Here is a 70390-nt window from a genome sequence, read left to right on the forward strand (position 1 = left end):
ACCGAGCGTTCAGTCACAGCCATCTATTGGTCATAATTATCTGCTCATATGGATGCGTTCTCTGCGGCTCTCCTGCCGCAGTTGTGTCATTCATCAGAAGGACTGGACTAGGAGAGCAGCAGAGGTCATTAAAGCAAGACTTCAGCTGAAACAGGTGCACACAAAGGCTTGCAAATAAGGCTAAACCTGTGCACAAGAGCTGCTTGGGCTCAGGTGTGGTATGAGGAAGCTGGCTTTCAGCAGCAGAGCCGTGCTCCAGAGGCACACGGTGCTCTGAGGACAAGGCGTTGCCTGAACTTACTGCTCACAGTGTTTTGTGAATATAATACCTCGGCATTTTGCCAAAGCTGTCCTCCATTCAACCGAGGCAAGGCCTCGGTTCAGTGCAGGTTTCAAGACAGTCCTGAAACGATGTGGATTTCAACCCCAGCTGCTTATGATAAGCACATAGGCTAAGCGTCACACTGCCATGCAGATCAGAAACAGAAATGCTCTTTGCCTTCATTATGCCTCTCCGCTGCTTGGCTGTGGCTGTAATGACAGATAAAGGGCATGTATTGACAGGCCTCAACTGGAATAAAAATTACTTTCTGGATCTCAGGAGAGTTGGTGATATTATCCCCCTTCTACCTCCCCGCTTCAGTACTGCAGTAGGAAAAAGGAAATGAGAGAGGAAAAATTACTCTCAGTTAAAAACAGGTCTTCTGATAATTAGGAGAATATCCTCCTCGGGGGACACCTGGTGACTGGAGGCATGAAACATTTGTTATTAGAAGAGATAGTGCTCAGATAACCCTGGACAGATAGAACAATGCCAGGCGGCTTTGTGAATGCCAGCCCCCCGACTCTCTGCGGAGGCACAGAGAGATGGATTGTAACTGCAAGAGGGGCCTGTGTTTACAGTTGTTGTTATCAGCTTCATTTAATTATCCTCCTTTCATACCAGATGGGCAAGAACTAGGAAAGTTATAAAACAATGCAACAATTGAAAGCAGCTTTCCAGTTCGGCCCTTTCTTCTACTTGTGTCATTTCATGCTCATTTTTTTTAATTCTTCTCCCCACCCCCCCCTTTTTTTTCTTTCTAACCAATGTCTCTTCTCTGGATTTTCAGCCAGATGAATTCTGAAAGGTACAAACAAAACAACAGTTTCATCTTGAAATATAAAGAGAACAGACTTAATTTTTTATGGCATCAAACAGCTATCACCATTCTCCAAGAAATCAGAATCATGGCATGGTAGGGGTTGGAAAGGGCCTCTGGAGATCATCCCGTCCCACCCCCTGCTGGAGCAGGCACACCCAGAGCAGGGGCACAGGGCTGCGTCCAGGTGGGGGGTGAATGTCTCCAGGGAAGGGACCCCACAGCCTCTCTGGGCAGCCTGTGCCCCTGCTCTGGCACCCGCACAGGGAAGGGGTTTTTTCTCATATTCAGGCAGAACTTCCTGTGTTTCAGCTCGTGCCCGTTGCCCCTTGGCCTGTCATTGGGCACTATTGAAGAGTCTAGTCCTATCATCCTGACACCCACCCTTTAGATATTTATAGGTATTGATGAAATCCAGCAGTTGGAATCTGGCAATTTTTACCTTTACAAGCCACGACAATATTTTGCTACTTCCCGATGGATTACTTGGAGGCGGTAGAGGGGCTACCCTAAAGTCTCGCTAGATGTCTGCAGATGGAGACGGCTCGTAGAAGAGGGTCTCCGTCTGATAAAGCTGTTTGTGATCAACTGTAAAGCTACCAATCGAGCAGTGAAGTACCCCAACACAGAGGGTTTAGGAAGGAAGTAGCTCCCCATGAAAGACCATCACCTTCCACTTGGCCCGTGGCTAACACTGGAGCAGTGAATTCCTGCATCGCTAGGAGATGATGTATTAGTCACAAAAGTTGTGTTATATTTTTATTGTCTTCACAGATAAATCAGACCAGCAAGACATCCGTAACCATACACACAAAATATTTATCAAAACAATTAACATTACAAATCTCCTTTTAAAATAATTTATTTCACTGATTTCTTTTTAAATGGTACTGTCTTACAACATACATTATTCAACAAAGATGTGCTGAACAAACACTAAAATGAGAAACGCTTAAATTAAGCAACTGTCTCCGATTAGAATTTCAATTTCACCCACATCCTAACTTGTAAACGTTTGCTGGAATACGCTTCTGTTGTAGGCTCGATTTTTGTGCTTACACAAAAAGCATCGAGTTTCCAGATGTTGAAAAGAAAAAGTTATTGTACGATAAGTATGCGTTCAGTCCAACATACAAGGCAACCAAATGATTCTGTCGTTAACGTTAGCATCATGTATATTTTAGTTCACTGCACTAACATTTAAACTAAAACTTCAAACCACATAATCTTTTAAGTGACTAACATTTAAAAGGCAAGCAGTAATATCCTGAAAGCTTACAAAGGACATCAGCACACAGCTAAGACGGGGTATCATTCGACAAAGGCTGCGGATGTGTGTATGGCTGCTTTTTTTTGTACGAAGCCCACCTGCAGACGGGGCAGCAGTGTCGCCCGCCGGCCAGCCACATCACGATGCAATTCTGGTGGAACACGTGGCCGCACGGCAAGCCCACGAGCAGACAACCATCTGCAAAATTTTCTAGACACACAACACATTCTGTACAGTGCAACATCTCAGCGGGCCAGACGGACCAGTCTGGCTCCACGTCACCTGTGGCGCTGTACGAGCCGTAGGATCGCGATTTCCGTTCATAGGGCTCGTGATGACAATATTTATTGGCACACGAACAGGTCTCGGCACCGCACCGAGGCTCTCCTTCACTGCACCTATGAAATGTGTTTAGCTCATCGTCCTCCGAGACTTCTTTTTCACTGCTGAAGACCTCTTTGTTTTCACTGTCAGAGTCACTTTCGCTGTCTTGAAAGGTTTCCAGCATTTCCTCATCGGAATGGACGCCAAGGCATTTAAACCTCCACATCGGCAAGTTTTTTATGTAATCGGTTGGTATCAGAGGGTGAAGCCAGAGATCGGGGAAGGCCAACCGCTCTAAGAACAAATCCGGGTCATCATCCCAATCCGAGTCAAAAGGAAAGTGTTGAAAAGAAGCAATAGGATGAAACAAGTAGCTGGTGTACCAGTCCCACAGGCTTGACAGCCACTCCAGGTTATTAGCATTTACTTCATCAGTGTTGTTATTGCGTCTTCTTTTCTTCTCAAAGTAATCAATTAGTAAACCGTGACCAAGGTACGTGCTGAGGAAGAGGGCTGGATGCGAAGAGTAGAACATCCAGTCGGCTCTTACCCAAGAAGCCAAAGTAGTTGTGTTAGAATACCTGAAGAGTTTTAAACTGTACTCATAAAAGCTGTCTAAGTAGGGTAGTTGCAAAAAACCTAACACAGGTAGCCAGGAAATAATTAATAATGAATTATACGTCCCTAAAGTGCTTATAAGAACCACAAAACGCTTTATAGTAGCACCTTGTGTAATAAACAGGTCCATCCAAGCCATCAGATTAACCAAAACTAAGCTTAAAACAAATAAATCATTCACTTCTGGTTGCAGCGAGCGCAAAAAGGAATCCATGGCACGTAGTGATATAAATTCACCAGTGTTATTTCCGTACCTGTAAATCCCCTCGGGAGTCCTAAGTATGTACGATGGTGTCTTGTAGATACCAATTTCTGCCATATAACTCTTATTGTCCCAGTTTTCCACGTTCACAAAAATAAACTCTACTCTTCCAGTAAACTTTACACTTAGTGCAGAAAAGAACGCTGGAGGCTGGTCAAGGTTGGCAAACAGGTATATTTTCACACGGTACTGGTCACTTTTGTTCCATTCTTCTTTTAAATGTTCGGAGTTGTAGATGGTTTTGATCCGAGAAGCAGCGTGGGCTGTGATCCATTTGAAAATGTGCTCCACTTCAATTTTGCGCCCGCTGTATTCCTTAAGCATTACTTTCCCCTTGGAGGTACTGGTTTGTGGAACTGACATAATGAGGGTGGATTTCAGCCAACCCCTCCTCCGGCAGTATCTACAAAGAAAACAGCAGGTTACATTAGAGGGTTTCATAACCCTGAAGCTTCAGGCCTTAAATTTCTGTTATGAGCCCAAAAATGAGGCATGCCGAGCACCTGGGAATCTTTACGTATAGTAGTAGGAAATACGGGCACCCAAATGTTCTCCGGCAAAGAGTATTTATTCTTGCAATACCTTTGCTATCTGTCTTACAGAAGCGTTGTACAGAGGAAGAGGAACAGTGTTAATTTTCGTGGGGCATTACCGTAAACAAGGCCATCCAGTCATTCACGCTTTGTAACTGGATTTGAAAAATATACAAGCCAACTCTTCACTATAAAGCTTTAGTCTCAGAAGCTGTTTTTCCTTGGCCTTCCAGCCAAGCAGATAACCACTGCAGTGTAACTCCATGTCTCACAGCTTTCCTGAGCCTGCAGATAACTTTCCCAGCGCTTCCTTCCATCCTAGTTTTGCCAAGCAGCGGCAGGGCGAAGTTAACAAGACATCGGTCTGCTTGCAGTTGCTTTAACGAAGCCGACAAGTGTCCACTTCCTACAGGGGCCATTTTGGAAGGATGCAGGCAGGCTAAGGGGTGTGGTGAGAGAGCTCACCGCAAAACCGGGGGAAGGAGGAAGCCGACACGTGCTGCCAGGTGATTTGGGCTATAAGAACACCCCCACTTCCTGGCAGGCAGGGTGCTGAGATGGGATGAACTCCAAATCCACACCTAAAAGAGGTGGCTCTTCAAGGCTGAAACGTAAGTCATGGTCCAGACCCCAGTAACTATGAGATGAGTCTGATGACTCAGAAGATGCCTTCTCTCATGCATCTGTCCTACCAGCATCACTTTACATTGCCACCCAATTCTAGTCCTCCTTTAGGAAATGTCTGTCAAGTTTCAACAATCAAAACCTCAGGCAGCCAGCAGTCACGCAAACTGTCTCCGAGAACCCTCACGCTGGCATCAGGGCCATCAGCCTCATTCACTAGCCATCTCACCTACATCCTCCCTGGCTTTGGTCCGTCACTGTACCTTTTGACAATTACAACTCCCTATCTCAGGAATCCGAATGTAACATTTTTAGAAGGAGCCATAAGATATTACCCTACTAATAGAGGTATCCTGACTACTGTAGTATGCAGTTCTTCTGAATTTCAGCTGCAACCTGATGAAAACGCATCACAGGGGTTTACTCAACAAAAAACTTCTTGTATTAGGAAAAAATAAATTAATTTAAAATGTAATATTTGATCATAGTATTAAGACTAGATAGGACCTATGCAAAGAGAAACGCTGCCAAATTTTTAAGACGTTTAAATACCAGTGTTTTGAATACACAAAGTTATTTTCCGTAAACGCTGCGAAGTCTAACACTTTTCTCTTATGATTACCTTTGAGATTTCTGTAAACATTTAGGGCTTAAGCTGTGTAAGGCACGTGCATATCCATACATGCCACTGCAATGCTAGACAAAGTTTCCCGTCACATGAAGCAAATGCTTCCAAAAAAATGTTAAAAAAAAATATTCTTCTTACAGCAGCACAGAATTATTAATAGCTTCACTGGCTCTGCTCGTCTTCCTTGTTCAAAACCATATGCAAACAACAGTGAGTCTTGCACAGCACAAGGGTATGTGCAAGTTTGTATATAAACATATACACATTTGTCAGGGAACAGAATTTGTCAGTAATCCCGAGAAGCAGGCGCTGTTTGCAAGGTTCGTGCTAACCTGTGTTCCTCCTTTTCCAGACGGCAATGTAAAAACTCTACACCTGATACAGCTCTCTTACATAGGCTATATATATATATATTCAGCTTTGTCCTAAGCAAGCACAGTTCCTGTCCCCGCATGCCTGGACTATAAGGCCAGATTCTTCTATTGATTCCCTTCTATTGCTGTGTTACGCTCCGCATAGTCTAATCATCTATCTCCCACACGACGCTTTAGGAAGCTGCAGATCTGTGTTTCTGATGCTGATAAATAATGTAATGGAGACTTCTGAACAGACTTCAGGAGAGATAAAAACATGAATAAAGCCACCTTCTGTCACAGCTACTTCTACAACACAGCAAGCCCTGCTGCCAGAACACAGCTGAGCCTTAAGACATTCTCAGGATTTAGATAATCCTTTAAGAACATACCTGGGGTCACTGGAACAGTTAAATGTGCCAGTACGTATGCCAAATCTTGATACTTTCTTCACCATTTTCTCCCAGTGGACTTTACCCACCAGCGGGCTTCTGTCATTTGCTACGACCTATTGCCAAAAGAAAAGAATAATTTAGTATCATAGTAAGTTTGCTTCCTGAAGTAAAGTGCGAGTTTAATGAAAACAGAGATCTTGTCACCCTTGATACTGTTTTCTCCTCTTAGAACATACAATAGGTACATACAACTCGTAGTCACACTAAGTGTCTTTGGAGAGTGAAACTCTAAGACAGAAATATAGTTTCTGCAGAAAGACAAAAGTGCATCACCATTTTAAGTACCTGTTAAGATTTTAATAATCAGTGGTAGGTAACAAAAACCTTGGGAAAATAACAAAACTGTCATTAACCAGTTCATAGTAGGGGAGAAAGGAAGAGGGTGCAGCAGGTTCCTCCTCTTTGCAGTAGAAAAAGACTATTATTTTATTACAATTCTCCATGAAAAGTTAAAACATGCCAAAGAAATGTCTCAGAGCAAGTAAAAGGAGTTGGAACGTAGGTACCTGGTACCAGATTATACTGTCAACAACCGCTTCTAAGCGGTAGAAACCAGTAGTTAAACTCCCAGATAACGCTTAAAAATCTTGACTCCTTCCAGCTTTGCCAGTGACTCACTCTGTAACCTTACGTGACTGTTCCACCAACTCCAATGTCCTATCTGCCATTTCAGGATAACTCTCTGTGATATATCCCAAGGTCTAATTTGTTCTAACCTAGTATATTAAAGCAGTACACTTCAGGTTACCTAGACGTAAGCTTCTGCAAACACGAATGACAAAGAATTAAGCACTCATTCTCTGACTTATAACTGTACAGGGATGGGGAAAAGAAAAGAAAAAAGAAAAACCTGCCTGTCTGCAGTTGACAGGTAATTTTGAATGACGTGACTGATCATGCATTATTCCATGAGCCATCGCAGTTTCTATTTTAGAAGTGCCTCACATGCTTCTGCAGGCTTGCTGGCAACCACTTAGAATATATTTTAAAATTAAGTTTTGAAACCACCATTTGTTAGGTATTTGTTTACCTGCCATTAAACTTCTCCCAGTCATTTTCTGACTTAATAACCTCAAACGTCAGCTTTTCTCTGGAAGTTCAGTTCTCACCATGACTGTACAGGTTAAGACGCAGACCTGGAATGCATTTATGGCCTTTTGACTCAAGAAAAAAAAAACCTGCTTTGTGGTGAGTAGCATCCTCTCAGCAACATCAAATAAATAAGAGAATTCACTAAGCAGAACATTCTACATAGGGAAACAAGGTTAAAGTGAAGTTACAGATTACATTCCGATTCTACTGAGCCCAAAGTGTTTAAATAAAACCAGAGGTGAAAATCTAGACAAGAATCCTTCAAGTTATCTCAAAACACACACATCACACAGAAAAGCCTATTTGATTAACTGAACATAACCTTCAAGCACCGAGATGACCAGCTGGTGAAATCTGCTGTATTGCTGAGGCTTCTTTACATCACCCAATGTAACTGAGACAATTACTTCGGGTATTTTAAACTTCCTCCTTTCATATTTCAGCAAAAGAGACCACGTTCCTAAAGACACCTTAACGCCCACATATCCTCAGAGCTACTACAGCATGATAAATGCACCCAACATAGTAAGGTATCACTACGTTTTATTGGTAAGCAGAGAAGTAAAACATCGATAACTGAATTACTCTTTGGTACAACTACTCGGAGATCTTTTTTCTTCCAAAATTCTGCATGCATGTTCTGAAACAGCCTAGCACAGTTGCTGAGAGAACGCTATTGTTAGGTGCAGGAGGACTGATTCTGCCCAGCTGCTTCTTCTGTCTGATATGACAGTATTCACTTTAAGTGTCAAGAGAAGGAGACTTTCTTCCTTTGAGGTGGTCTTCACATTTTTTTGTTTTCTTGCAAATATGGTCACCGGTATGTTTTACTGCCATCTGGCTGTTTCTACTTGTGGATTTTTAATACCAGTTTAATTCCCTTCCTGTGAAGAAGTCTTTCCTCTTGGAGGAAGTTATTTACGCTGAAGGACGACGACAGAACTAGCAGTTTGTATTTTGGAACTAGACAGAACCCTACTGTGGTTCTGCACACTGAAGCTTTGTAAAATTTCTTGGGCTCATGTTTTTTTATGTCATTATGGCAAAAAAATCCCAAATAAACACATCCTTTGCAGCTGCTCCTTGCAGACAACACCCTCTTACAACATTGGGAGTTCACCACAGAGGCAGGGGTTTGCATTTTAGAAAGCAGCCATCATCTCCATGCATGAGGGAGTCTGAGAAAATACTGCAGGTTAAGCAATCACAATGTAACTCGGTTTAAATTAAAGATCACTTGCAAACACTTGTAACAGATTTTATTTAAGATGTGTGAATTTTGGTAAGCTAACAAATTTAGCTTAAAAACCTGTGACTGAGGAAGCCAGGAACTTGAATGTGGAAGAGGCCTGGAAATGCTTCAAGTCCGAGCTGTTAGAGCTATCAGGATTTTATATTTCAAGCAAGGGCAAAAAGTTGTCAATTCCTGCACTCCTCCCTAGCAAGCACTTCCAAAAAGATGTTAGAAATAATTTAAGAATCTACAAAGGAATGAAAAAAAAACGGTCAAAAGAAAGAGTTGGCAAAGAAAGATATGTAAGAACTATAAAAAAAGTAAGGAAAAATGAGCAATTCAAGTTAGACCATATGAAGAATATTACAAGCTACAGCAAAAGGTTTTTCAGTCACACGAATAAGACTAGAACAGGGAGGAAAGCAGCAGGGTCACCATACAATGGAAATAGGACAGAAATGGAAGATAATTTTCTTTTTAAAATGAAATTAATGCACTGACTCAGTTTTCAGTGAAGAGGAGATGGCTGGTCACGGACAGGTTAGTGAGTTTGAGAAGAGACTGTCTCACCTGAAGGTAGAAACAAATCTTAGATAACTCAGTGCACTTACATCAGAGTAAGCAGGTGATGTCCACCCCAGAACTGTAACACGAGCATACAAAATCACAGATGAACCTGCAAAGATTTCTTATAAAACCCATCAGACTCATTTATATTTTGACAGGAGAATAACAAGTTGGTAACTATTTTTAAAAGCGAATGAAAAAATTATCGCACCAGTTTGATCTCAACAGTATGCAAGACTGTAGAACAAATTTTAAAGGTGGAGAGATGGCTGAATTTTCCACTCCTTTCCAGCATGGAATTACTAAATATGTATCATTCCCGATTAAGTTGTAAGTTAAAAATCCATCTCTTCCTGGAGGAAAAGCAACGAGTTTCAAGAGAAAGGGAATGTAGTACCCTGCCTGTACTTTATGGTACAGTATCGTGTATTGTGCCACACGGAAAATTTTCACGAGAACTGGAGATAAGCTTTTACGGTGAGTAAAAAAAGAAAGACGTTTTAAAGCGAGTAAGAAATTGGTTAAGGCAAGAAAACATCAAAATGCCAGAAAGGTGCTAACAGATTTAAGATATTTACCTTAGAGCTCAGTTCAGCATAGATTCCTATTAATGCCCTTCCTGCAGAAACCAGAAGTCTCCCAAAACCATTTGTAGATGACATAAAATTGGGAAGTATGTCTATGTACAAAAGAGGATTATAACGCTGTACAGGAAGAGCTGCACAAATCTTGTAATGCAGAGTGTCAGAAATGAAATTGAATTCAATAACGAACAGGACACTCAAGGAGTTCATCAGTTAGAAACAGCGATGGGAGGAAAAGCTTTTGTCTATTAGTTGATCCAAAAAGAACTATGAGCCATCAATATTAACTAGCTAGTGAAGTAAGCAAAGCCCAGGATATATTATGCCCTACAAAACAAACTCGTTGACTGACCTCACATACTGGGAGTAGTGGGGTAGACATCAGGAGCCAGTGAAACTAAAGGGCCGTGTCAATTTAAGTGCAACAAGAACAAATGAGCCATGAACGTGCTTAGGCCAGAAGTTGGATACACGTTTCCAAGAAGAGGGGAACAGTCAACGTGAGTATTAGACTCAGACAACTTATAATTGAAGAAAAACAGCAAGCTATTTTATAAACACATATTCCATAGTCTAGCAGAGAGCTGAACTCACTCAGCAAGAAGGTCCCTTTCAGTCACATGCTCTATTTCATTTTAAAGCAATAAAAACAAAGATTACTATAGAAGAAAGGATCTTTCACGAGATCAGCTAACACAGCTGTGAAACAAACACCACGTTTAGGGGAACACAAACCCTTCAAGCTTTTCTTATTAGCTATGTTCACCATCTGCAAAATATCATGTTAGAGTGACAAATAAGAAAATGAAGATAACCCTATTAATGCATTGGTCATCTTAATGGGCTAAGAGAATCCAACAGGATCAAAGTAACCCTGCCATTTAAGAGTCCCACATCACTGAATAGATCTGCTCCCTGATTGACATCCAGCCCAGGCCAGAGGACTGGCTCTAACTGCAGGGTCTGAATTACCATCTTTGTGCATGAATTACTGCCTGCTTTAGTGGAAGAAGATGCTGGAGAGAAAGCCAGGACCTCCCTAGACATCCATCCACAAACTTCCTCTAAGTGTCAGACATGTGTTTCTTTGTACTCCACCTGTGAATTTGGGAGGACCATGCAATAACCCAAAAGGTCAGGAGATTCTCAGCCAACAAGACTGAAATACTACAGATTAGTTATACCACCAAGACATGCAGAGTAAAATGGAAAGACGGGGGTTTGCAAATCTCCTTTATTTCTACACGTTCTGATTCCACTTTCTTGTTTAGTTTCCATAAATACCTAAAAAGATGGCTTCCAGATACCCGAGAAAACAAAGCTAAAATAGAGTTCACCTAGAGACTGGTATATAATACTGAAATCATCAAAATCCTGATGGTTTCAACTGCCATTTGCATAGGTAGCTTTTGCATTGGAAGAGCTCTCCTGACTTTAAGTTAGACAGAACTGTCCCAAAAGAGGATAATTGAGAACGTAATTAGCAGAGTCATTTTGATCTATAAGTTAAAATAGTCATAGATATGACATTAAAGAAGTGAACAGACTTTAAGAGAAAATACCCTGGAGGCAGAAAGATACAAACACTTTGAGAACCAGGACAATGTCACAAGACGCTTTGCCTCTCTTGCTTAATCCAAACCAAAAGCGTCTCAGGTAGATGCCTAGATATCACAGTACCTACTTAGTAACGTTCATCAATGCAGTTGCTTCTCAATTTTCCAGTTGCCATTAAGGATTTTTTTTTAATTATTTTATGAAACATACATTCTTAAAATACCAGTAGAAGATGGGACAGAAATGGAAGTGGCTCAAGGAAACACTGCTGCTGTTGAAGAGTTTGCTGTAGCAGTGTGATATGCAAAGACAGATTCCTGCTCTGGTGCTCCAGCAGTACTTCAGCACGACCTGTTAGTAGCCTTATTTGAGCATTCGCCCATTTTCTGTTCATTTAAACCAGATATTGTTCCAGCCCTTTTAGACAGCTATGTAGAGATTTCAAAACAGGTCGCTATAACAAGGTTTGGTCTCAGTAAGTTTTGAAGCTCACACACAGCTAAAAAGATTCAAATATCACAAGGCTTGAAAATGAAAGTCAGAAATCAACAAATGCAGAACAAACAAGGCTTCATGGTATTTCAGCTCTCCTTATTTTAATTGAAGGAGCTAGAATTGGTTATTTCCTCTGCTTTCTCCTACGGTTAGGATATACAGAGCAAAAATGTACTAACCCTCTGATGCATAAGAAGAATTACAGTACGATGGGGGAAAGAGCTAACAGATACCGTCATAGCAAAGATACCAAAATAGGATTAACTGGTGCTTTTTTAATGGGGAATAATCCCTACAATGAACCGTGCACAAGACCGGTATACTGTCTGGAACGAAAACAACACTCTTAACAAGTTGCCTCCGCTCCAACAGCTGGCAGCAACCCGAGTATTTTGCAGACCACAGTATACGCAAGGGTAACTTCCCACAGAACCTGAACAACCTTAACAGATAGCTTTTTTTAAAGAGGACATTTTTAAATCAGCCCTTGAAACTAGTAATTATTGCTTCTATCAGCCTCAGGAATCTAACGCAACCTCAGTACCACTAAAGGGGAAAACATCCTGACGAATTGTCTACTTTGCACGTTTGACAGCCCTTGCACCTTGCTAGTTTGATTAACAGTCATTCCATTTCTGTTTGTTACATTGCGCCAGAACATTAAAAAAAAAACCTCAAAGCAGAAAGCAAGAATTGCGAGATCATCACAATACAGCAGAAGCTCCCAGCTCAGTGATGCACATGTGTTTTTTATATGTATTTTTTGTGATGGAAAAATATTCACATTGGCATCATCTCTCAGCCTTTATGGGTTAGGAGTATGTGCCATGAAAGGAAGAGAAAACTGTATCCAAATGAAAGCGCCAAGGGAAGCTCAGGCATTGTCTAAGCTGGAATTCAGCCAGGATGCCAGGTGTCAGGCACACCTGCTCATACCAAGAGCACACAATTTTGAATACGCATGAATAGTCAAAACTTGGTTTTACAGCTTAGCCACAAAGACAACAACTCCAAGCGCTCATCAACTCTGGGCACTAGGGCACTGCGACGGGCTTTAAACCATCAGGAAGAACAAAACCTATTAAATAAGAGACACCATTTCCTGCTGTGCACACACAAACACGTACAAGTAGTTCTCTTGGGAGCGGTCAACCCCCGCCTGCCTCAGCTAGTCAGTCTCTGCACAAAGGAGTACAGACATTTGAATTGGAAAAAAACTGTGTGATTTTGCCAAAGGCAAGCCTGATTTCTAACTGACTTGATGAACTGGTAAGGTTGTGTGTATGCAAGAATTGTCAGTCTGGTTCGGCAGTTCCAGTCTGAGATATCCAGACCCCTGGAGGTCCAGGAACTCCTCCACGGTGCCTGCAGAGGTTAAACGAGCAAAGGAAGCCTGACAGTACTGTAAAGAGTCCGCGCACTTGCTGGAAGGTTTTTAGGGATCCACAAAGATACAAAGGTTCAAGAGCCCTGGTCTATTAATTAAGCTTATGTACTTTTGCTAGAACCCTTTGTAACGAACAGCTATGTTGCAAACTATCCTGCAATAGATAAAGCAGAAGTAAAAATACTCGGACAATTCTTATTTATAAATACAATTAATTATAAATGGGCTGGTGAGTTATTTAGAAGCATGGAGAAAAATCCCACTTACTCCAGATAATGCCAATAACTTTCTACATGACTGCCTGTACTTTTATTAATTCTGAGACATCTCACACTCTTTATTATTCAGCACTCTGCTGACAAAACTGAATTTCCGCAGAGTTGCTCTTTCCTAAGAGCTCACAACTGGTTCAGAATCCATCCATATGGATTAAAGATGTCTGGAGTTGTTTTCTTTTCTGAGAAAGAGACCGTGATCAAAATAGGCAAAGGCAGAAGACTACATCCATTCAAACATGCAAAAATTAACCACTTCAAAATTACCTGCGGTTTCTCAAAGGAGGTGGGGGTGATCTATGCACCAATCTGAACAGCTCAGTTAAGCTACCAGTTAAGTCAGAGGTTGAGAATAAATGAGCTTCTGTAGTGAATTAACACACACATGCAGGCGATATGAGAACTATTACATTCTACCTGATGGTATTCTGCACTCTTGACTGGATATGAAGATTCTCAAGAAGAATACTGAAAGTTAAAGTTGGGTATCCTACGTTAAATGATCCTAAAGGGCTACTGGAAAAGACACAAATACTGAACAACTTATTTTAAAAGAATTGAGTGTTTCTACTTAATTTTCTTGTAGCGAGAACAACTGATCACCTGGCAAAATTAAAAAGGCAAATATGAAAAATACTCATCCTACACGCAAGCAAAAGAACAAACGAACAACCACCAAAATCCTGTAGGCACATCCCTTGCTCTTGTGACTACATCGCTTGAAGAAGAAGTTGAGATGCAGAATGGACTGCAACATTTCATGCCCATAATAATGTCCTTTGCACGCCTACCAGGCATGAGCAAAACACTTGTCCTCCTGATTCAATGCCAGGAAGAAGGTTCCCTTTACTTCTCTCTACCACTATGCTGCAGTAGGGACTTAAAATAAAAATTTACATTAATTTAGATTTTAACTTCATTCAAAGAGGATTTTTACCTGTAGATCATTTACTGCATGCTTTTAAAAAAGCGATAATGACTACTGCATGTTGCAGGCTTCTAGAGACTAACCAGAGAGCATGAGCCATAGCAGGGTCTGGAAAAGCAAGAACATTACTCCTCTACCAACAAAAGAAGCAGCTCTACAAACTACCACTTGTCCTCCTTGCCAGCCAAAGAAGTGCACAACAGCAGCTGGCAAGCAAGAAGAAAGGCATAAAAGGAAAGGTGATGAGATCATGAGCTAATAGGAGAGAGAACATGCTGCTGTCTGTGGCTCTAAGGAAGCTCCACAGAGGGCACCTGTGAACAGCTACACTGGCAAACAAATTATCACTGAACTTGGACGCTTTGCACGTGGATTTCCAGTAAAGAAACAAAGCACTGTTTCCTTCTGTGTGGACTTTGACTTTCGTCAAAGAATTCATCTTACTGGCTCTAAATGATAAATTCACATCCAATTTTGTGTCAAACCTACCAAGAAACAGTAATTGTTTCCTCTTTTCCCTTTGATTCTCTGCAGACTGTGATGGCTATCACATTACCAGCCTGTGCCACCCCAGGAATTTCATTTACATGCACTGGAAAATAAAAATCATCTTCAGAGTCCCCATCCTCCCATACATCATCATAAAGTCTTCAAAACCATCTCAACCAACAGCCACTGTGCTAGCTGAGCCAGAACCATTCCTCTCCTTCCACTGCTCTCCAGCAGCCCCCATGGAACAGAGATTCGGGGTCAGGGTCCTGAAAAGGATCTGGGGATCCTTTCTGCTTCCCAGGAATGCCCCAACCTTGTCTGCGGTGAGGCACCCTCACTCTCATACCGTCCCCTGCCTAAGCACCAAGCTGAATAATTAGCTGTAAAGGAGCTCCATCCACTCCAAAGGATGCCTAATGGTAAAGGGGAACGGGCAGGGGAGGCTAATCAAGAATTAGAATGGGGAAGTGATGATAAAAAAAACCAGGTCTGCAGGGATGAGATCGAAGAAAAGAGCATGGGGAAACGTGTGACAGGACACAAAGAATCCAGCTCAGGAGCCATCCAGACAGGAGTTATGGTGGGGAAGGGAGCAAATGAAATCTCAAAGTGATGAAAACCCAAAAGGCGAGAATGAAAAAAAGGAAATTTGACATGTCTAGTGGTTTTTATTGTGGAAACAGACAAATAGCATTCAGCAAGTAAATTATTCAGTAAATTCCGCTAATTTTTTTTCCACAGCTATTGTGACCAACTGAATAGCTGTGCAGATAATCCCAGAATGATGACAACATTCATCACACTAGAAATATCAAAACGCAGCCTATCTGATCTGCTATTATGAAGCTAGCTGAAAAAATATTACGATTAAAATTCTGCACAAACAGACAACAGAGAACTACCATATTTTACTCTTTTGAGCTGCACAGGGAGGAGGGAAAGTTTTTCAAGGCATATTCATGCTCATATTTGTCAACTAGCTTGGAGATGTGTAAACTTCATTTCAACGCCCTGTCTCTGCTTGAAGCATCACCTTCGGTATGATTTAAACCCGAAACTTAGATTCAATAAACTCCAAATAGGTCTTTCCCAAAACACAAATGCCATTTCAACTGCGAAGGCAATCTGTCCTCTCATTGTCTATTCTAGGGTGAGATCTGATGTGGTGACAGTGCCAGTCTAGTAACAGGAAGTCATTAAATCTTGATAATCCATTTAAATAGAAAACATGAAGTGAGGAGACCAGACAAACCAGGCAGGAGAGCTGTCAACTGAACAATTAATTGTCTGGTGGAGAATTCTGATTGCCTGATGTGGCTGTTAGCAGACAACTTAAGCCTGGAAAAAAAAATTCTCTTATACAATAGAGAAGCTGATGCAGAAAAGCATTTTTACATTTTGGTCTAGGTTACTTATGTTCTCAAGAGTGATGATAAATTGTTTCAGAATCCCATTTGCAAAAGTCTTTCTTTCTTTTCCTAAATGTTCTCTTATTCTCACGCAGCCCTGGGGAAGCACACTCTAAAATCGGTGGGCCCACAAGGTTTGGGGGAAGGTTAACTTTAAGCTACTGGAATATGTTGTAGCAGCAGCCTGCTAGCCTGGGAAGCAGATCCTGAGATCTTGCTGCTGTGAAGAGGCAACAGAGATTTTAAGAGCGCTCTGAGCCCCTTAAATAAACAGAAGCTTAACCTGGTTGGGTCTGAGCATGTAATGCAACGAAAAGGAAGAGCAACACCAGAGCCACCTCTTCTGTGCCAGCTGGGAGCACCTACACTAAATGCACCCACTTCACCCATTACACAAGCTCTTACAATATCAGGGCCAAGCACTTACATAGTCTGTGTACTTGAGCGTGTACTGCTTTGCTTGTTTTCTGGTTCTAAAGTACCTGGTTTTCAAAAAGTGATCTGCAGAATAACAGGTTTTTTTCTTCCTGTCTGTGTAGGAAGCCTGTCACTTCCAGCCTTTCTTGTTTTATTGAACAGATTTATTCTTTATGATCTCCCTGATGTAGTTTATCTTTGCTACCATCTCTCTGTTGCACGCTTTCACTACTAGTTACCTACCCTCATAAACTCCTTTGAAACACATTTTGGATGTGATAAACATATAAAAATAAATGATCAGACTTCTATACCTGTACCAGCCAGATCCCATCTTTTGTGTCTTCTACAAGCTCATAGAAGTGCATTTCACCACTAAAGTTTGTACTGGAAACCGATTCAGACGCCTCTTCCTCCTTGAGAGCAGAATAAAGCTCTCCTTCCATGAGGTCTCCTGAAAAAGAGGCAATTGGATACATTCAGTTAAAATGACACTTGAGAAAGACCCCTTCATAAATTCCAGTAACAGTTTAACTAACTGTATTTTACATGGCTGCTCGAAGAACCTTTTCAGTACTAAGGTAGCTAAACTTTAAAAGATAATTCTATTAGTGACATGACTATGAACAATTTGACTTCAGCTGTCAGACCACAGGAGACATTAATGCTATGCTTCTGATTACACAGAGGTACCACACATGCAACCAAACGCACAAAATAAATTAACACCTTCTAAGCCTCACTCCTGAAAAGAACAATATTCAGTGGCCAAGAGCAATTTTAATTCATGTATCTTTGCTTTCATTTCACAGGACTAATTTTGCAGCTACCAACTTCTTAACACTGATAATTCAGACAGACTTTCACAATTCTAATCAATAATTTTGTACAAAAACCCCGTATTGATTGTCCCATTCCAATAAAAAAAATCTCAGGTAGAATAATTTAGCTGTTGGCTTCTGTTTGCACAGTTGGAAAGAGTTCCCATGAACTCCAGTCCTAGCGACATAAAGAGCTTACAGTAAAATCATCTGATAATGTTTCCTTTGTAATCTCATTTCCTTCTCATGTCTTGTTTCACAATCATTACAAACGCTGCTAATGGCAACTAGCATTCTAGTAACTAATCTATTAAGCTTGAAGAAATTAAGTCTTGTCCAAAAAGGTTGTTTCAGTCAAAATAGAAAATAAAAAAAGCGTTGCAGCTGAAACCCTTGCTGGGTTTCCAAAAGTATTCACAGAACTTAGGAAGAAAAATTATGGAAAAATGCTGTAAAGCCTGTTGGTATAAGAAGTGTTTCCATGACATTTAAGAAGTCATTAATACAGTTTGTTTGGTGTTAAACACTTCCCTGCAACATTTGCAGCCCAAACATCATGACATCATGGAATTACCTGACAGCCAAGGAGTAAAAGTGATTGGAAACAAAAGTGAAATCGCCTAATGCTTTTTACTGTTGGAGCAGCAAGGCAAATAAGCACCATAAATAATGAACGATAAAAGCAAATTAGATTTAAAAGTCCAGCATTAAAATCAATTATTTAAAAGGAGTTTGCATTTTTAAGGTTATGGAACTCCCTATATTCATCCAAACCCTTTTCTTTTTCTGTCCGGACACTGGAGCCCCTCACTGTGTATCCCGATCACCGGGGTTTCTCTCCCCAGTACCAGCAGCCCTTCGATCATCGATGTGAAAGCAGCTACTCACGTTTTCCTGCCTGGCTGGCGGCACCGCTGTTACATCAGCCCCACCTCTGCGCCCCTGGGGCCAGCTCCCCCCGGCCACTCCAGGCAGCATCCTTGGTTTCACGAGTCTCCTGCCATTCCTTACACCTCTGTTGCTCTTCACCCCTCGCTATCCATGACCCCCAGAAGCCCACCTCTTTCACCGGGTATTCCCTACTTCTGAAACACCTCCCTGCCTTTTTCCAAGCCACTTTCTGTGTGTAGGATCTACTTCTGCTCCTCTTCTGTAAAACCACCACCGTTTTCCCTCGGTACCCATCCCTTCTGCTCCTCAGCTATAAAACTGCTCCTTTCCTCAGGACCCATCTCAATGGCAATACCTGTCGTAAGACCAGCAGACAGGTAGGAGAGGAACGCATGAGGAAAGCTGGCCCCAGCTGTAAATACTAACCCACTGCACGTATTTGGATTCCTTCCTCCTCGTTTTTCACGCCATTCAACCTCGGCTCTCAGCCGTGCCACCGCCACCTCGCCGCCCTGACCCCAACCGCCCGCAGCGCCCCGGCGTAACTCATCGGTAAGAGCCATTTCTCGATGACCCGTCAACCAAGGCCTTCCCTCCATGCAGCCTCTTCGGGCTTAAAACGCCGCGAAGGTTTTTAACGTCACTGTCCCCGAGCTTCCCCCTTGCCTTCCTCCATTTAACTGCTCCGGAGTCTCGGTCCTCAGTGGGGGAAACCAGTTCGTTTCCCAAATTCCCAGGCGTGAATTCCCGCAGGCGTGGGAAGCGGGGTGCGGGTCTCCATCCCAAGGGCGGCCGGAGCCCGGCCGGAGGTCGCTGGGGATTGCCTTCCCCCACGAAGGGGTGGCAGGGGATCGACACCCCCCCCCGCCCACGCGTGGGTCACGGGTTGGGGGGGAACCCCGCGTACCTGACTTCTCCACCAGCTCCCGCACATCCTTCTTCTCCGGCAGCCCCGAGTGCCCCAGCCCCCGGCACTCCAGGATGGTCCGCAGCTTCCTGAAGCTCAGCGCCACCGGATCCACCAGCTGCGTGGCGAGAAAACCGCTCTCGTACCACGCCACGGCCTCGAACACCCTGGCCAGGACGAAGAGAGCCAGGAAGTAAAGCAGCAAACAGCACAGCTTCACCCACATCTTCCCGCCGGGGGGGGGGGGGGGGGGGGGGGGGGAGCTGCCCGCCGAGGGGCCGCGGGGGAGCCGAGCCGGAGGCCGGGCCGCCGCGGGGCGGGGAGCGGAGCCGGGCCGGGGGCAGCCGGGGCCGGGCCGGGGGGTGTCAGAGCCGCGGAGCCACCACCCCCCCACCTCCCTCCCGCCGCTGTCCCCGCCCCGGCCCAGCCGCCGCCGCCGCCGCCGGTGGAGACATAACAAGTGACGTCGGCAGGCGGGGACGGCGAGGGGAGGGGCGGGAGGGGGCGGCCGGTGCTGCCCCACCGACCGGCACCGCCCCCCCCCGGTGATTCAGCACCCGGTCACTCGGGTGCCACCGCGGACCCGCCCCCGCCGCCGACTTCGGACCCGGCGGCTGCGCTCGCTGCGAAAATAAAACCCAGCAACCTCCCCCTAAATATCGCAGTTCCTCGGATATCGGTTACCGGGGCGATCCATTCCCCCCGCGACGGGCGTTTTTGGTGGAAAGAAAAATGTTTACCCGGCCGGAATGTAAGCCGGTCTGTTCGGCCAGTTCTAAGAAATCCTAACGGGCTGAGTTTATTTGGATTCGGGTCGCCGCAAGCTGCTGGGCGCAGGTACGATCCCACCGCGCCCCGTTCCTGCGCGCCAGCCCGGCTCCCAGCCCTGCCAATAATAAAGTGAAATCCATCTGCACGGGTTGAAACTGGGATTTCGCTGCTTGGCGTTGGCTCCCGAGCACTTGGAGCAGGTCGCGATAACCCGACAGTGCGAGGCGAGCAGCACTGCGATGTCGGACAAAGGTTTAAATTGGGGCTGTTCTGCCCGTCGGGAGCATTTGGAGTGCGGCGTGGATCCTCCTTTAAGTGGTGGATCCACAAATAATCATCCCAGGCTACCCAAGAAGCGTTAGGCTGCAAAGACGCGATTTAATCTGCTACAAAAGATGTCTTGAGACATTGTTCTTTGAGACGAAGGCCCTCCTCGGAAGGAAACTCAACATTTCTTTTGCATGTTTAGTTATTTTAAGAATCCATAATTTGCATGAAAATTGCCAACTCATAGAGATAAGTACAAAAATAGTGTAGCTTAATTTTAAAACCACTGACAACCCTCCCAAGTGTACACGCTTAAGTAATTCTGTGCTATCGAATTTCAAAAAGACACTTTAATATTGACCTGGAGAAAGCACTTAAACGGCCTTATTCCTCCAAGCCTTTAAAATGTATTTACAGGGTTCTTAGTGTGCTGGTATGACTTAAAAAGGGGGGTGGGAGAAAAACCCAACCCAGGTTCAGCCTGTTTTGTCACACAGCCACCATGGCCTCTTCAAGAAGAAAAATCACGGCACAGTTTTCTTTGGCAATGGGCTCGTTTTGTTTCTTGAAAGGGGAAGAGCAGAGGGGTCACAGAAGTAGCTGCTCACAAACTAAGCCCTTATGGGCTGGTAAATGTTGTGCCTTGCGCTGAGAATCATAAAAACCTTTGTTCTTCAGAATTTTTATGTGGGAAAGATTAGAGGTGGACTGTAAACGCCAGCTGTGCTGACGCTGTGTGATTAAACATGAGGGATTTCAGCAGCTCAGCTGGATTTGCAGCGAGCCCTGGGTGGGACAGAGCGTACCGGAGGCCCAGTGCTGTGAGGGAGCTCGTGGGAGGCCAGGCCGAAGCACCGCTCTCTCCTTCAAAGCCCCTGCGTTTTGGTAAACTCCCCCTTCAACACAGCCAGGGCCCATCTCCCTAATGAGAAAGTGGCAAAGCATCAGTAAGACGAATCCTTTCCCCTTGGCAAAAACCGAGAGTGGCTTTATTACGATAGCAGGCAGAGCCGAGGGACTTCCAATAAAAGGTGCATATAACATCACCTGTCCTTAGGGCCAGCAGCAGGCTCTGCCCGAGCCCTGAAAAACACACCCCAGGGACACAGTTCTTTTCCAGAAGCTTTGTGAAGGCCCATTTCTTCTGCCCCACCTACAAGAAGTTACCCAATTTCTCTGCCTTTTGTTTCAAGTGAGCAGCTCGAGCGTATGCGAAACGACGGGTGGGAGGAAGTGATGGCAGTTAGGTGTTTGCAGGGGAGCCTCGTGATTTAACTTTAGTTAGAAAACATATCGTTGGGGTTTTGTTTTTGTTGGTTTGTTTTTAACAAGCACCGCAGATCCCTCTCCACCCCATCCCTGTGCCTCTCTCCTGTAACACATTTGGGGATGTCCTTGCTTCCTCCGGCAGGAAAGCACCTAGCAACAATTACGAGGCTACACTCACAGCTGAACTATCTGCAACACCAACTGCTGGGAGGGCTGTCACCAATATGTCATTTCCTAATGCTCATGTGCTGAGTTAAATCAATTCTTAACATTCCCCAGTGGTAACTGATGATGAGTCCCCTGCAGAGACGAAGCTAATCATCTGCCAAAACTCAAAACCCTGGAGTCGTTTCAAGAAAGTAAAAATGATGTTTCAAACCACTACTCGAAACCCCCCAGAACAACCAAAACAAAGCAGCTACCAGCACGGAAGCACCCAGGCAATGAGATGGGACTGGGGCAGCGCTGCAAACGAAGAGCAGGGATGGGTACGACCAAGAACTGCAGGTGATGAGTTGACCAAAGCACTGGCAGAGAAAACCAAACCCGATTTGGTTCCTCTCTCAGGCTCTCTACTCCTCTCTTTCCGCCCTACCTTTACATCCCCGACTCACTAAGCTGACCCAACTGGAAAATGTTGTCTTTCCTAGATACAGCCGCCGTTCGTTGGCTTCCAGTTGCAACTCAGAACATCTCTGACGTGTCACCTGCAAACAATTTTTCAGGGAGTTTTAATTATCTGGAAGATCTAAATATCTTAACAGTGAATTAAAATTTATTTGGGCTGAAGACAGAGATGACACATGCTGACATGTTTAAAGACCCCAGTGTTAACTCTACTTCATTAACAACATTAAATAGTCATCAGACAGTCAGTCCTGTGCTCATAGAGAAAATATTACAAATGTGAAGAGAATGAAGAACATAAATTCCACCTTTAATCAAAAACCCGAAGCAGGGATCTGCTTTTAAACAATTTTGGCAGCAAAAATATTTTACTACAAGAAAATGAGACCAAATCCTGAGAACTGGGACAGCCATCTTTTCTTGTCAGACAGCCAAACCTGAAGCCTCTGCTGCCCGTTGATAAATGGCAAGGATTGCCTTTCCTCCCCCATCCTCCCCTACGAGCAGTTGCTGACTGCGCAGCCCAGGAATACCGACAATAAACCACTTTCCAGAATTCTGTGGGGAACATTAAGAGCATTGTCATTTTGAAGGCAGTAAAACTGAGGACTGAAAATCTTAATTCAATCCTTTACCAGGTTAAAATATTGTCATACCCCTTTTTTCATTTGGACAGTTTTAATCTCGCCATATATCAAGATAAATTTCAGTAAACTAATATTGAAAGTACCTAAACCCCAGTTTTCCTAAGAGCCAGCCAACTCTGTACATACAGTTGCTGGGAGTTCACGAACGTAGAGTGTCTTGATATACTTTTTAAGCAACGTAGGTGCATCTCAACACATTTTTATGCACGATATGAAACCGTGACTCCCTGTTGTTATCTGATATTTATGATATAAACCAACAAGCCTGTACGAGAGTCTCAAAGCAAGACGACAGCAGCCCAGGTGCTATTTTGTTGTAGGTAGAGGAATTTTAAATCAGAAGTTGATTTGACACTTGGTGTTACTCTGCAATACAATGGCCAGTATGTGACACCTCAACTGAAGCATCGGCTGTTTGGCTGAGGCAATCCCGGCATGATCCAGCAGTGACTCAGGCAGTAAATAAGATTGGGCAGGACCTCAGGAGGTTAGGAAGTCCAACCTCCTGCTCAAAGCAGGGTCAGCTGTGACACCAGAGCAGGTTGCTCAGGCCTTTACGCAGTCTACGTTTTTATCTGATAGTCACCCCTTCCTCTCTTGTGGCAATTTTCCTTTCCCACCTACAAACATGCAGTAGTCAACAGCACAGAAATGTACATCAGTCAAGGCCAGACCAACTCGCAGGAGCAGAATATATGAATTAAAGCTTGAAATAGATGACGCTTTTTTCCCAGGCAGTTGGCATTTTCTTTCTTTGTAACAGTGAAAACCTATTTGTTGCCCTGTGGAGAAGAGAGGGTCTGGTTAATGAGAAAAAAAAAAAATAATTAACATCGGGAGACCTTGCCTGAATGTGCCGAGATGACCAAGGAGCCCATTGCAGTAAAGAATTTAACAAATGAAACCAGCATGCTAATGACCTAAGAAATGAGAAGATATCGGCATGTCTTTAAACATAATCTATAATAACACAAAGAGCAAGAATACAAACAAAAGCAGCAGTTTGGGCCTAAATCTGACAGAATGACAGTGACTTGTAAGCACCTATACATCGTGTATTCTCATGAAACAAATTTCTCTGTTTTCTTGTCCTGTTCCAGCAGTATGGGCACAGATGAAGCAACATTGTCTCAGACTCCAACCAAATGCTGGTTTTGCAGTCAACTTCGTCCACGTTTATTAGGAGCTTTGGTTGTACTGTGCTACAGAAAACAGTCATATCTGGCTTGTATTGCCACTTCCAAATACTGAAGTTGGGATAAGTATGTTAAGCAAGTGGTATTAGAGCTGAGGCATTTCTTTCAAGCATGCTTTTACAAGGCGCTTGCCAGTCAGATGAACAACTTTGGTCTGTAAGAATCATAGAATGGCTTGGGTTGGAAGGGACCTTTAAAGGTCATCTAGTCCAACCCCCCTGCAGTGAGCAGGGACATCCCCAACTAGATCAGGTTGCTCAGCGCCCCGTCCAACCCCACCTGGAATGTCTCTAGGAATGGAGCCTCCACTACCTCTCTGGGCAACCCATTCCAGTGCTTCACACCCTCACTGTAAAAAATTTCTTCCTTATATCCAGTCTAAATGTACTCTCCTTTAGATTAAAACCATTACCCCTTGTCCTGTCCAACAGGCCTTGCTAAATAGGTTGCCCCCATCTTCCCTACAGCCTCCCTTTAAGCACTGGAAGGCCACAATAAGGTCTCCCCACAGCCTTCTCTTCTCCAGGCTGAACAATCCCAACTCTCCCAACCTGTCCTCATACGAGAGGTGCTCCAGCCCTTGGATCATTTCTATGCCCTCCTCTGGCCCCGCTCCAACAGGTCCATGTCCTTCCCATGCGGAGGGCTCCAGAGCCAGATGCAGCACTGCAGGGGGGTCTCACCAGTGCAGAGTAGAGGGGCAGAATCACCTCCCTCGACTTGCTGGCCACTCTGCTTTTGATGTGGCCCAGGATACGGTTGGCTTTTTGGGCTGTGAGTGCACGTTGTTGGCTCATGTACAGCTTTTCATCCACCAGTACCCCCAAGTCCTTCCCTGCAGGGCTGCTCTCAGTCCCTTCATCCCCCAGCCTGTGTTGATACTGGGGGTTGCCCTGGCCCAGGTGCAGGACCTTGCACATCGCCTTGTTGAACCTCATGAGGTTCTCACATGCCCACCTCTCCGGTTTGTCCAGGTCTCTGGAGACCTGTAAGCCAACATAAAACTCAAGAGGAAGTTTACTGACCGAGTTAACAGCCTAATGACAGGCTAGATGTTGTGTTTCCGGCACACCAGGCTTCTTAATGCAGCCCTGTCTAAGTCGCTCCTCGGCACATACCGGTGAAATGTTTGGGGCAGCTGCGAGCTGCACCTCCCCCAGCCTGGCTGGAAGCGAACGCCCCTGTACCTCAGGCACCACAGTACAGCGCTGAGCCCCCCCCACCGCCTTCCCGCCACCGGGGGTGCTACCTCAGCGGCCACACTACACCCACCCCAGCGGGCCCAGGGCAGGCTTCGCCCTGTCCCCCCTCATGCCTGCTGTCCGCCGCCAGGCACCGGGCCCTGCGGCCGAGAAGGAGCCGTTCCGGCTCTCCGAGGCCTCCTGCGAGGCCGGGGCAGCCCCGGGGACAGCCAGCACCGACTAGTCGCGGCCCGGCCGCCTCCCCGCCACCCCCGCCAGCCTCCGCGTCGCCATGGCAACCGTCCCCCGCAGGCCCCCGCTCTTAGCTGCCACCTTCCTGCCTGAGTCGTAACACTTCAAGGATCCCCTCTCCCCAGCCTACTCCCCCACCGCCCGCCACACCTAACCGAAAAGCCGAAAGCCCAGCGCTGCCCGGGACCGCCGAGGCCACCCTAAGGCACCGGTAGAAGCGTCCTTCTCGTCCCCCTCCCCGTCTCCTCCCGCCAGTAGGCGAGGGCTGCCCGCTGCGCTGCCTGATTAATAATCGCTGCTCCTCCCTTCGCGGGCTGCGGGGAGGTCCTTGGTTAAGGTGTCTGCGGTGCTGCCTGTGCCGAGCGCCGCCGAGGTCCCCGTCTGCCTGCAGCGCTGCCTGCGCACAACTGCCGCAGCCTGAGGAGACGGGGAAGTTGGGCGGGAGCGGTGCTCCGGGCTGAGCTGGGCCGGGCTGAGCCGGGCCGAGGCGAGCCGGCGGGACGGTGCTGGCGGAGGGCGGCCAGGGTGGGGCGGGCAGAGAGGGGGGCCCGGGCAAAGAGGGGGGCCCGCCGGCTGCCGAGGAGGAGGAGGAGGAAGAGGAGGATCGCGGCCCGGTGCCGGCCGCTATGGACCAGTGCGTGACGGTGGAGCGGGAGCTGGAGAAGGTGCTGCAGAAGTTCTCGGGCTACGGGCAGCTCTGCGAGCGCAGCCTGGAAGAGCTCATCCAGTACGCGGGCGGGCTGCGCCGGGAGATCCTCCAGACCGAGAGTACGTGGAGACACCCCCCCCCCCCCCCCGTTCCCCCCTGCCCCTTCCGTGAGGGGACGGGGCCCGGCACCCTCCTCCGGGGTGAAAGGACTCAAAACTTTGGGCCTTTGTGGGCTGGGGGACCCTTCCAGGGAGACCCTCACCCCCCCTTCCAGCCTCGGGGCTGACCAGCCGGCCCCGGAGAAGGTGTCTCTGCTCTGGGGGGGCTGAGCTGGAGGTGTGCCCCCTGGAGTCGGAGCTTTGTGTGCCTTTCTGGCAGAGAAAAGTTAAAGGTAGGAACAGGTATCGGACCTCCCGGGCCTCGCCTGCCTTCTGTGAGCCGCTGAAGAGGAGCGTTTGTTCCCCATCAGCAGGTACAGCTTCACCCTGGGCACCTTCTGCCCCTTTATGATGGGTTTACAGTGGAGTTAGTCACCCCCAGGGAGAAATAAAGAGCAGAGCAACCCTCTTTTCTCCCCCAAACCCCTTATTTATTTTCTTTTTTTTTTTCCTCCTAAGTCACTAAGTTGTTCTCTCTCAACGCGGCTAGGTTTGGAAGCACGCAGGGTAAAGCCACTCTTTAGCAGGAAGTAAACACGGCCTCCGAAGTCTTGTCTGTATTTACAGCGCAGGCGGGCTGGATGGCCAGAGCGCGCTGTAAACATGAGACATTTAAACCTTGCGAAATCCCTGAGATGGAGGTAACTCAGTGTTTATTGATGGAGTGGGAGGGGATGGTGAGACAGCTGGAGTCATTTACCCAAGGCCATGCAGGAAGCGAATGTCGACTCAGGGATTAAAAATGGGAACTTGCAGGCTCTTGGGCCCAAACTTGAGAGCTAACTGTGCTGTTTCACTTGTTTTGGCGAATCTGCTTTTTGGTCAGGGAATCTGTTTGGTTCAGGGAAAAATGTGTTTGCTGTAGCCTTGTACAAATACAGGTGCAAAGCTCACTTACCGGTGCGTATAATTCCAGGAACGTAAACACGAGTGTATTAGAGCTGCAGTGTGTACACAACAATCTCCCTAGAGAGTAAACATGGAGCTCCAGTTCTGAGGCATTTATTTGGGACGAAATAACATTCGGTCTTTTTGACATTGTTTTGAACTGTGTTTCAGCCAATGTATTTTGTGCTGTTTGAAACAGTTTGGGCCTGTGCATTAAAGACGGTTGATAAAATGCATGTCTTCACAAACTGAGATGCTGACCTTGCCTGGAAAGCTGCGTGGTGTGACCCTTATTCTTGTATTGATCTTCGTAGGACTCTGTGAGACTGTTAAAGATTTGTCTGTGAGAACCTTGCTGCAGCTCCAGAGCTTTTACTCTCTTCATAATAAAATTAGAAGGGTTCTGCTGTGCAGTTCCTTCAGGGTCCTCACTGGGTTTTCAATCCAGACCTGGTTTAAGAGTTTTTGGGACTCTTCTGTGAAGGCCCTGGGCATGTTTTCAGCACTTACCAAATAAGTGGTGATGCTGTCTCAGCAGAGTACATCCCAAATAGAGCTTTCTTTTAGTAACTGCTGTAGAATGAAGCCAATATGTTATTAGCGCACCCTCAAAGGTCTGGGGACTCTTCTCAGTTTTGGCATCTGAGGGTAAGGTGGCTTTATATGTGGCAAAATTCTTATTTTTTTCTTCACAGTGTTATTTATAACTCTATAATAAGAACAGGAATTTGCAGCTTTTATACTATATCCTGAGTATTTTTGAAAACTGATTGAAGTGGAAGCAGCCAGACATCTTAATGAGGAGCTCTGTAATTCAGGGGTCTGAGCTGCAGAAATATGCTTGTGTATATAATTTAAAAGGAAGAAAAAAGAAAACCCTCACTGCTGAAGAAGAAATTAATTCTCTAGGACAAGATTTGACAGCAAAGGTGTATGAAAAGACCTTAAATAGGCAGTGGATATAAAAAGGAAGCAGGTGGAGAAAAAGAAACTGTTAGAAGCTGCTTGAACCTCTAAACTGGTTTTCTTTTTCTCACTCATACAGTCTCTTAAAGTTTCATTAGCTGTTTTCTTATTAAAGCCTAAGTACAGAGCAGCCCTATGCTATGGCTTGTGAATAGGAAGACAAAGTTTGGTTTTCTTCTCTTCTCTCTTCCCCTAATGTATCTCACCTCCTGGAGTAGCCAGGGCAGGATTGTGTGTTCTTGAGTGGTATAAATGCATCTGGCTGAGTAAACTTGGCTTCGGACTCTACCCTGTGCCACTCTGCTTACTTATGTACTTTTTTCAAAATTGTGACTGTACTTACAGCATATGGAGAGAAGCTGTCGGGCTGTAGTGTGCTGTGAATGCTGAATAACTGGTACAACTGTCTGCAGGCTTTCTGCTGATATTTTAGAAGTAGTTCGTAGTTTAAAGGTGAAAGAGAGGGGTGTGGGGGGGGAAATCCTTTCTCTTAGGGCTCTGATGGCTTTTCCTGTGTAGACATTTTCATTGCTTTACTGTAGTTGTTTCTGCTACAGTAAGTGTTAGGCCAGCAATTCACTTATTTGCTTGGGGTGAAAACAGCTACACATGTAAGTTTTTCGGGTTTTAGGTTAATGGCTTTTCTTGCAAAAAAAAAAAAAAAAAGCTATTAAGAGAGTGTATTTTATCCTCTGTTTATTGGGGAATGACTGTTTCCATTTTGCTTGTTGCGTAATCTTTGACTGATCATTTTGTCTTGGCAAAAGTCATGAGAGAGTTACTTAAGAGCCTTCATGTGATTTTATGTCTACCATAAAAATTGAATAGCAACCAAGAAATAATGATTTTTCTTGAAATAATTTTAGGAAGTGAACTTTATGTAGTAGTTGAGTGAAATTTTCATTTTTAATTTAGGATGCATAGAGTCAAGTTAGTGAATGTGCACGGAAGAAACTCTTTCCATATTGTTACTCCTTGCTCATTCACTAGGAAAAATACAGAGCCCTATTAGCCATCTGCCTGGGAGGTGACCATTAGCTTCATGGGACTGGAGGGAGAAAAAATGTTAAAGCTTTTTTATTTTTTTGAAAGCTGTTGCAAAAACGCTATTAAAGCTTCCTCAGCTTGGGCTTGTGGGCATGGACAGGAGCTATTTACTTTTCTAGAGATGAGCTAGTTTTAGTGTGTAACAACAGAAGGTTGTTTTTGCTGTTGATGTCAGTAGCGGGGATGAGAGTGAGGATGCATAAAGGAAGGCTCCAGAATCAGTGACTGGTAAGTTACTACCTACTCCCTCTGATGACGGCTTTTTTTCTGGATTTCCTTTGCTCTCTCTGAGGTGTGTTGTTCAGGGTACAGCGTAAGAGTTATGGTTTGTTTCTGGTGTTCCGGGGTCGCTGGTCCTGCAGCAGCAGTTCAATGCACCTGCGTTTTGCTTCTCCATGAAATACCAGAAACTGGACTCTAAAGTGCTGCTGAAACCAAAGGTGTGTTAAAATGTAAAATGAGAAAGGGGCAAACTTGGTGGAAAATATGGTTGCTTTCTAAATCTTTCTTAGAGATATTTTGGGGGTTTTATTTTTTCACATGAAGGGTTTGGTTCCGGAATGTTAGGGAAGCGTTTCTGGGCTGCTCTCTCATGAATTACCCTTCCTGTGCAGTTGAAGGCTGCTAGGTCCGTGTCCCTAAAGGAAAAACTGTCATGTAGAATGAACTTTGAGGGAGGTGAGAGACCTTCAGAGGTAAGACTGGAAAAGAGATTCTCCTTGTATCTTGAAATCAAAAGCTGGAAGAAAGAACTGGAGTAAAGCTTTAAAAAAACGTAATTTTCCCTCCGGCTAATGCTACTGAGGGGTGTTTGAGTCAAGGCATGAAGGGTCTAAACTGTTAAGCACAGTGATGTGGTCAGGGTCTTGTAAACCTTTCATATTTATTATTTTGTTCACAGAATGCATCATATAGCATTGCACCCGTTGGTTGAGCGACAGTTTAAAATTTTCACCATTTCAAGAGAACAAATCTTATAACAAGAAAGAGTGAATCTGATGTTCACAGTCAGGTCCGTTACGGGCTGTTTCTAATCCATCGAGGAGGATTTGAGGCTGGTTGGCTGAACTGTTTAGAGATGTTTCCACAAGTCAGGAAGCAGAAGTTTCATACGGCTCAAACACAGACAGCGTCTGATGTAAGACGTTGGCTTGCAGGACAAGAATGAATTGGGCCCTCATTAATCCAAATTTTGTTTGTACCTTGTTGAAGTTAAAAATTATGTTCTCACATATCTTCAGGGAACTGTCTAAAAGAAAACCGATCCTGTGATAGGTTCAGTAGCTTCCTATTATAGCCCGTGAGATTAGTGGATTGAGGTGTTTCTTTGAAATGAATTTATTAATCTGCTGCAACTGAGACACATGATATCTTTACATTAATTTTTTAAACTGTTGCACTTGTTCAGTGCTATTGTGCGCCTGACTAGATTCCTAATTCCGCAAGTGATCCATGTCCCATACATACATCTTGCTTTGCAAATAGATTGCATTTCTTTCTTTTCATACCATTTCTTGTCTTTATATGTTGTTGCATTTTGAGAGATTTAATGTTATAATTTGTTTGTAACAAAATTAGTAATTTTCCTCTGTCTTGTCTAGATCAAGATGGAGACTTGTCGGGGACAATTTCACTCGTTATGACGCAGTGTTGTAAAAGAATAAAAGACACAGTTCAAAAACTGGCCTCCGATCATAAAGACATTCACAGCAGCGTATCCCGGGTTGGAAAAGCCATTGATAAGGTATTTTATATTGTGGCTGGATTGTATTATTGCATATATTCTGTGATGTGTACTCTGCTTTACAAAATTTTCATTTATACTACAATTAATCTTAATTAAATCTCCCTGTCAGCTGCAGAAGTGTAGGTGTGGCACAGGCAAGACGGTGGGGTGTACAGTACTTGCTTTCAGAGCTTGTATACAGAGTACTCCTGTTGGGGCAGCTCAAATCTCTTAGTTTCTGAGAGAACATGCCATATAGATGTTACTAGACTTAGTATGTAGCAAAACATTTGCTCTGATATCAGTCTCAATAAGAAATACTGTGGGGTTTTTATATATGTAAAGATTGCATTTCTAGTTAATTTTCAGTAGCAAATGACTCAGAAATGGCATTCTGTTCTAGAAGGCAGCTTAAAAATTGACTTTTTTTAAGAAAGACATTTTATGTATATTTCAGGTGTGATTTGGTTCTTAGGGCTTAATTTGATAACATGCAATGTTATCAATGTGAGTGGAGTAGATTAAACTTTTTGTAGTATCTGTGTCTATGCCATAACAAATAATAAGGTAGTGCAGCTTATCTTTGAAGCTTCTTTGAGACACTCTTTTATGAATTCCAGGTTTAAGAATAACTGGCATCTGAATATGTTTTTGTAGGTAGATATTACTAATGTTTCTTTGAAATGGTACTAAAACTTGTTTGTTTTGGGGTTTTGTGGTGTTTTTTTTTTAATTTTTATTTGTGGTAACTGATGCTATGTCATGATCTTCTTGGTCTATGTGTTCTTTTGTATAAAGCAGTTAGGTAGGTAGGGAGTCTTGTACTTGCTTTTTGGACATTCCTATGTGATAGTTTCATATCAGAACATGTTTCTGTTGATAGAGTCTTAACATTTGGTTTGAGGTGCACTTTATAATCTTACTAAGGAAGACACTAGTAAATGAATGCCTTCATCTGCATAAACGCATTTGCAGCGTTAACGAATACTCATTCATTCTTTGAGAATCTAACTTAAACTTTGTTAGTAGCGATAATCTGCTAAAGCATAATTTAACAGTAGTGCAATGAAGGGCCAAAGTACGTAATGCTGCATTATTGGGCAGAATGTCTGTGCAACTGTTATTTTTCTTTATATCTATGCTTGACTGTCATGGAGGGCTCAAACTTTGTACAAATAGCTTTAATCCAAGCATCACTGTTATCCAAAGCTTAAGGACGCATCTGTCTCTAATCCTTGCTGCTGTATCTAAACCAATTAACTAGAGTAAAATTCCATCCTTATTACTGCCTTGAAGCCTGAAATAAGTCTATGTAATCTTGTCCTAAGTTTGCAACTTCCCTATTCCATTTTAGCGAGTGGACTTTGTACAAATAAGCTTTCAGGTTTGGCTATACCTTTTCCATATAAATACTCTGAGATAGAGCAGCCCTAGGTCATATATAGAGGGTGTCAATATTCAGTGGAAATTTGTGATAGTGTTTCTTAGAAGCCAAAGATAACAGCACTTGCAAGCTTAATAAAGTTTAGACTTGAATCTAATCTCCAAATTACTGTTTCAGTTGTCATGTGCATAGTTTTTCCGGTGTTGTTTTTTTCCTGCAGTTTTAAGTTTGTTTACTATTTTTATTTGAAAAAGGATAGCTGTAAATAAAAGCATTTTAAAAATATCATCTGTGTGGTTTTGTAAAATAGTAGAAAGGATATCAATAATCTGCTCTGTGCCTGTTGAGTGTCAAAGGGCTCTTTCGGTGAGGTTCTCAAAAACGAGCTCAACTTGCTGTCTTCAGTGTGCTCATTCCTCTGGCTTTTCAGTCTTGCTTGGTGTCTGTGGTGTTTACATGAAAAGGCTAGAAGCAGTGGGACTGCATGAGTCCCCCGTCCTGCTCATAATGAAGGACGTATTTTTATAAAGTTCAGAGCATCAGTTAGGATTGTCTCCTTAAATATGAACTTTGGATTATTATTTTTTTTGTTTAAATGCAACTAGTGTGAATTTTATTAGTTTTCCCTGACTGTAGTATCTTAAGGGAACTTCTTTAAAATGTGTCCTGAAGCCTTGGCCTGTTTGGCAGATGAATATGTGTAATGTTTAAATCCAGGTCGAATCGAATGCTTCCCTGGACAGTGACATTTGAAAGAAATCTTCCATAGGTACTTAATGTGATTTCCCTGTGCTGCTGGAAAATATGCTTGAAACCTGCCAGCAAAGTCTTCGTTGGCATCCAAGTCCCATAACCTATTGAAATCGCCCTCCCCCATTCTTTCCCCATAATATACTTAAGCTTAAACCAATAGAAGTAATTAAATGTAATTGATGCAGTGAATTGATTCTTGACACATTCTGGGCAAAACACTACCGCTTCCTAAATAAAATGCTCATTAGAATTTAAAGAAGCACAGCCCTTGCCTTGATTCATGAGAGCTGAGTTTTGTTTCTGTCACATGTAAACCCTCGTCCCATCATCTAGAGATGTTAATGTGTCGATAAAATAGAACATTGCTCGTGGTCTTCCTAGCTGTATATGCTCCACCGCAGATAAATGTAACTTACTATTTTATTGCATTATTTGAGACTGGGAAAAGTGCTAATGTTGGTACCAATTTTATGCATCCAAATGACAGCTGTTGTAACATGTAGAACCAACAAACTTCCTACTTAACAAAATGGGATTTTGAAAGAACTTGCTGAATTATCAGCTCGTGGCAAATTTCAGGTTAAATTTCTTTTTTTCCAGTGTTGAGGCAGGGTTATAACTATATGTAAAGTTTAGTCTAGTCTGGTTTTGAGTTAGTGCTTATGAACTTGGATGGGACCTAGACTTGTCAGCCTCCAGAGTTCACTGTGCGAACAGAAGCTCCTAAGCATTTGAAAAATGAAGTTCTAATTTGGCATTAAATGTGAACCATGTTAAAGTGTCAAATGCCGAAACTTTGCATGTTGCTTTTTCGTTATCAATTCCTGGAAAGCTTATCTAACAAGCTAGACCTTTTTTCATAGTAGTTCTACATGGATTACATGCTTCTGATCCATGGCAGGTTACCCTTTCTTCCAGAGAGCATTTTCTCGTTTGAAAGAAAATGTTTGCATCCAGTTTTCTCTTTATTGTACTAGCATTTGCTCTGCTTCCAGAACTCATCATGTCACTGTTGTTCAGCAGGTTGTTACCAGGTAGCTCACTCATCGGTCTTCCTGTAAATCAATCACTCTTCTGGAATGATTTGAATTCATCTCAAAGCATGTTTGATGGGCTAGTAAATGTTTTTCCCTCTAGCAGCAATCTGTGTGAGTAGTAGTTAAATGCCTCCTTTCGGGAAAGTAAGTGGAGTAAATGGTGGCTTCTTCCATTCCCCCCCCCCCCCCCCCCCCCCCCCGAATTTTAAGCCTGTTTTTAAAGGGCCAACATTTTAATCCAGTTTTTGTTTTGGGAAAGCAAAAATTTACCAAAGTTAGTGTTTGTTTCATGTAAAAACTTATATGCAAACAAACTAAAACTGTTTACTGAACGTCATTTAATCATATTGCTGTGAAGAATATGGCTAGATAATTACAGAGTCTTTGGAAGTCAAGCTTTATCTTGTGAACCAACAAACTGAACAGACAAGGTAAACAAGTTTATTTTATTTGTATTTTGGGTCAGAATTCAGAAGAAGGGAGGAACGCACAAAGTAGTCTCAACTGAGAAACTGAGGAATAAAACTTCATCATGATCCTTCTTCATATCATATTGTACTAATGAGTTGAAAGGTTGTATGTTGATTAAAATGGTCCCCTGTGTGTGTGTGTCTTGAAGTCCTCCTCACATTTCAGCAATTACCAGTAATGTACTTTACATTGTATCATTGGTACATTTAGCACATAACACTATTCTACATTTTAGCCCTAGGCTTGCTAGTTAGGCTCTTAAAAAACACTTGTATCTCGGGAATATTAGCTGACACTCTTCTAAGCTTAAAACCTGAAAAGCACAAAAAACCTTTCTGGAGTTTGTAACTTCTGGAATTTTTTTCAACTTTTGAAATCTTATTAAACCCCGCATGCTATCAGTTAGCATACTGTTAGCATTTAGAAAACAAAACTGAGAGGTGTGTAGTCACCAGCATATCATGCATGCATGACAGTTATGAAATGGGTAAGCCAAAGGCAAGCACTAATTTGTTCTGGCATGTGACAGTCACTCACTGTAATACGTGCAGTCAGTTCTTGAAGCTCCTCGGAATGCAGAGGAGGCAGAACTGTAGAATCCCACATATGAAAAAGACCTCAGAAATTGTTTTGTTTTTTAAAAGTTACTGGAATGAGAAGCTGGTCAAGACTGGGTTGATTGGAGAGTGGATGTGGGGGAGAAAAAAATTGAGGTCCTCAGGTTGTATGATGTGACTTTAATCTACAGCATGTCTAGGTTAATATGAGTCATTGTTACCATCTTTTATGGGATTTTAAAAATCTCATTTATGATGGGGTTTTGAAAGGATTCTCAAGGCGCATAGGTTTGTTTCACAACAAAATGTGTATTTTGTGAAGGAACTGAGGGAAGCAGCTCTACCACCTCTGCCCCCAGGCAATGAGAAGGATGTGCGATGTTTATGGCATAGGTTCAGCTCTAATGGTTGGTCACTGCCCAGGAGAATACAGTTTCTTCTTATGGGATTATACATTCAGTAGAACTTGAAATTGCATGAAAAATAATTTAGTTGATTGTTTTTAGATTACTGATGATTCCTCCCACCCTGTGCCCCAAAACCTAAGTAACAAAGCAAGCTTGTGTGTTCTTGCTACTGCTGCTGGCATTTCTCTAATGCCTTGTTGGATTTATGTTACCTGCTAGTGGTGTTTGGACAGCGGTACTGGAACTGGCAATGGTGGTGACCCTAAAAGGCTTCAAAGGGTTGGCAAAAATAAAAACAGTATTATTTAGTCTTCAAGATACTTAAGTTTTTTTCAAGATACAGCTTAAAGACAAACACGTGACAAGGAGCTTATGGGATATGACACCCAAGTGAAAGTGTTGTTAAATGTGAGACTTAAATCTATGGCAATAATTTAAATGCTCGTCTTGCTCCACCATATCTGAAAGATGGAAGAGACTATTTGCTAGCCTAAGGTTAATGTTTTAACTGGAAGTTAGCTAAGAGACCTGAAGGGAGTGGTGGTTTTGAAGCCACATGTGTGGGGCTGAGAAGGCTGCCCCTTTCTCATGCTGATGCAGAGCAGCATCAAAGGAGATGTGGAGATGGCTGACGAAGGAAGTTAATAAGTGACAAAAAAAAAAAAGGAAGACACAGTGCAAATCTGAGCTGTGCGAAGTGCTGGAAGGAAGAATGAGAAGCTTTACAGCTTTATGCTACTGCGCCCCCTTTAACTTCCCCCTTGCCAGTGAAGAGGTGGATGTGCTTGCTGTGGTAAGGCTGTCTCTGAAGGGCTGGTCCCCTCTGTTTGGGAGGTAGTGCCATGCATCTGTCTCTACTGCAGCTGATGACTGCATACCGCTCCAGTCCTCTCTAGCCAACCTGAAAAGACAGCAGTTTTGGTGTTTGAGGCTGACTTCTGAATTGTGGTTAGGTATGTGATACCTCCTAAGGAAAAAGCAGCGAGGCCTAACTGTGCAAGAAAGACTTGTGCGAGGCAAAAGCGACCCCTCAGTCTGCAAGTTTGAAGCTGCCATGATGTTTTCTCTACTTTTTAAAATTCAAGAATCTCCTTCCAACTTGATTTAACTTCTGAAACAGGTTAATAGTAGACTCTTGAATGCTTTTGTCAGGTTGCTCTGCAAGTGTCTGTTGCCTGGCCCATGTTTTCACAAAACAACGTATGACTCTTTGGGTTCCTACTGCAGGTCAGCAACATTGCGGCCCCTGGAGTGCAAAGTGGTGATCTAACGTAACCCAACACCGCCTGCTCAGATTTGCTCTGAAGTTGGTTATCCAGCTTTGCGCTGGCAGACCTTACAGCCGGTCGGGTGTCTGCTAACCTGCCGCTCCAGCATTGTGCTGGCTGACGGGGAACCGGTAATATGTGGTTGACAGATAACTCATACCGACTCGGTGTTGTTTGCCCTGCCTGCTTTAACAGAAGTGTGCGTTTGTGCTAGGTAGGTGTTTCCATGTTGCACAGACTGTCAATTGTCACAGAGCTGTAGCTGAAGCACTGCTGTTTTCACCAAACTTCTGATTTCTGAAGTTCCTTCCTGGAGGAGAGCTGTAGTTACCAGGCCATCAGGTCAGGCAGCAAGCAAGGCACTGACTTCTAGACTGTTGATTTTGCAAGAGGTTTGTTTTAGGCAGTGGGTAAGGATTTTTTTTTAATTCAGATTAACCTGCCTGTCCCGATCATAAAACATGTTAGCAGTAAAAATCCTGTTTTATATCTTGGGTTAGAATAAATATTGCTCTCCTGCTGCCAAGAGGCGCAGTGCCAAGCAGTGTCAAGTGTTACTAAAGAGTCACGATGACAGTATTTTTATTTATTCCTGGAATATGTCCATAGGCCACTGACCTAAAAATACACAGCAGTAGGATCATCGGGGTTAGATCTGTAAAAGATCTCTCAGATCTTCAAAGCTCATCCTGTTGCTGGGATGTTGAGGTCTTCAGAGGTTCAAATTTCATTGTCGTTTTGGGAGTGGAGAGAAGTGACATTTTCTTTTTTCAGGATTGTCTACCCTCCCAGCTATGCCAAATTTGAGTTAAAGCTTTTACTTCTAATTTGGTGCACTGTGGTGACAGTGATGCATTGATAACACTATTTTGATTCTAGTGTAGGCAATTTTGTCTTCTGTTCTCTATGCATTTTCAGCTTTCACATATGGAAAAAGCCTTTTCTGCAGATACTTCCTTCAAAAACGCATCATGGTCTGGAAACCTGTTTATTAGTTAACCAGGTTTCTGATTTGCTAGCTAGGCCTGTACTTTGTCAGTCTAATTCCTTATAGTGGATAATATTCAGACTTGAAACAAGCAAACCAAAGGATTTCTTCTTCTGTACGCAGAAGGTGATGAAGCAGCTGACACACGTATTTCAGTTTGAACAGGAGGGAATTGAGGGTCAACTGAGCCGCAGGCAGAAAGAATCAGGGTGGAGATGTAGGTGTCCTGCATAATTAAAGAAAAATCATGTGGGGCGATTTGTTCCAGCCTATTGACTGTTAATTTGTACGTTTCAGAATTTTGACTCTGACATCAGCAGTGTGGGGATAGATGGGTGCTGGCAGGCTGACAGCCAGCGAATCCTCAACGAGGTGATGGTGGAGCACTTCTTCCGGCAAGGCATGTTGGATGTAGCCGAGGAACTTTGTCAGGTAATAAGTGTGAATGTTGAATATTATTGATTATGGGAAACTATGCTTTGGGTTAGCGTCCTTATTTGACTGTTAATGTTCCAGGTGAATAGTTAAACTGTCAGAAAACCCGCAGCTTAATCCCATGTTTTCTTAACGTTTCAACTAAAAATTCCTTTGTTTTTTTTTCAGGAATCTGGTCTATCAATAGATCAAAGTCAAAAAGAACCATTTGTGGAGTTGAATCGAATATTGGAAGCATTAAAAGTTAGAGTTCTGAGACCTGCGTTAGAGTGAGTCTACTCAGTTTTTCTCCTTTTTTTTAAATGCTTTTAACAAATCCTTAGTTTTTTACTTTAAATATAATCTTTAGTATGTTTCGATGTATCCCCATTTGTCCTTTGAGAGGTCTAGTTCCTGAATGGACCCCTACCTTTTCCTTTTGTCCCATCTGTGTCCTTCCCCATAAAGCAGTACTTAACTAAGGGTCTCTTTCTTAGATTAAAGATTAACTTGAATCATTTGTCATGCTGATTTAAGGTTTTTGGGAAGAAACACCACTTAGAGAATCAATTGTCTGTCATGGTGGTATTTAGCCTTACAGTGAATCATCAGTGAACCTTATTTTTAAAAGTTTAGTTACAAAGGATGTCAGGACTTACCAAAGGTGTTGGTATCACTAGGTCTTTTTAGCTTCACTGAGCCCTTGGGGTGAGCAGAGCTTGACTCGCGATTGAAGTTCTCACTTTTCCTCAAGTCACTCTCACTTTCCAGATAAGGGACTACAGGGTGGGAAGAGAGAGTGAAAGGATAGGTGTGTACTTTGCCGGCTGCTGCTGCCAGGTAGGTGCTGCTTAACGCTGGGTGGGAGGTGTGTCCCTTTCCTTGACAGGAAACATCTCTGCAGTACGTGAACTGGGAGCACAGACTGACAGTGCGATCTGTTGGTGAGATTTCTTCTGAACAAAACGGCTGTTCATAGAAATCGGTGGATAATGGTGGATGCTTAGACGAAAACCATGTCTGGAAATATCTGAGGTCTATCAGTCAACCTTAGACAAGGATATTTTCTTGACCTTAGTAGTCTTTACAACCATTAGACATGTAAGCTGGTGCTAAAAGTGACAGTGAAGAGGGAAATGTAGTGAAGTGTCTCATGGGCTACTGTTTTGATTTCCAGTAGTGGATACATAACTCTGCTGTACCATTTCAGAACAGCTTTTATCTTAAAAACAAGAAAACCTCAAATAAATCCTCAGCCTATGTTTCATGGGCTGGTTTTTTTGTTTGGGTTTTTTTTTACATTGCAAGAGCTTTGGTAAGCTCAGATTGGTCTCAAAAGTAAGTAAAAAAAATAAAATGGCTTTGAAGTGACCTTGTAAGAGTAGAAACAATGAAACAAAGCAAATTCAAACTTTCTGTTTCATTCCAGAGTATAATCCGTACATTTAAAATACCTGTTTTGCATTATTCATTTAAATACATTTTCATACCAACAAACATTTTCCCGTGCCTTTAACACAATCCGACATGGGTGTGTCAATTCAGAGGACATTGGCATCTAAGAGCAGAGATACTCTAGTACTCAAACTATGGTGTTCGTCAGCTAAATCTTGGTTATGCCTCTGGGTCATGCAAAGTTTGACCTAACTTTGACCAACACAGGTGGAAAGCTCAGGTGGCTTATTACTATTGAATTGGCTAATTGAAGGGAAGCAACACTGAAATGCCTGGTGTTACAACTGAGGCAGGATTTACTGTCAGCTACACCATTTATTTCTTGTAGTTCAAATAGTAAGGCAGTGTTGCGAAGGATACTCTCCGAGGAAGAGTAACTTGCTGTTATGACCATCCACTTGAAGTCACTAAATTCATTTTAGCTTCAGTTTGCTAGGCCATATGCCTTACTTGTTGCTACTTAGTCGTATCTTGTAGTTCCTGCAGTGTGTTAAATATTTTTTCAGACAAAGGAGAAGGCATGGTCCTTCTCCAAAGGAACTTTTATTCTGAAGGCAGCTGAATGAACAGAGAATAGGGTGTATTGTCAGCACAGTTTGTATGCCGGTCTCCCTCCCCCACCCTGTCTCATTTCTGTTTATAATGTTTATTCAGTTTAAACTCTTCAGTAGAAAAGCTATATGCTTCTCTTTGCCTGCTGCTGGGCACAGAGGGTCCTTATTTATAGTGATGTTTATGTAAAAAACATGGTTGTTAGTGAGGGCTATTAAAATGTGACAAAACTGTACAGTTTAGGAGGTAACTGGTGTCTTAAATGCGCAGTTATTCCACAGAACTGCTGATGCTAGTGAATGTATTTCCCATATTATTTCCCAGCAGACGTGGGTGTTCAGGCAGAGGGACACAAACCTTTCCGGGGGGGGTGGCCTATGTGAGAGGAGCTTGGAGGGGTGGCATTGTGATCTTTGGGCAAAGAGCTAATAAGTGGCTAAAATTTGCATCAGTAAATACAGCTTCAGGGGCGCGTAAATGCGGTCCCAGACTGGCCTGTTCTAGGGCTGTTGAGGCAGAAAGGTGTTACACGAGGGCAGTTAATTACAGTATCGTGAACCAGGAAGGGGAGTATAGCAGGGTTTACCCAGGAAAATTGTGGAAGGTTGGGATGAAAACAATAACCAGTCTCTCTGGCTCTGCCAGTGCTCTGTAGTTGGTGCTTGGCTTAACTCAGTGTTGGAGATGAAGCAAACATGAATTGGCTCCTGGTCACTGCCATCGAAAGGGACTTGTCAGATTAATGTCTTTTCGAGAAGACTTCCAAAGCCTTGCTGTGGTGATAGAGAGAAGTTAGTATTAGTATCTGATTTAAAAAAAACAAAACAAACAAACAAACCCCAAACTACTATTAGAGTCTTTTTTTTTTAGATTATTTTACTCATACAAACTCCAACATTTACAAATACTACACTCCAGAATTAAATGTAGTACAACTGGCCATACCATTTTTCTTTCTTTGTGGGGTGTGCACCTTGAGTTTATAGATGCCCAGTCTGGCCCCGCACCCTAAGCCGTGTAAGTTCTGTGCCTCTGCAGGATCCCATTAGTTTCCAGTGACTTTTGTCACTGTAATTTGGACCTGAGGGAGGGAAATCCATAGGTTCTTTCTGAGCAGATTCTAGCCCTTCTGAGCCCAGGTGGGTCTCCATGTGAAGGTCTGGTGGGAATAACTTGCAGGTTCAAAGCTTTTGACTGTCATCTCCTGAGGAAGAGGTATTGCCTTCTCTTATGTCTGTAAAGCAGCAAGGCAGACAGGTCTTGTTTTTTTCTGGGACCTTTGGGGTATGGTTTAAACTTAATTTACTCTTTGCTAGACTTTGTGAAATTCATTTTAGCCAAATCCCATGTGGGAGCTAGAGGAGAGCTCTGTGTACCTGCGGTTTGAATAGTACACTGTAAACATAAAAAAATTCACATGTATTTGAGTCTCAGAGGTGAAAACACTCATTTTGTATCATTTTGATAGGAGGTAGGAAGACACGTGTTGTGGTTACTAATGGTTTTGGATGGTGGCAGAGAGTGTATTTTAAACCTTGCTTGGTTTTTTTTGTTTTGTTTTGGTTTTTGTTGTCTTTCCATTAGAAATAGGAACAGCAAGTCCTAGACCAAGCACCTCAGGCCTTGCTTCTGTGGCTGCTTTCTTCCGATACAAATCTGTGCTGCCACTCAGAGCTAAAAATGGAAAGCCTGCCTAAAAGCTAATTTGGAAAAACAGACTCAGTCTCAGCAAGATGAAGTACTGTGTCATGTGGTTGCAAATATTGGCGGGAGGGGATGGAGGCTCTTTTGATGCCTCCCTTTTGATGCAGTACAGATTAATATCTCATGAGACTGGACTGATACCAGTCTTACTGTTCATTGATAATAGGTTTTTGTCTTCCAGCTTATTGGTCCACAGTTGTTAACTTCAGGCTCTTGTTTTCTTAGTTGGGAGTGAACTTTATTGCCACTATACCAGGTTTAAACTGTGGACACTGAACATAAAACCCTGAAACAACCCATGGTTAGTCACCCTCCTGGTGGAGATTACAGCGTTGACAGTCTTCTGAGGCTGCTTATCTGAAACTCCTTGAAATTAGGGACAGTAGAGCTTGCTCTCAGTTCAAAGGCTACATTTTTCATTGTTCCCTACTGAAAGGTTACTGATGTCATTACAAAGCTGTGCCACTAAAATCAGACTCTTGATGCTTTCACCACAACAAACTGAAAGTAGATACTTGCTCATTAATGCTACATCATGATGCAGAAGGCTAACTTGCATTGAAAGCTTTACCAGTACTGTAAGAATGCTTAATTTTCTTATTTTAGTATTGGTTGAAAAGAACAGAAGCCTCGCATCCCCTTCTTTTAAGAAAGAGGCTATCTCACTTCCTTGCTGAAAAGTGCAAAGCTCTTTGCTTAATGGGGCCCCCACAGTGAAAATAGTATAACTAATTAACACCTAATGAGAAACAGATGTACTGAAGAACATTGAAACTTAAAGTTCATAAGAGAAAGTTTGGATTGATTTAGGCCTAAATTGTTTTGGGTTCCCCCCCGCCCCCCAGTTCAAAACACAAAAAACTGAGAGGAATAGGTAAAATCTAAATAATAAAATAACTTTTTATGAAATGCTTTAAAAATTCCAGTTTACTTGGTGTGTGTTTAGGAATTCTTCCATGTAATTTGGGAGCCAAACATTAGTGTTGTCATGGTGAATGAGACCCAGAAAATGAGAAATATTTTTATTTCCCAAGTTGAAAATAACAGAGAAAGCAAAGTTTAAGCAGGGTAAGGCATAACCTAAATGGTTCTATATTTAAACTGATTTCCCTTCCCCCTATTCTTCATTGTAGAGTCTTGATAATGTTTGTCTTTGAGGCCCCCATAGATGCACTTCCTCTCTCCAGGGCAACATACACATGCATATAAACATAGTGGCTTAGAGAAAATGTTTGGGGAATGAGGGAGTTGGAAAATATGTTCTTGAAAGTCTTGGTCAAACTTCTTCAATCTGCAGCTGAAGGCTATCTTCAGTTGTTAATATTCAGTGACAGAGTGGTATTAATAGAAATAGATTTTAGCCATTTCACCTTGTAATGTGCCTAATTAAGTCCTGCCTTCCTGCCAGTGAGTGCTGAATGTTGCAGAGGTTGACCTGTGCAGCAGCGCCAGAAGTACCATTGTTCACGTGTTGTCCGCCCTGTGGAGCTCTGTCACTTGTAAAGAGTCTTGCCATTTTCTGTGCCTCATATAAACTCATAGAAGTTCAGGGAACAGTCATATTCTCCTTGAAATAGGTGTTTGATAATTGTAATAATTTCATATGGTGTAGGCTGACATTTCATTACTCTTGTGTCATGTCCCACTGAACCTCCTTGTTTCTTCTAGGTGGGCGGTATCCAACAGAGAAATGCTCATGGCACAGAATAGTTCGTTGGAATTTAAACTACACAGATTATATTTCATTAGTTTACTGATGGGTGGAACAGCAAATCAAAGAGAAGCACTTCAGTATGCGAAAAACTTCCAGCCGTTCGCCCTAAATCATCAGAAAGGTAAGTTTTTGGTCAAATTAAGGGGACTTAAAGCACTTGGATGTGACACCTCTTAGTAAGATATAAATCATGTCCCAAATGTGGTTTACTCCATTATTTTAATTTTATTAGAGGCTTCTTATTTTTATATTTAACATGTAGAACCTGAATCCTTACAATCTGAATTAACACCACTTTTAAAAATTAAAAACTCTTTTTTTAAAGAGGGCAAAAAATTATATATTAATGTCTGCATATTTGCTTAAACTTAAGGTTTTTGACTCTTTAAATAATACGTAGATTACATCTAGAATAGGCCTGCTGCCAGGGTGAGGTGTTAAAAATGCACAGAAATGTTCTTGGAATAGTCATCTGCTATTTTCTGCTGCGTGGGGTAATACAAAGAGAAATGGAACTTTTGAAAAATGGAGAATATGCAAGTTAAGTGAACCATCTCAAACTGAATCAGTAAAGCCTAATTTTTAGGCTACTCTGTGTGTCAGCTTACAAGAAAATAACCCTGTTTGGAGCAAATTAATAGGCAGCGTGCTGTGCTTGTAGCGGGGCAGACGACCCTCCAGTCTGTCCATAGTGGCCTGTAGCTCTTGTAGCTATAGACGTCTGTTCTGTGATGGCCGTAATTGTATTTTGTAGGGGTGAGGATGTGTTTACATGTTTTCCATGTAAAAGCTAAAACTGTAGACGCTAGCTTTTATTTGTAGTGTAAAATAACTAACTGTTCCTCGTCCCTCACAGATATTCAGGTTTTGATGGGCAGCCTGGTGTATCTGCGGCAAGGTATAGAGAACTCTCCGTACGTTCATCTATTAGATGCAAACCAGTGGGCGGACATCTGTGACATCTTTACAAGAGATGCCTGTGCTCTTCTGGGTCTCTCGGTTGAATCACCTCTCAGTGTTAGGTATGCTGGTTTTCACTTGCTTTTAAGACGAGGTACATAGTGTTTTGGTTTCTATTTCTTGTTGAGGACAAAGGAAACGGCTTTTGAGAAGTCTCATCTAGCTTGTATTAACTAAAGAGTGTGGTTACAATCGTCTCTAACGTGATTTGCAAAGATTAGAAATCAGATGTTCACGTGTGCTGTGCCTTACTCTGCACCTTTGCAGCACAAGAGGAAGCATTCATGGATGGAATCTGGCTTCTGTAGGTTAGATATCGATGTGAAAGATGAGGATGGCAATCAGCCAACTATTCCCACAGCAAATGTGTGAAAATTGTCCCTGCTGTTTAACTGCAAAAAAAACCCCTCAAACTCTGGCTATGGTTCTGTCAGCATTTGAAGATCTTGGTTTTTAATCCACACATTACTTTACCCGTCTTCTCCTTAGAAGAATGCTTAAGAGTTATGTTGTGATTTCAGCTGCTAAAATTTCCAAATCATTTGCTGGACCTCATTTGCAAAGAAAGAGGCACTTTCAAGCTCAGTAGCTAATCTGACAAAATGCAAATCTGTAGGAGGCTGTTGGAAATGTGAAGAAAAACCAACCTAATATCCTTCTAGCTTCTCTGAAGATAAAACAGATTAGCTGCTATTTAGCCTTTGGATTCCAGTTCCCCCAATATACTTGCCCAATGTTCTAATTTTCATTTCAGACATTAAATATAAAATAAATTATATGTATCTTTGTGGGCTAGACTTGGTACTTAGCAGAAGCTTTGCTACCTCTTCTCTCTTTTAATTTTTTTTTAATTAGAGTGCTGTACTTACTTTAGAGCTCTTAAAATTGTCAGACCTTCTGCTTCTCCTGTTTGCACCTCCGTCACTAAATACAACAGGAGGAACAAAGGGAGCACTTTCAGATTAATTTTCTTCCTACGATAAACATTATGAGTTTCAGTTTGAGGGATTTATAGATGTCAAAAACATCTATCTCTGGTTTTCATCTTTTTCCTGTTTCAGTCAAATTAACAGCAGTCCTTTACATTTTAATCACTCATGCACTGACGCTGTAATACAGCTTTCGGTGCACATGGCCAAGAGATTTTCGGTGAAGTGGAAAATCCCTGTTATTGATATTTGGATTGGTTGGATGCTTGCTTTGCGCCTGGTGTGAAATCCATTGCACTGAAATGTATTTATTGTATAGGTGGTATCGATACTCTTGTCATAAACAAGACTGTCCTAAACTGCCGTGACCTTTGAGTGCTGCAAATCCTGTAGAAATTAAACCAGCTTGAAGCTATATCCCTGCTAGAAAATACATTGCTTTCTAGAACATGGGTAGCAGTCACTTTTTTTTAAGGCTGATTGGTTTCTCCAGTATGTATCTAATCCTGTGCAGGCCTCATGGTCTGAGTTACTGTGTGGAGTCAGTGGGAAAACTCTTGTTACACTTACAAGGTCATGGTTCAGGGTTGTGAAGGACTACGGGACACCATTTGAATTTACTATTTACTTGAGTTGTTATACTCTTACAGGATTCTTCCAGAGACGTTTTCATACAGAACCATTAAAGCTGTAATGCTTTTATTTCTACAAATACTATTTGTCTAAACTTCCCACAGGGTTAACACAAGTTACACTCAGAGCTGAAGTAACTAAAAAGCAAAGTGTAAGGACTAAAATGGCTAGTGGGAGGTGATGGATATGATTTTTTTCTTTTTTTTTTGTTTTGTTTTAAACTTAGGCAAGAGATCCATAGGTTTCAGGCACATACCTCCCAAGTAAACTAGGCAGAACATTGCTGCAGAAACATAAAACGTGTATCTGGAGGGGCAGAGTGGAGAGGAAGGTCGTGACTTCTGCAGACAGTAAAACTTGCACAAATAGTAAAATAATCTGCCAAAGAAACAGAGCAGGCTGATACCAGGGTCAAATCCTATTTCTCTTGCTGCTGATTTCCAGGCCTATAGTACTGTCATTAGACTTAAATCCATCAAAACATCTGTTAATTTGTGGAAACTCAGTGTCATACTTCATTTTGTAACATAGTGAAATATTCAAAATAATGTGGTAAGTTCTGGTAATGGGTAACTCCCAGAAGAGGCTTAACTGTTGGGACACTGACTTCGGTCAGCTGTTTACTGCCATTCTTCTCACAGGCTGTGGTTTCCTTCCTTCACTTGCCTTCCTATGTCTTTTTTTTTTCTCCATTTGTTTTCTTGATTTAAGGTGAAGGTGGAGAGACGTGTTTCTTTACATGGCATTACATATAATTAAAGGCTTATGTGTTGTGAGTTACACGGAAACTCTTAGGTTGCATATACTCTCCCGTAGTTGAGAGCAACTACCTGTATAAGCTAACATGATGTGTTCCTCCTGTACAGCTCAAAACCAAAGTAGGTGGTATAGAAAATCGATTCATTATAAGACTCAGAGCAGGGATGAACTATTGTTTTCCGTCCTGAATGTAGTAATGAGGGCTGTAGCCTAAGATGCAGGATAACTGATGACCTGCCCCAAAAACTCTTGCTTGTTACGCTTGAAGGGAGCTTAGAAGTACAGACAATAACTGAATGAATTGTACAACTCTCTTGTGTCCCAGTTAAACTTTAAAGTAGAAATAGGAAAAATGCTGATTTCTAAAAGGCATTGTATGCTAACATTTCCTTTTTCTGCAGTTTTTCAGCAGGTTGTGTAGCATTACCAGCTCTAATTAATATCAAGGCAGTTATTGAACAAAGGCAGTGCACAGGTGTTTGGAACCAGAAGGATGAACTGCCGGTGAGTTGATGCTAAGCTCTCCCAGGGCAGATTTCTAATGTTAAATGCTGTTTTTAGGTTTCTTCTGTGCTGAATATTAAGGGATGGTACACACGGCCGCCACCTCCAGCAGCTCCTGGGCTTGGGACTTCCTGCTGTACAGAGACCTTGGGGTCTTGTCCCAGGCCGATGGACGTGGCTGCTGATTTCCCATTTGCAGGTTCAACCAGTAGCGAGGCTGAGCATGAACCGCAGACACCCACCCATGCACACACAAAGGATACTGATGTGACTGGCTGTGCAGGCTGCCACAGACAAGGCGCTGCCTTCAACAGCACCCACATACAGGACTTGCATAAAACATAAGTATAGGCAGCCGAGATCCCTTCCTCCTCTTTGGCTGGTAAAGATTGAAATTCACTGGCGAAAGCACACACACCCCACTCTAGATTCACAAGCAAATGCGAGTTCATGGACCCTCAAATACTGACATGGCCCTTATGGCCCCTTTTAATGCCCCTTTCTGGATGTTCCTCCTCAGTCTCCTTCCCCTCCACGTTCCTTCTGCAGTTTGTATAGTTCTGCTAACCCCCTCTCCTCTGGGACCCTCAGGTTTACATTCTTATCTGTTGCAAAGTCCAGGTTTGGTTGCAGTTTCTTGATGATCTATCAGTGTGACTGACAAGGCTGTTCCTTGTTACTGTCTCCATTACGTTTGTGTGTCAGGTTTATATTTCTTGGTTTTGTTTGTTGCTCCCCTGTTTATTTGTTAACCCCTTTTGCATTGAAAAGGTCTTTGATCAAATGACCTTAACAAAACAGATGCACTTACCTTCCACTTAGCCTTAAACTGAACGTATGAGATGTTTCTATATAACTGGAAAGGAAACGCATCCCTCTGAGAAACATTAACTTCCCCTAGCTATGCTTGAGCTCTGTCCGTGAGTTGCTTTGCACTAACTCTTTATCAGGCAGATAGGAGCTGAAAGAATTAGTGCTACACCTGGGGACATGAGAACTGAATTGGGATCCGGTGCATTATGCTTCCAGCACAACTCACTTGTGTCAGTTGAAATGAAGTTCAGTTGTTGTGAAACCCCAGTATCCCTTTATAGCTCTTACTAGGCACATGCAGCTCTCCAGTGGCCTGCTCCTGATTTGGAAAGCAAACCTATTTCATGCAAACTGGGCATGAACTGAGTTAGCCTCTCTGATTGTAGCTGAGAGAGATTCATTTATAGTGTAAGTATGTATGTTGAGTTTCTCCCAGCTATGTTTTCTGTAACACTGAGAATGTAACCTCCAAGTGTGATAGATCCATGCGCTGCTGTCTGAGCAGGAGTGATTAGCTAGGGAGCATTTGGGAAAAAAATTGCTGTCAGCTGCAGATCAGTTAATAGTATTTGTACGCCTCCTTGCATATTTGAAATGTAAGGGTCTCTAGCATGTACTGCTAAGTCAGTATGGGGATGGGAAGCTTTATTTTCATTGTGCAAAGGCAAAGATTAAGCAGTATGAAAGGTTATATTGTCAGATTTTGTTGAAGGTTAAACCTGTCGGAACTGAGGACTGGTCAGAGCCAGGAGCTTCAGGTATAGAAGCTGTGATCTTTGTAGTTCTTGATTAGGTCTGTGACTTCAGGAATCATTCTTCTCTGTGAGATGTCCCCTTCTGAAATAATTTGTTCCTGATGGCAAGATCTGTGCTGTACCAATGTCTTCTGTGTTGGTACTAAAAAGAAATTATTCTAATACACTTCATTATTGACATGACATGTAGGTGTTGGGACAGTCTTTCAAGAAGCTGTAGAGCATTAACATAGTCAATCCAAATGTTTTTCTCTTCTCTTCCCCCCCCCCCCCCCAATGAGATCTGTCATCTAAACCACTTTGGAAATCAGTGGCTACGAAATACAGAAAGTCTTGTTGGGTTATTAGCTCAGTTTTCCTGCCAGGGTATAGATTTGCACTAAAATACGCACTTGTACTTTGGCAGAGTACTCTGCTTTGTTGGGGGTGGGAAGAAGCAACGTAAGTCACCATTTTAAGATCACAATTAAGCATTTTTGGCTGGAAAATTGTCAGGCATCCACATAATCAATTTTGCTGCCTTTGCAGCTGAATTGTGAAATCCATTAAATAAGAGCCTTGACCTAAAAGGGGTTAATTGTCTGGAAATGTAGTTTTCCAGGATAAATTGTTATGTTAATTTCTTTCACAGATTGAAGTGGACCTTGGTAAAAAGTGCTGGTATCATTCAATATTTGCCTGTCCCATTCTTCGTCAGCAAACAACAGATAATAATCCACCTATGAAATTAGTCTGTGGTCATATTATATCAAGAGATGCTTTGAATAAAATGTTTAATGGCAGCAAGTAAGTACCATTCTTTTATTTCAAGCAACATATAGACAAGGACAAATCTTAAGAATAGAATACTGTGTTTTGGGGAAAACTGTGCCCATAATTACATAATTGGTGGAAGTTTATTAATCTTAAAGAATTACTTAGAAACCAGATAAGCCAGGTTGATGCGCTGGAGAAAAGCGTAATAAACCCTCTGTTGTAGAAAGTGAGATTACAGGGAGGAATGCAATGAACAGAGTAATTTTCCAAGTTGTAAGTACCATTGTGTTGTCTTAAATTCAAAATGGAGGCTTTTACGCACGCAGTTTTTCGTAGGGAGCAAGGTTAGTAATGCATGAAACATCCCTTAAAAAAATAAAACTAAACCTCTGGGGAAATACAGCTTAGTAATTGAGCAGGTAGTTGAATTATCGCTGTGGAAATACTCCTCCTTAGGCATCAGTGGGGTGCCTACAGGCTTTTGGGAAGGAGGAGATGGGAGGGAGAGAGCTATACAGATTCCCTTGAGGAAGAACCAGTGGTAATTTGGATTGAATATATGCAGCTTCTGTGGAGGCTGTCAGCTTAATTTAGAGCCGTAAGTTGTTCTGCAAATCCGGTGTGAAAATAAGTGAGGCTATGAATGAAAATGTTGAGTGATATTTGCATTCCTTGCTCTGCTAGAAAAGCCTAAAGGTACGCCTTCATGGGTGACTTTAGCCATTTTAAGCCAGTAAACTTGCTGTTACACGGCTCCTGTCCCCGATCACTCATTCCTGATGCTTTCATTGATCAGCTTTAGTGACAGCACAGCTCTGGCAATATTAACTTGGGGTGGGGAGGGTGGGGTGTAAAAGACCCAAACTTAGAGATGGGGAAAAATGGATCAGTGCTAGAAGAAATATTGTAAGCAGGTGCAGTTTCATCAGTGGAGACCTCTGCAGGGAGGCCAGGCTGACCTCCTTAGTCATAGCCTGCAGGAGCTGATCTAAGTGGGTTGTAAAATCACAGCATTTTGGGAGCAAGATTGTAAAACGCACTGGATGCTGAGGAAGTCAGAGAAAGCTAACAGCCTATTTAAATCACTGAAATTGAACAAACTAATCCAGAAGTAGAAATAATAGATTAATCATGAAGAGTAATTTTTTGCTATTTAATAATTTGGGGGTGTCTGGGTGAAAAGGTGAGAAAGAATATAATTAGAAGAAAAAGCGTGATAAGGTCTCTCTCAGCTAAAGGTCACTTTTAATGGAGCCAAGTAAAGCATTAGGGCTTAAGAGTACATTTGTCCCATGCTACAGGGGAGAAAAGAGGAAGGACTATCTCTGCAAACTCAATGCCTTTGTAACGGATGGAAAAGCGTAACGCTTGGTTGTCACCCATTGCCGCGATTCTAACGCATTGTCTTTGTCCCCAGATTAAAATGCCCCTATTGTCCAATGGAACAGAGCCCTGGAGATGCCAAACAGATATTTTTCTGAAGAAAAGTTTCATTATGCAGTTTGTAAGTGACACTCTGGATTTCAGGTGCATTTCAGGAGAATTAAAACACACTTGTTCCATTTTATGCAGCAGACTGAGGACTCCTATGTTTGTATAAGCTAATGCTACAGAAACTTTGCCAACATTTAGTATATACATACCAAGTGGAAATGCTACAGAAATATTATTACCATAGGGCTTTACTATACTCTTGGTCTCCATACCTGATCAAGTTACTACACCAGCAGTTGTCATTCAATGCAGGTTTTTGTACTTAATTATATGGTGACTTTTTAAAAGCAGAAACTGATCACCCTCATGTGTTTAATATTCTCCCTGCTATTATTCTATCATTCTATTGATAACTGTCACCTTAGAGAATGTTTGTGGAAAAAGTTTTATTTCCTGTAACGTGTACATAATTAAAAGTAAATACTTCAGAAAAAAAAGTTTGATAAATTGAATAGTGGTTATAATACTAATTTGTATTTTTTTGGCTGAAAAAGCTGTGATATATTCTGAGTTTTTCTTTTAAACATTTTTTCAACTTTTACATAGAATTCAAAGTAAATGTGCATATATATAAAGTATATAAAATATATAGCCCCAAGGGGCTACTGTTAAAATCCATCACTAATTTATAAGGGTGATGCGTGGCTAGGTTACTACCGGAGCAGAGAGGGAATAGGCAATCCTGTTCCTTTGGTTTCACGATTGAGAAGTGTTTATGTAAGAGAACATTCAATAAATTTTGAAGTGGAAATGCTTTTAGTCGATGACATTTGCTCTCTGGCCTTTGTAGTCATGTTCTTTGAACTTTGTATTCAGAATTAGGCTATAAATGTCATGTCGCTGTATAGTTTAATAGTCATTATAGTGTGCTATTTATAAACAGTTATCAAAACCAAATAAATTGTAGAAGTATTCATTGTTAAATGGGGGGAAAGCATGTTCTGATGCAATCTACTGATCACAACTCTGCACTTGGCAGAACTGGGCCCTACATATATTAGGAGGTAGCAAGTTTTCTGTAGCTTGAGAACACTTTGCTTCTAGCCTTGTTTTTGTAGTAGACTATTACTGCCATTGCCACTTTTTCTGCTAAATTTGTCATATTGTTGACTAGGTAAATTTGTACTCATAAACGAGATGTAGATCATGGCAGTTAAATCTTTTCTAGTGTGCATATATTTGTATTTATTGCACTGTCCTATAGTAGGGCAAGCAGCCATAAGGCATGGTAAGCTACATGTAAAATTATATTTCTGTATTGTGTAGTTAAAAAAAAAACAAAACACAACAAAAACCCCAAGCTTAGCTGGTTGAATACTGACACACTGGTTGAATGCACTAGCACAATGCACTACAGAGAAGACCGTCTTTGAGAAATCTACACCTTTTGAATTTGTATGTCACCTGACTTGAGAGACTGAGTTGGACTCTATCGGATCAGTGACAATGGACATCCCTAAAGAGACATTAAGAGGAGCGAGTCAAGGCACACAGATTTTAAACTTTAAATGTATTTGATACATGTGAAAAATACAGGTGTGTGATTTTTCTGCAGAACTTAAATTGTATTCACACTGAGTTCAAAACAACCGCGTTGCCAAGTGGTAAAATCAACAATAAATGGGTGAGGATATTATTTTCCATGTAGGTTTCCTAGTCTTGCTGAAATTGCTTTCAATCTTCTCTTTTCAGTGGAATTGCTTAATGCCTTGGATTTATATGAAATTGCATATGAAGTATTTTAAAAAAAAAAAAAAACAAACAAAAAAAAACCCAGTAATAACAAAACCCTAGAAAACCACCCTGAAGTGTAAGCGTCGCACCTCTTTCACTGTTATGCTGCTGGTATTTTGGCATTGGTGTGAACACCAGTTAGTGTTGATAGTGCCTCTAATGCAACTGCTTGGAGTACAAAAATGGCACAGTTATTAAATGGCAACAGGGTGCAAATTCAACTTACATGTTAGAATGTTTTTAGTACAAAGTGGTCCTGTTTTCCCTTTTGAACAGTGCATGTTATAGATCCGTAGCTAATTCGAAAACTCAGCTGTTTTCACCAGGTAATTGCAGCTCTTTTCCTAGCTGTCTGTATGTTTACTTAAAAAAAATTGCTTGCAGTTTTGAAGCTCCACCAATAGATGATGCTAGCAGTTTAATATAGAATGCTTATGTGCTTACAGTAATGGGATATTGTGCTGGGCGTTGATGAAACACGTCTGGATTTTGGTTGTTACAGCTATCCAGGTTGCCCTTTGAGGTGATGCAAGGTGCCTCCTGCTACTGCCTGATACGCTTTGGTAGCTAGAGAAAGTGCTTGCACAGGGAAAAGTGAATAATACTCTGAGGTTTTCATGCTTAAAATATAGTTAGCATACACTTTCTTTAACAGTGTTTGGGAATATCCACATTAAAAAAAACAAAAGCATTTGATTTTAAAGCTACGGTGGTATCTCAGGTCTGTCTCTGTTACACTTTTGGACCAGATTGTGAAGCCTTTAACTAGTCCCTTTGCAGCAGGGGCCTTTTAATGAGATTGCTGCATAATGAGAGTAAAGAGACGTGGCACATTTTATATCTGTATCGAGATCACTGTGTCACTTCTGAACACTTCGTGGGCTTGCCACTGGTGCTCCCCGCTCCTTTGCAAAATGTGTCAGAACAGCAGCTCTGTGGCAACAAGCGCACCAGTGGTACAGATGGGCCTTAAGTCAATACTTTTTTTTTTTGACCACGCGTATGTAAAAGGTTTAGTTTAGCTTCTGGGTGGCCTGAAAGTAACGGATGTTTATAAATACGATTTCTGTAGCAGCAGCTTGTTAGTAGTGTTAGTTCTATGTCTATTAATAGATTGAGTTCTAATTTTTGTAAATGCCTTAATAAGGAAATTTATTGTGATATGTTCTTGTGGGGTTTCAGGCCTGACTTGTGGTATAAAACATAATCAAACCTTAAAAACAGTGGGAAATGAAAATAGTACGTAGCCTTTTTGATCTCAAAAGGTGTTGATGATTTCTGTAGTACTATGACTGTCATTAACACAAAGCTCGTGTCTTCACTGCCCGGTAGCAGCCTCAATTTGCTATTCTGAAGTATTTTTAAATGAAGTCTTTTCCTGCAGTGACTTCAGCACTACATATTGCTAGTAGACATGGCTGAACAACCAGTCTTCCCTGCTAAAAATCAGTGTTTCTCTACTGAAATACTGTATTGATTCCAGTCTTCTGTCTGTAAGTTGGGTTAATTAACGTGTACAAACTGCAGTGAAAGCTGTGTGTTACCAGTAATGAGTTAGAGCCTCTGATCCCTGTTAACCTAGACCTGTCTCCATCCTAGTGCTTTCGTTCTTCTTAACAGCTTACAGGATGGCTGCTCCTGAAATTTAAGGTTCAAGTTATGACTACTCAGAGCCAACTTGCCAGGTTTAACAGAGTAAGTTTGGGTTAGATTTCTCCTTGCAAGGTTTGTTTGCCTACTGCAAGATCGGTTTGCCTTTCTGTGCTTATCGCTGCAGAGGTTGATTTGTCTCTGGGGGAAAAAGTTCACGCTCCTTAATCCACCCCCAATCTTGCACTTCTGCTTTTGTGAGTGGGAGACGGCAGGGTAGGGAACACGGCGCTTTGAGAACAAGAAAAAAACAAGAGAGTGGCAGCGACAATCTGTAGTGAATAAAGCTGTAATGCAGTGTTACGTTACTGTTCTGAATTTAATTCAAACCCTAATATATATAAAGAAAGAGTGGTTCACAAAAAGGTGTGCGTGTGAGAAGGGTGACTTGATATTCCTATATGACTTCATGTTTGCATTAGATTAGCAGCCCTATAGGGAAATATGGAAACTGGAGTTGATTGTAGCCTACTATAAGCTCTTACTGTAGCCTGCTGGGCCTATATGCAGGAGCTGGTGTTTTCAGATCACGCTGACTTGTAGTTTTTACAGGGCGGCTGTATCTGTGTATTCTAATGCAAAAGCCCTAGTAGTGTGGCCTGGTTCCTATTCCAGTTTAGAACTAAGAATTTTTCACATTCTAAAGTGTTACTTTGAATGTAGCCAGGCAGCACAGTCTCAGTGCTGAGGCTGTGGGTGCTGTGACCTGGCCTGGAGTGAGCAAAGCTTTCCTGAATTCAGCCTTTGAAATGGTTATCCCCTGTTCTCCTGCATTTTCTCTGCCTGGTGTTTATTTTCAGACTTAGTGACACTGCTCTTGGTTTCTTCCTTCTTACTAAGTGTCAAGTTATCGCTGTGGGTTTTCCTTCACTTTGGCTAAAGGAACAAAGGGATAGGGAAGATGCAAATAGTGTCTCCAGTTCAAGTCTTAAGCATCATCCATGAGACATTTGGATGTGGGGGGATGGCCTGAATATACAAACACAGCTGTTTTGTCTGACAATTTTTCCCCCCTCAGAACTGAGGGTAAATTTCAGTATTTTCCAGGATTTCTAAATTACACAAGAGGTTTCCAAGAGCACGGAGCACAAGCAGATGTGATAGGCCTCCCACAACAAAAATTGTATATATTCAATTTATTCAGCACGGCTCAGGATGGGAATCCAGTGATGGATAGGTCGTGCTGACCCTGCATGTCAAACAGATTTGATTTAAGATGAATCAGAAGGAAGAAACCTAGTTACTGGAAGGTCCTATTTCACTGTCTCTTTACTATTCTTCCAGGGATTTCTGTAATCCTTTCCTCACCTTATTCTGCTTTTCTGTCTTGCATGCTGCAGAAACAGCAGCAAGGGTATGGTTTCTGTGGGGTGTCTTCCCAGCCCTTGCACCGCACCATTAGCCTGAGGAGTCTGCGTTGAGGTTTGGTGCTTTCACTGTGACAGCTGAGCTGTCAAATACAGGCTTGGACAAAGCGACTCTAACTGACCAGTCCAGTTTCTGGCTCTTCTGGGGTCATCTTGGCTGCATTATTTATCTGGAGCTTATTTAACTTGTGAGAATCTTTTATCACTCAAAAAATATTTCAGAGTAAGTGAAGCACCACATGTGGGAGAAGTAAGTGTAACAAAGGCAACAAATTCTGGATGCTCTGTTTTGTGGGGGCAATTTATGCCTCCCTCAGCTTCATAGGGCTTTCAGTGATCATCTTGTACCCTTTTTTTATTTATCAGTTGAGGTTATGCTAAAATTGTAAATCAGCTCTTACTCCTTCCACCATTAAGTGTAACTCAGGGTTGGTTGCCATCAGCTTCTGAGAGTTTTGAGCTACTCCACTATTAGTTTTGAGTGTCTCTGCAATGAAGTAACCCTCAACCTCTGAACAAATTTATTCCTTTCACTTCACTCTGAAAGTCATTCTGTATCTCAGACTTGTTTGCCAATACAGAGAACAAGATACATACATACAATATTGCCTTGTATTAACCTGTAACGGCCCCCAGCCTTTGCCTCTGCACCCCGTGCAGTCGCCTCACCATGTAACCTGGAATTTCCACCACATGCCATTAGCAAAAAGCTGTCAGATCTGTAGGGCCTGTCCACCAACAGCTTTCTGCATGGAGAAACAAGCGCCCTTGAGCTGCTTCTCTAGATTCCAGCTCCGCCGGTCCATCCATTTTCATCGGTGCAAGCAGCAGTCCAGCCTTCTTGCCCAGACATTGCTACTCAACCACAAACTCAGCCAGTTTGCTCCAAACTTGTTTGATTTGCTAGCGGCATCTGCATGCTGCCTCGCTTGCTGGTGTGTTAGTCATTCACCTCTACAGCAGGGCTGGAGTTGCTCTTGGCTCCTTCCCTTCTCACTGCTGCACTGACACTTGCATCCGGTTATTAAGGTTTTGGTGCAAAAGATATGGTTTGGTTTTTGCCTTCTCTCAGTGGCTTATTGGTAGGGGTGCAAAGGTAAATGTTTGTCTTGTGAAGAAAATTTGGGTCTTAAGCTGATTTTAAAGAACACTGTTCCTCAACTCTACATGTAAATGGAAAAACTTAACAGGCCTTCTTGAGCTATAGGTTTAAGTCTGAGATGCAGTGCTGGTTACAGCCGGCCTGAACTGGAGATGAATCGATCGTGGGACTGTGTGGAAGGAAGAGCTGGTGAAAGAAACTCAGTCGTGCTTTGGAGAGCTGTGCTGTGTCACCGCCTCGGCTGGAGGGTGCCTTGGTGAAGCCAGTCTGGTGGTTTAAGGCAAACTTCTTGTGGGTGTGTCTGCCCATAGGTGTTCCTCATTTTGGGCAATTCAACATGAAACTCGGGGCAGTGACTAAAGAAGAGCAAGTGCTTATTCTGGGGCACACCCCAAGCTGCCTCTTCGGTTCCCTCAGCCTTCTGACCTTCTGCAGAGGTGATTTTGCTTGTTGTGTAGCAAATGCTGAGTCACAGCAGTTCAGTCCAGTGTATTTGGTGTATTTCGAAAACATTTAAATTGCAGTGGTTCACAACTGGAAAAGCCCACCTAAGAAGAGACAGATGAACGACTTTTACCCCTGGGTATCTTGGGACATACAACGGCCTGTGACCATGTACTTGCAGTATCTCACAGAAAGTCTGCAGGGGGAGAGCTAAATATGCTTTTTAAATTAATTCCTTAATAGTCTTATGCTAACTCATGATATCTGTTACTGTGGTACAGAGGAATAATATTTTTACTGATACTTTATATGCAGTTTGCAGCCAAGCTTAATATGCAGTTTGGGTGATACATCCCTTTGGCCGTCTGCAGATCTAAGAACCGAGATGAGAAGCCACCGGTATCTGTGCTTTAAAGAGATGCAAAGACATGAACAAAGATAAAGAGTTGAAGATGACACCTGGCTGATAGTTGGCAAGTAAGAAGCTGAAAGCTGCTAATAGATTTCAGTGAATGGTCATGTATTTTTAATAGCTTGATTATACCCAGTGGAAAGCCATGCCCTCATAGCTTACAGCTGTGATGACATTGGCCAGGAATTAGCGGGTAACGTGTCCGTTAACTGGGCTTTCTTTGTATGTGAAATATACCCTCTGAAGAGGGAATGTGTTATATAGGCAGTACTATTGCAATGAAAGTCCTTTCTGTGCAGTGCTGAAACTGCTCGAGCTTGCTAGATCCATGAATTTGAGTGAAGGCTCCAGTTATCCTCAGGGATGAAATTCCAGTTTTGGTTTCTTTTAAGGCATCCGCTGGTGCAGCCAGAGCTTGAACCAGTAGATACTAGTTGCCGCATGCAGTTGTGTGATGGTCAGTATTTATCTGGGTTTGCAACAGCTGGACGCACGCTGGGTACTGGGGATTGTGCCGAGTACCCCGGGTGCTAGGTGAGCTGTGGCCTGCAGAGTGTAGGTCAGAGGTTCAGTACGAAGAGCGCGTAGGGGAAGACGGGAAGCATCCCAAAGCCTCCTGCGTTTGGCACTGGGGTTAAAAGAGATCAATGATGTTCTGTGATTCTTAACTACAGGTTGAAAGTCAGCAGCCCCCATTGTGCGGTGGATTTTGCGCTGTATTCAGGAGGGTAATTACAACTGTCAGTGTTGAAATTTTTTTTTTCTAGATGTTGATTTCATGTGCAAATGAAGGCTATTAAAAATAATAAAAAAAACCAACCCACAAACAAACCCAGAACCAAACCCCAAATGTATACCACTTCTAGTTCTTTGCTACATTAATCTGCAGTGTCAGGAGGGCTTTGGCTGTATCGATCTCGCTGCAGGACCAGGGTCTTAGTGCAGCACCTTGCAGTGGAGCATTGCTATTAGTAATGTCAGTAGTCAGTAATGCCCAAATATATGTATTTTACATTGTTTAGGTTTTTATTTTGTTCTGCTTATCCTGCATTAGGATTCCACGCTGTTTCTGTAGTGAGTAATTTGTTGTACGTGTGTTCATCTTATTCAAATGCTTTTTTTTGTTGTTTTTAAATACCCATACCCTGTTTTTCACTACAGGATTGACCTCAGTAGGCTGTCATAGCAGTAGAACTAGCAATAAGTACTTAACCCGTTGTCGCGATCCACTGTTGGGTTGAACAGTTTGGCAGAGGTGAAACCCCTTGCTCTCCAACCGACCTCCGATAATTCCGGGAGGTTCGGGGCGGCTGGGCTTAGCTTCTGATTGACTCCAATGTGTTATCGTGACTAGGTTCCTGTTACATTCTCAGAAACAGAATTAAGACTCAAAATGGAGTCAAGTGCCAAGTAACTTTATTTGGCCAGAAATAGATACGGGAGAGAAAAGCAAAGAAAGAGAGGAAAAAAAAAAAGGTGAAAAAGGGTATGAGAGGGAGAGAGCAGGGCTGTTGCGATAGCTGTCACCACGGATCTGCGGCAGTCTGTCCGGTCCGGGTGGGGAGTCCAGGCATCCGATGCATCTTTGAAGCTGGTGGGGTGGGGGGGGATGTTCCAGAATGTGCCCCCTGTCATGTCGGCTGGTTTCCCCTTTTTTATAAGGTTGCTCTCTCGCACAGTCAGTAACCGTTCTGCACAGCCCTGCCTCCCGCTTGGCGCTGGGGCCCAGGACCAGTACCAGCACTAGAGGGTGCTGGAAAGTTCTGGAGGGTCCAACCCCCCCCATATGTTGCCAGTCGGCCTTGGGCCCGGGTGTTTGCGGGAGGACGAGTACTCCGAGATAACGAGGCGCACATTCCTGTCGGGTTGACCTTGGTGATTAAACCGTTCTGTTCAGCTGCCCTACTGATCAGGCTTTAGTGGTGAAACTTGCCTGCCAACAATGTTGAGAGAAGTTTCTAGTCCCTGACACCCGTGTATCGTGAAATAATTTCATTTGAAAGAGCAGCATAGCTTACAGGGAGTAAAATACAGAAAAATGCTTCTGCTACGTTTTCTGTTCAATGCTTAATGCTATACTTGGTGTGTGTCATGTGCCCCAGTCAACTACTGTGCTAGAGAAAACGCATTTTCAATGCAATGCTTCCCATGCACAATGTGTGGTCTTTTGTGGGGCAACAACAACAGATGCACGCAGTCAGATCACTTCACCTTCCTTCTACAAAACCATTTCAAAGAGCCGGAGTGGGAGGAGAAGGTCGCTGTGGAAGCGGGGAGACAATCTGTGTTCCTGGAAGAGGATTTAGGTTTGAGGGGGTCAGGAGGAGCGTTGCCTGACAGCCTGGGTTACAGCGATGTGGCATCACTCCAAAGCTCCAGAATAACGTGAAAACCCAACATAAAATGAGAAGGACAAGGAAACAGCTGTAGAGGATGCTACTAGTGAGGTAGTGATGTTCCTGCCTCTTTTTGCTGTTTGTTGCTCTTTGCCTTTTTTTAAGCTGTTTTGCAGAAATCCTTTATAAATGAAGGCTTTATAAGTGAAAACTTTTAGCTCAAACTAGGTCAACAAGAGTCTCCAGGACGAGCTGATAATGAAATTGGTGGTCGTAGGAGAGAGAGAGGAGGTATGAGCTTTTCACCTGCATGGTTAGAGCTGACCGTAGGACAAGATCAGACTGGTTTAGGTAACCATAAAGTATTAAAACAGGGCTAAAGGTTGGACCTAGTCTGCCTAGAAACGGGGCGGTGAGTAGATCTGCTTCATGTTGTTGCCAAAATGCAGCTGCACGTTGGTGACGAGGCTGACTCTGCGATGGGGCAGTCTGGCACTGCAGGTGTGGTGAGAGCCTTGCTTCTCCCCACCTCAGCACCTGGGGCTTGAACTAGGCCACTTTAATAGATGAGTGTTTCTTAATGTCTTTGAATTTGTAGGAATTTCAGTGTTAAGACTTTTCTATCCTTTATGTGTGTGTATATATATTGTGTGTGTAGATAGATATAGTTGTGTCATTCAGTATTTGCCTGCTATTATTTAGATATATTTATCTAATCCCTAATTAATTTTTTCCCAATTAAGTATTATAAAGAACTAATTTTGGAAGAACTTTATTCCCCTCTGAATTTCTCGCCTTTCCAGCTTGTTTGCAGAGGAGAAAACTAGCAAAGGGTTTCTTTCATTCTTTTTTCCCAGGTTTTTATCAGCCCCTTGGCAAGAATACCTGAGTGCCTCCAGAGTCTTTATCTCATCCACTTTCATAGCACCCCCCTGGGATGAGGGAGTGTTATGGGGCCCATCTTCCAAGAATCTGGGAAAATTAATTTAGATGACTTTAGGCAGTGGTAAGCTGAGAGCTGAACTCTGGCACCGTAAGGCTCAGGCTGGTGTGTAAGTAACTGCTTTTTTCCCTTACCCAGGACTTCCTCAAACCCTCATTTATTATCTTCACGCAGGATTTTAGCTTTTCTGAGGCTAGGAACTGAAGAAAGGAATAAACGTTATTGAGTCTGACTAGAAACCTTTGGTTTATTTTTTTCTCAGTTCTTGATTTTCAAGTGTAGTAAGAAAACTTATATCAAATACAGAGGTGAGAAAAGCAGAACTCATTGTAGTCAGTCACCATGTCCCAAGTTGGTATGTTAAGTCTTGCTTAACCAAAGCAAGTGACAAAGTCTTTTTTTATTTACCACTCAACCATTTCTTCCAGAAAGAAAGAAAATCCCACCTTTCTTGCTCAGGCAAAACTCCCGCTTAAATCTGTGGCAGTGGGGCTATCAGCAGCAGAACAAGGATAGCAAGAGGTGAAGTGAACGCTAGCCCCCAGGACTCTAAAAACCTAAAAGTACAGCCTTTTAATCCTTGTTTACTTTCTCAGTGCAGCCTTGTGTTATGTGAGATGAAACTGAAGCTCCGAGGAGATGCCTGGCACCACAAAAACTGTGTTAAGTGAGGGCGTTTGTTTTTAAGTCATTTTGTAGCAAATTCAAGTTTTGGCTGCGTTTTAGAAATAATTATTATAGACTCTTGAGCAAAGGTCCAGCTATAATACCCTTCTGATCAGCTTATCACTGATACATGTCAGCATCAGGGTTGACCTGTTTCTTTTGTCTGAACCACGGAGCTCTGTCACTGGGGATAGAGACGGCATTTGGCCTTGGGAATCAATTTGAAAAACCCCAGGTTTTGGAAGGAGCTGTGCTTTAGTGTGCGGTTCACAGAAAAAGTGCCTGCTTGCTGTCCATGCGTCTGCTCCAGCTTGTCTTTTCAAATTTGTCAAGGTAGAGTGCATGAGGAGTAGCATTACAGATAACGTAGGTGAGGGGCTTACGCAGTGACGGCTCCCAGAAGACGATCCAGAATCCAGAAGGTGCAGGTGCTTATACGTGTCGGCTCGGCACGCTGGGTTTAACATTGGGCTTCCCATTCACGGGTCTAGAGAGAGAAAAGGGTTTGATTTACTTTGATGTGGAAGGAACAAGAAAGCAATTAATGTATGGCTGCTGATCAGCTCGTTTAGCCTTGGTCTGCAGCCAGGGACCTCCAAGAGCAGGCTGCAAAGTGTTCCTAAATCGTCTTTGTGCTAGTGAAGGACCTGCCAACATTTCAGCTAGTGACAGCCAGTAGAAGGACTTTATGATCTGCTGCTAATCGATTGTTACACTAATATATATTAAAAAAGGCTTTTTAAAATTTGCCACTGACTTCTGCACACTCCTCTCATCAAGCCTCTTTCCACATTCAGAAATGAATGAAGAAGGAAGAGCTCAGGGCTTTTTTGGAGTTGGGGAAGCTGTTATCAGTTCATAAAGACTTTTGCTTGTTGCAAACCGGTTTCCTTCAGAGGAGTTTAAAAGGAGGCTTTCTAGACTACCAGCGTGTTCCCAGAATGATAGAAATTACTGGTCTCCAGCAACTGATAGTTTTATGCTGATTTAATGAGTTGGAGATTTGGCACCCATTTTCACTAAAGATTAATTTGTGGTGGAAAATGAATCCTTCAGCTGCCAGCAAGAATCCCAGGCCAGATCCTGAGGCGCTCTTTGAGTGAATTGCACTATTAACTTCCAAAGAGCTTCATTTCAATAAGTGGGAACAGCTCAGAGCAGCAGGAATTTCCTCTCTAAATAAAAGCTTAAGTATCCTACAGTTGCTTAAACCAGAACTCTGTCATGTTAGCACTGCCGAAGGAAAGCTGTCCTTGATGAGATGATTTCCCGAGGCGCTTGTAACCCAACTGCTTTATCAGTGCAAAATTGAAGAGTTCGGTAGCATGTTTTTCCCCTTAGGGACAGAACATCTTTGCATGGGGCTGGCAACAGGAGTTGAGATAAGTGAAGAATGTAAGCATCGTCCTAAACAAGGCTGCAAGAGCTCTTTGTTATCGTTTAGCTGTTGGAAAGCCAGGCGAGGATCAGAGGAGCGCTGGGTATGATAAATATCCATCGTAAAAACAACAGGCTGTTCCCTTTTTCAGACAGATAAAAGAAAAAAGCATGTCTGTAGGGGTGGCTGTATTCTGACATAAACAGAAAGTTTGTACCCGAGGGGCACAAGGCGCTGCCACTCGGTGCCTTTGCCCTTAAATGTTATTATTCAGGCACTGATTTCTGATGGATTCTGCTTTTGAAAAAGCAAATTGTAGGGATCCATTTTCTGTAATGTAGGGGGAGGGAGGCGTTTCCTAGTCATCGTTTCTTTCTAAATGATCATATTAAAAAACTGAACTTTTTTACTATGAAACCCATGCATCTATAACAGGGAATTTGAATTTATCTGTTTTAAAAGATGCCCGATTTGCAAAGAATAAGGCTCCAGAGGTGTGAACATACTCTTCCAAACTTTCTTGCAACCCAGGTTTTCCAAGTGCTAGCCCAGTACTGGCCTGGCCGGAGCAGTAGCAGGGATTTTGGCGCTAGAGTGCTCTCTTGCCACAAGCCCTGGGGTGCACTCTCAGCACAAAGCTTGCAAAACTGCAGAAGTGGGTTTCTGCAGAACGGACAAGGTGGAGAGGCCGTGGCAGGGAGGTCAATTTGCAGAAGCAAAAGGCGCATTAGTTGTGGGCAAAAGGATTTCTTCTTCTAAACTGGCAAACTGCAATTCTTATTCTGATGGTGTTTTCCTGGTGACTCAGGATGATGAGTGGGTTGGGGATGCTGGAGGGACAGCATTAAAAAAATATATTCCAGTCTGCCCTAGAAAATAGGTTGACTCTAAAGCTATACATATCTGCAATGTTGTTTCTGAGCAAAGTCATCTGGGGCTGCATCAGCCTCTCTGCTACTGTTACTTAGTGCCTCTTTGGGAAATAGAGGCATAAAGCCATGGTGATGTTGGTCCAAAATTGTGCAGGGGGGAGTTTGGGATGCAATGACTTGCATCTAATCCATGGGCACAACCTGGAGGTCCAGCGAAAAAATCAAATTAACAGCTTGGGGAGGGGAAGGGATGAAATACGGCCACCCCCGGGCTGAAGTTGGAGGGGTGCACTGGGAGCGCTCAAATGGGCTGTTAGTTATAGCATCGGGTAATGCACAAAGTTTTTAGGCTGCTATAGAGAAGTCCTGTCTTTCTGTTTAGTCACGACTGCAGTGTCAGTGCTCAGTGATTTTAATTCCTAAATTTAAAAAAACACACACAGGAGAAGAGAATCTTACCTCTCTTTCTTGCCCTTAATTCATTACCCAGCCCCTTCCCATCCACCGTACACTGGATGAAGAATTTTTAGGTCACTTTTTGGCACCTGCCTGCTGAATCCCTTGAGGGTGAGACGCTGCCAAGTTTAAGAGAAAAATGCGAACGCCTGTTCCTTACTAACCTTTTACATCTGCATCTTCGTCTTCTGGTTTCTGAAATAAAAAAGAAAACGTTTTACTTCAAAGATACAGAGTCACAGCTCAGCAAAGAAACTCCGTAGCAAGGTAGGGCTGGCATTCCCTAGCAGCTTGCTGTCTGTAAGACTAACAGTGGATGAACCAAGCCTATTTTTGAGGAAAGCCACGCAAGTGAGCAGTGCTGGAGCTCGCATTTCCCCAGCAGCCCACTTCAATAGTTTCATGAGTTAAATTTTCACATGAATAACAGTAGCAGGGGCAGCCTGGGAACACTGACAGTGAATTCTATTTTTTTGCTGTCTCCAGTGACTTTGGCATGTTGCTGAAAATCCTCTGGCAGCACTTAATTTCTGCAACAGACGAGTGGCAACGATGCCATGCTGCATGCAACCGAGTTGAACGATATTCTTCCCCATTTTAGCATCTACGTCTGTACGTATTCAGTGAAATACAGTGTCAAGCCATTCATTTCAGTGCAAGGTAAAAACCTGTCCTTGAGGGTTCAGGCTGCCTGCTGCAGAAATTAATTGCAGCTAATGGCTTTTCACTGATGATTCACATCAGCATTAAAAGGCAGAAATAAATCACTGAGTGGCGTTTGCAGGTTAATAGATGTTGCAGGTCACCAGGGAATCCTAGTGCAGGTGGAGGGCTCCTGGTGACTTCGGAGGGAATTTGGACCAACTCCGAGTGCTCTGCCGCATCATCAGCTATTGCCCTTGAGAAGAATGAGGAGCCACAGCCAAAAATCAGTGTTTTTTCATTTATTCCTTCCTCTTGCTGCAGACCCTGGTGATCGCTATTTTCAGGGCTGAAAGATGCTGAAAAATTGTATTTTTTTTTTTTTTTTAAACTGGGTCAGCTGGCAAATCAATCTCACTTCAGCTCCAGGCTGCTGGGTCAGTGAGGATCTAGTTAGGTTACTTCAGCAGCAAAACATTTTGGTATTCCAGGGGAAACAAGCTGAGCCAGTTTAATGAAATCTGTGTAACTTCTGGGGGTTTCAGGGAAACTCCCCAAAGGAAAGTTAAACTGATTTCAGTGAGCGTTAAATTGATTTAAATACATTTGCACTCACAGCTTGCTCAGGGTAATTTTAAGACATTTCGAACATGGAATTTCACCAAAGGACTTTTGCCTACCCAGAGATTTTGCATTACTGCTTTAACCGTAGCAGTCTGAACCTGTGTAATTAAGCTGCTTCTTTGGTTACAGCTCAAGCTGCTAATGGGAGTCTGGGCATCTGAATTTGCAAGCCCCGTGCTGGAGCATGTTTATCCCATTTTGTCAAAGCGTTTCAGGTTCTGGTACTTTTACCCTCGATACACCAGTTTAAGGATGGTAGAGGCAATACTGTTTGATAAAGTAAGCTTTCTCTCTTTGTAATCTATTTTTCTTCCTTGTGTAGAAATGTATAATTATTTCTCAGGCTAAGCCTACTGATGAGGAAGTTAGACACTGATTTTTTTTTTTTTTTTCTTTTCACAGTGTCCTTCTCTTGGGTTGGCTGTATCCTGGTTATCTGATGCCTACATGAGGGGATAGCTAAAAGATCCATTCCCCTGAAGGACAGGGCTGTGGTTTTGGGCTAGAGGAATATTTACAGGGGGTTGCAGGTGAGCCTTACGTTGACATAGAACAACGGTAACTGCCAGGGCGATGAGGAGCAGGATGCAGGCGCCTGCCAAGGGAACCCAGATGAAGATGTTACAGAACAAATTCATGTCTTCCTCCTTGCTGCTCTCTGCAGGAATAGAGAAGAGGAAAGGTCCACCAGGTGGTCGTGGCTGGTGTTACAGCCAGCTCTGGCGGAGCCAAGGGCTGCCTGGCATTCAGCTAGGCTGGCGGTGAGGCAGAGGGCTTCCCCTGGCCCCCAAAGGCAGAGGTGGGCACCAGGGATGTCCACAAGTGCAGCGTGGCTGTCGTCCCCAGAGGGGAGCATTCATTAGTGCTGCTGCTTCCAGTGTTTTCCTGGGGACTTGAGGGAGGACACGCAGCCAAAAGTTTTCTCATGTCCCCTGCTGAGGCTGAAACCAGCCCCAGCCGCCAAGGCTCTGCCCTCCCTCCACCTCCTCCCAGTGTGCCCAGCCAGGAGCCATGCTCATGCTTTCTAAGTCATCCTTAGCTTTTCCTAACTGGGATGAAACATTGGGGCTTAACGCTCCCAGCTGCACTTACCCAGGTATGCAACTCTAATAAAGCTCTACAGATTTCTGTCCCCCCACCCCCCCAGTCCCAAAATGCTGGCAGGGTCCCCCTCTGTCAGTGGACCAGAGCCCAGCTCTTCCCCGCTCCCTCCCTGTGTCCTGGGCTACCTGGATCTGGGGTCTTCGTGCAAGGGTCCTTTTCAGTGATGCCATGCTGGGTGGTGGGTGCTGGTGTGGCAGGTGCTGCTTTGGTGGCAACTATAAGTGAAAATGGATAAATACAGCATATCAATAAACCAAAATAACTCTCTCCCACCCCTGCCAGGGCACAGCTGCTCCTGTGGCTGGGCTCAGGTCCAGGGAGGCTTCATGGAGCCTATTTTGGATAATGACTCCCCCCAAGGGGGGTCTCCCAAGACCCAGTAAGGAGCCGCAGGATCCTTATTTCTTGCTTTCTGCCACCACCCTCAGAAAGCTTGAGTACCCTGAGGTTGGTAGGACTTTTGGGACCTATGTGAGGTGAGGAAGGAGGGAGTGGTTATGGGCTTTGCTTTAGTCTCATCCCTTCAGACCCGCGAATAGGATGGAGAAGCGGGGATGGGGAGGTGATGCTGGGTCTGCCTTAGCTTTTGGGCAGGGGTGATACCACGAGAAGAAATGGCAAGCAGGGGCCCTCTGGCAGGAGGACGGGTACATTAGTCACAAGATGCCTTGGGCAAGCAAGCAGGGAAATGGCATTTGTGGGAGAGGCAACTGATTAAAAAAGGCACAGGCAGGAATGCTGGATATTTTGGCAGAGCTAAGCAAGGTTGGGTGGAGGTGTTGCTGACCTGGGAGGAAGGCAGGCTGGCCAGGGCTGAAGTACAGTATTTGGTTGATGTTCATGAGGCAGAAATATTTCCCTTCATCCTGTGATGTGAAAGACTTCACTACCAGCCAGTAGAACTTGCTCTCCTTTTTCGCCTCGAAGCGTGTAGATGTCTTCTTGTTCCCCTCAAAGGTGGTCCGGGAGAGGGAGGAAATGAAGACAATGAAGTGAAGGGTCCCATTCTTGTCTAGGCGGACCCAGAATACGCCACTGTCATCCTTGTTGGTCTCACACTCCAGCTTCAGCTGCTGTCCTGCCTGGAGTTTACTGTTATGAAGCCTGACCGTCATCTGGTACATCTGGTTCCAGGTCCCAGGGCAGCCTGTGGGAGAGAAATCCTTGTGGGCATCGCTTGGGAAGAGCCACGTCCCCCTAGGAAAACCTCGTTCCCTGTCCTGGGGGTGTGAGATCAAATGCAAAGGATGATAGTGCTCTCTGGATGACTTGAAGGTTTTACTGGAGTCCTTGCTGGATGCTCAGCAATCAGCCACCCGGGCTTTAAAGATGTGTGCTGCCCTTTAGAAAAGCCTTCTTGGGGATGGTACCCCTTCCCAGCTTATCTGAACTGACTCCCTAGAAGCACTGCTGCTAAATCCCCTTTTTTTCCCCTTTCCCTGTCCCCTCCAGAACCACTTCTCAACCGGGCTCCTTTCCCGAAGCGTATGATGCTGCAGCCGCCCCTCTGGCTGCCCTACGCTGGCTGAGGTGATGCCGCCTTTCCCTCCACAATTACTGAGCAAACCTCAAAGTCAGCCTTTTTGGTTTACTTTTTATTTTCCCTTTAACTATTTAGCCCAATTTTTTGGGTTCAGTGGAAGGAGTTTACTTGCCCCTCCCGGTGAAGGGGATGCACAACCTTGTGTCCATACTCACAGAGCCACAGAGCGAGCAGGAAGCGCAGTGCAGGAGACCCAGCCATCTTCTCCTAGGGGTAGCCGTCCCTGGGGATGGTGCAGCGGAGCAGAGATGATCTTTCTCAATTGACTTAGGAGGCTGTGTCGCTCTTTGGAGAGGATGTGATGTCATGGGTAAAGAGATGGCATTCGGCATCTGCGACAAAATGAAGGGGGGAAAATTTTCTGAAGAAATTAAGTTATAATCCAGAATTTGGGCTCATTTATTGCTATCGGTTCTTAACAGTGCCTCAAGGATTTTGCCTCGATGACTCCCCTAGAGATTCAGACTGATGATGCTTGTGCTTGAGGTAGGATCAGCCACTGCAGCCTGCTGTCCCTCAGCCATCTGGGGCTTCACAGCAGCTCCAGCTCCACAGAAGTCACAGACAAGCCCTGTGCTTTGGCTGCAGGCCCCAGGTTGTGTTTCTTGGCAGGGATTCTGCTGCCTTCATTTGTGTGCGCTCAAGGGGTCTCGTGTGGATGGCAGAGCACACCATATTTTATTACCCAGCAAGCAAGACACAGGTGTTTCACAGCATATATCCCTGCATATTTTTTATCTCCAAGCACGTGTATTGCTGACACGCAGCCGAGTTCTTCATGTGCTCGATTGTTCTCTCTGCAATTCTCCTTTGCAATTGCTCTGCAACAGCTGCTTTGTGCAAGGCAGGTGGTCTGTGATCTGAAACCCACCAAGAAAGCCCTACGCCCCAGGGGTACGCATTTTTTTTTCCTTTTAACATCTTGTGGTTTTATTCTCTAACCGCAGGGCCTTCCGCCCTGCCAAAAAAAACCTTGCATGCTTCAACAGAGAGGGCCCTTGCTGCTGCCTCCAGGTGACCACTTGCGCATGGGTATGGCTGCTGCTTCCTGGAGCTTTGCACATAAAATAACAACAGTTTCACCAGCCCATGAGGCAATGGGCTGATGTGTTATTTATTTCTTTATTTGGTGCTTCCTGGCTTCCTATTACTCCTTTACAAAGAAAGCCCCCTTTTCCTGGGCATGTCAGAAACCCGGTGCTGCTGACTTCGATGCCATTGCTGTTGCGGCTGCTACTGAAGATGAGTTATGGAAAATACTTTAGGAACTGGGTTTATGTCACTGGGCATCAAAGCATGTTAGCGAGTGAGGAAAGCTGCTGTTAGGCCTGCTGAGATGTGTGAAAGTCACACTTTTGCGAGGCTGTGATACTTGTGATGTCTACCTGGAATAGAGCAGATTTTGTTAAATTTCTTAAAGAGGAAATACGGTTTATTAATTAAACAACATTACAAGGATCTGGATCTCAAAATCCCGTCAAGCAGATGTGAACATCAGGCTTGAGGTTCTTCCAAGGTTCTCAGCTGTTTCCAGAGGAGACATCAAGTGATGCTACTTGCATAGACTCCTCCTGGTTTCAGTGGGCAGTTTATTCTCCTTATCCTAAGAAGAATTCATCATCCCTTTTTAATGGGATAAGCTGCTCTTAGGAAGCACCTGTCTTCATGGGCTGATGGAGGAACACAGGCGAGGAACTGAAACCATGGGCCTGCCTTGTAGATTATTAAAGTTGAGTCCAATGTTTTCTGAGACGCTGAAGTGAGATGGTTCCTGCCATCCATCAGGATTGTTGTGTGAGGGCCCCCACTTCCATCACTATTGCAACTCAGTGCCAGAAAATGAAATTTCAAAAGCATTTTCAAAAGGACAAACTCCCTGAGAGCAAAGTAGGAAAATGCCC

At 43.2% G+C, this 70390-nt stretch overlaps 3 protein-coding genes across 5 annotated transcripts; 1 reads left to right on the plus strand and 2 right to left on the minus strand.

Annotated features, from left to right (window-relative positions):
• Nucleotides 1-1988: 1988 nt before the first annotated feature.
• RNF103 (ring finger protein 103) lies at nt 1989-19585 on the minus strand. Its single transcript, XM_075092155.1, has 4 exons — nt 19266-19585; nt 16961-17100; nt 6147-6262; nt 1989-4019 (listed from the first exon to the last, which is right to left on the minus strand). Exons 1-4 carry the CDS (start codon nt 19489-19491, stop codon nt 2441-2443), a joined length of 2061 nt encoding a protein of 686 aa, XP_074948256.1. The 5' UTR covers nt 19492-19585; the 3' UTR covers nt 1989-2440.
• A 6250-nt stretch (nt 19586-25835) lies between these two features.
• On the plus strand, nt 25836-52863 carry RMND5A (required for meiotic nuclear division 5 homolog A). Of its 3 annotated transcripts, none has more exons than XM_075092157.1 (9): nt 25836-26243; nt 30785-30927; nt 38072-38206; nt 38378-38478; nt 43568-43734; nt 44470-44635; nt 47296-47398; nt 49598-49752; nt 51140-52863. In XM_075092157.1, the coding sequence occupies exons 1-9, from the start codon at nt 26102-26104 to the stop codon at nt 51201-51203; spliced, it is 1176 nt and encodes a 391-aa protein (XP_074948258.1). In that variant the 5' UTR covers nt 25836-26101; the 3' UTR covers nt 51204-52863. The 3 variants fall into 3 exon arrangements, with proteins under 3 accessions (XP_074948258.1, XP_074948259.1, XP_074948260.1); XM_075092158.1 differs by lacking the exon at nt 25836-26243 and adding an exon at nt 29476-29623; XM_075092159.1 differs by lacking the exon at nt 25836-26243 and adding an exon at nt 29861-29878.
• An 8564-nt stretch (nt 52864-61427) lies between these two features.
• Nucleotides 61428-68771, minus strand: CD8A (CD8 subunit alpha). The gene is made up of 6 exons (XM_075092163.1): nt 68645-68771; nt 67734-68093; nt 67072-67161; nt 66384-66500; nt 64741-64771; nt 61428-62357 (listed from the first exon to the last, which is right to left on the minus strand). The coding sequence occupies exons 1-6, from the start codon at nt 68688-68690 to the stop codon at nt 62303-62305; spliced, it is 699 nt and encodes a 232-aa protein (XP_074948264.1). The 5' UTR covers nt 68691-68771; the 3' UTR covers nt 61428-62302.
• Between the last annotated feature and the right edge of the window lie 1619 nt (nt 68772-70390).

This window comes from Phalacrocorax aristotelis, chromosome 4 (assembly GCF_949628215.1).
Source record: "Phalacrocorax aristotelis chromosome 4, bGulAri2.1, whole genome shotgun sequence".
NCBI lineage: Eukaryota > Metazoa > Chordata > Aves > Suliformes > Phalacrocoracidae > Phalacrocorax > Phalacrocorax aristotelis.

Coding starts and splice junctions, on each gene's coding strand:
- RNF103 (XM_075092155.1), bottom strand. CDS start 19,491: ATGTGGGTGAAGCTGTGCTGTTTGCTGCTTTACTTCCTGGCTCTCTTC. Junction 17,101..19,265: donor GGAGCTGGTGGAGAAGTCAG/GTACGCGGGGTT, acceptor CCTCTTTTTCAG/GAGACCTCATGGAAGGAGAG. Junction 4,020..6,146: donor AACTGTTCCAGTGACCCCAG/GTATGTTCTTAA, acceptor TTTTCTTTGTAG/ATACTGCCGGAGGAGGGGTT.
- CD8A (XM_075092163.1), bottom strand. CDS start 68,690: ATGGCTGGGTCTCCTGCACTGCGCTTCCTGCTCGCTCTGTGGCTCT. Junction 66,501..67,071: donor CACGAAGACCCCAGATCCAG/GTAGCCCAGGAC, acceptor CTATTCCTGCAG/AGAGCAGCAAGGAGGAAGAC. Junction 64,772..66,383: donor TACCGTTGTTCTATGTCAAC/GTAAGGCTCACC, acceptor TTTTTATTTCAG/AAACCAGAAGACGAAGATGC.
- RMND5A (XM_075092157.1), top strand. CDS start 26,102: ATGGACCAGTGCGTGACGGTGGAGCGGGAGCTGGAGAAGGTGCTGCAG. Junction 38,479..43,567: donor GTTCTGAGACCTGCGTTAGA/GTGAGTCTACTC, acceptor TGTTTCTTCTAG/GTGGGCGGTATCCAACAGAG. Junction 47,399..49,597: donor ACCAGAAGGATGAACTGCCG/GTGAGTTGATGC, acceptor TTTCTTTCACAG/ATTGAAGTGGACCTTGGTAA.